General features: G+C 40.3%; 1 protein-coding gene across 3 annotated transcripts; it reads left to right on the plus strand.

Annotated features, from left to right (window-relative positions):
- POPDC3 (popeye domain containing 3) lies at positions 33065-53949 on the plus strand. Of its 3 annotated transcripts, XM_018053120.1 has the most exons (5): positions 33065-33274; positions 34824-34885; positions 50729-51458; positions 52384-52492; positions 53481-53949. In XM_018053120.1, exons 3-5 carry the CDS (start codon positions 50974-50976, stop codon positions 53760-53762), a joined length of 876 nt encoding a protein of 291 aa, XP_017908609.1. In that variant the 5' UTR covers positions 33065-33274; positions 34824-34885; positions 50729-50973; the 3' UTR covers positions 53763-53949. The 3 variants fall into 3 exon arrangements, with proteins under 3 accessions (XP_017908609.1, XP_017908608.1, XP_005684671.1); XM_018053119.1 differs by lacking the exon at positions 34824-34885; XM_005684614.3 differs by lacking the exons at positions 33065-33274; positions 34824-34885 and adding an exon at positions 49807-49884.

Raw genomic sequence — 60948 nt, forward strand, 5'->3', positions numbered from 1 at the left:
GAAGTTTCCTCTTTTTCTAAAAAAAGTAAGAGCAGTTGACAGAAAGAGGGAAGTCTTATCATCATTTGATTCTTTGACAACTGGCAGCCATTTTTGATATCCTGTTTTAAGACATACACTTCCAAAACCAATACAAATAGGAGTGGCATCTCATATCTGTCTTTTTATTAGCCTTAGACAATGCTTGAGCCAGGAGTTACATTTTATATGGTTCTGACCCAATATCCTGGCAAATTTAAGATATTCTTCTAGAGAGGCACCTTGTGCTTTGGGAGGCTAAACCGCCTTTTTACCACTGTCATAAGCAAGAACTTGCTTCAGCAAATCTCTCAATCCAGGTTGTGCGACTGTTTTATTTAAATTTTGACATAACCTGGCAATAAAATCTACATAAGCATAGATTTGATTGTTTGGGTAAATGAAACCGGGGCTTGTCCAGGTGGATTTATTCTCTCCCAGGCTTTTAAACATATCATTCTCACTTGAGTAAGTAATTGATCATCAAATTGTAACTGAGCTTGAATGCCAAAATGTGTCCCGCTACCCATAAATTGATCAAGCGTTATATCAACTGGCGGGTTGATTGTAGCATTTCTGTGAGCTTGTTGATTTGCCTCATGTTGCTGCCAGGTCCTAAATTGTAAAAATTCTGAGGTGGATAGGCAAGTTCTGGCTATCATTTCCCAATCATAAGGTATTAACCGTTCAGCTTGTGACAGTCCCGGAATTAGTCCCATGGTATAAGGAGAATTAGTTCCTTATACTGGGTACATGCCTGTTTCATCTCCTTTATAGTTTTAAATGGTATGGCGTCATAATCATGATGCGTCCCTCCTTGTGGGACCTGAGGATCTGGTGGGAGTTGAGTCACAGCCACAGGAGAGCTACAGCATCTTCACCCCCTGCATTTGTGCCATACGAACCCCCTTGTGTAAAGGCGTCATTTTATTAGGCACAGCTATCTGTGATTTAAAAGCAAATCCATCATCCCTAGGGGTTTTAGGATTGAAAGGAGGGGGCTCAACCAGAGGTGGAGTTGGTCGAGCGAGAAAGATCTGTTCTTGACTTCTATCATCCTTTTTGCTCTAATTTTTTGTTTTTATTGTTTTTCTTCCTCATCACCTATGCTATCATATAAATTCATTTCTTCCATTTGTTTTTGTATTTGTTCTACAGAATCTCCTGAATCTGAGGTTTCTGATTGCAGCGGTCCTAAAGCAGTGCTAGTAAGATTCCCTACTGACCATACAGACAAAGGAATCTCTTCGCCGCCGCATTGGTAGGCACGGCCGCAGGCAACGCATAACTTCATGCCGTTCCTTTTGACTTAAAGTCCCTTTATCTGGATCTAGCCAGTAGCAATATTTTTTGATGGCAGAAAACAATTCTTTAAAAGGGGATTGAGATATCTCAACCCCCGAACTTTTCAACAAAGCTTTTAACACTTGCATATAGTCACTATGCTTAGAAGGATTTTGCCCCATTGTTACCCTGTTTGACAAATCCACGGAGCTGTACTTACCAAGTACTTCCCTCGTCTGCCGAGCTGGCCGGATTTCCCTGCGTTCTCCGCTGCTAGGAGCGTAGCCTCGAAGGCTGGATTCACTTTCAGGTCCCTACTCGGGAGCCACGTGTCGAGACCGGCTCGGCAAGCAGGGTTTCCGAAAGCGCGATACCGGGGAGATGAGAAACAAGACACAGAATTCAATGAAAAGCGAGGATCCGGAGACCAACACCACTCCAAGGTGAAGGTGCCGAAACTGAATCCAAGCCAGCTTTATTATACTCTCAGCCTTGAAGGAAAGAATGTGCAGGGAGTTAAGCCATAACACATGTGACCTTCAGGGCCAAAGAACAAAGTGATTATTAATCACTGAGTAACTAAGAAACAGTAATCAATAACAAATCAGTAGCTAAGACCAATATTCTTATCTATAGATTTTCCACCAGATATGTAAAACGTGTGACTTTGAGACACCAGTTGGGAAACAGTCTGGGGTCGGTTTTCCAACTCCAGGATCATATCTTGTTTTTAAGATTACGAACAGTTCCCTCTGGATTTGTTCCAAGAGTCTCACGCCTTATAGCATTCAGTTTATCAATAACTATAAATTTCTTTTGCGCCCTTTCCGAGGCCTGGTTTTCTTTTATTCTTCCTGTCTCCTACATCTGTGCTGAGTTTCTTTGTTTGTTTTTCCCCTGATGGGCAAGACTGAGTGAGGTGGTAACCCTGTCTGTTGATGACTGGGTTTGTATTTCTGTTTTGTTTGTTGTTTAGACGAGGCTTCCTGCACAGGGTGCTACTGGTGGCTGGGCGATGCTGGGTCTTGTGTTCAAGCGGTTCCGTTTGTGTGAGTTCTCACTATTTGATACTCCCTGGAGTTAGTTCTCTGGTGACCTAGGGTCTTGGAGTCAGTGCTCCCACCCCAAAGGCTCAGGGCTTGGCCTCTGGTCAGGAACAAAGATTCCACAAGTGTTTTGTTATGGCATTAAGTAAGATTAAAACAAATAACCAAAATGAGAAACCAAAGATGAACCCCAGACAAATGACAGTTACAAAATCAGGCAAATAATAATTAAAATAATGGAGTAGACACACATACACCCATAAGCAAAGTCAAAACAGTCTAACAAAAATAAAGTACAGTAGATTGACCCGGTGAACAAAGGAAACCAAGAATTATACCTACCAGTTAAGAATGAAACTAACTAAAGCCCACCTGGAAAACAAAACTAAAGCAAGGTGCCAATTGAGGAATAAAGCAATGAAAACAAAAGTAGCAAATATGTTGAGAAAAAAGGACAGAAAGAAAGAATAGATACGCACATTTAAACAGAGGTTCATGAAGAAGATTTATATACATTAAAGATTAACTGCATGGGGAAAAGTAGGAAAAGCAAACAAAGGAATAAATGTAGAAAAAATAATAACAGGTTTAAAAAAATTAAAAAATAAAGTTAAAATAAAGAGAAGAAAAAAAAAAAAAAAAGAAAGAAAATTCCACAGAACTGCAAAAGCCCAACGTAGAGGCAGAGGGTTATACCAACAATAAAAAATGTGACTGAAGAAAAAAACAAAAGTTCAAAAGCTTAATTAGATTTCATAGTGACAATAATGAACAACTACAACAGAGGGGGCGCTTCCCTGAGCTCAAACGGTGAAGAATCTGCCTGCAATGCAGGAGCTCAGGGTTCAATCCCTGGGTTGGGAAGATCCGATGGAGAAAGGAATGGCAATCCACTCCAGTATCTTTGCCTGGAGAATTCCATGGACAGAGAAGCCTGGCAGACTACAGTTTGTGGGGTCACAAAGAGTTGGACAAGATTGAGTGACTAATATTGCATAGGAACCTGGAATGTTAGGTCCGTGAATCAAGGCAAATTGGAAGTGGTAAAATAGGAGATGGCAAGAGTGAACATCGACATTTTAGGAATCAGTGAACTAAAAGGGATTGGAATGGGTGAATTTAATTCAGATGACCATTATATCTACTACTGTGGGCAGGAACTCCTTAGAAGAAATGGAGTAGTCATCACACTCAACAAAAGAGTCCAAAATGCAGTGGTACTTGGATGCAATCTCAAAAACGACTGAATGATCTTGTTTCCAAGGCAAACCATTCAATATCACAGTTATCCAAGTCTATGCCCTGACCAGTAATGCTGAAGAAGCTGTAGTTAAATGGTTCTATGAAGACCTACAAGACCTTCTAGAACTAACACCCAAAAAAGATGTCCTTTTCATCACAGGGGACTGGAATGCAAAAGTAGGAAGTCAAGAAACACCTGGAGTAACAGGCAAATTTGGCCTTGGAGTACAGAATGAAGCATGGCAAAGGCTAATCGAGTTCTGCCAAGAGAATGCACTGGTCATAGCAAACACCCTCTTCCAACAACACAAGAGAAGACTCTACACATGGACATCACCAGATGCCCAACACCAAAATCAGATTGATTATATTCTTTGCAGCCAAAGATGGAGAAGCTCTATACAGTCAGCAAAAAGAAGACCAGGAGCTGACTGTGGCTCAGATCATGAACTTCTTATTGCCAAATTCAGACTGAAATTGAAGACAGTTGGGGAAAACACTAGACCATTCAGGTATGACTTAAATTAAATCCCTTATGATTACACAGTGGAAGTGAGAAATAGATTCAAGGGATTAGATCTGATAGAGTGCCTGATGAACTATGGAAGTTTGTGAAATTGTACAGGAGACAGGAATCAAGACCATCCCCAAGAAAAAGAAATGCAAAAAAGAAAAATGGCTGTCAGAGGAGGCCTTACAAATAGCTGTGAAAAGAAGAGAAGCCAAAAGCAAAGGAGAAATGGAAACATATACTCATTTGAATGCAGAGTTCCAAAGAATACCAAGGAGAGATAAGAAAGCCTTCCTCAGTGATCAATGTAAAGAAATAGAGGAAAACAATAGAATGGGAAAGAGTAGAGATCTCTTCAAGAAAGTTAGAGATACCAAGGGAACATTTCATGCAAAGATAGATACAATAAAGGACAGAAATGGTATGGACCCAACAGAAGCAGAAGATATTAAGAAGAGGTGGCAACAATACACAAAACTGAACAAAAAAGATCTTCACGACCCAGATAATCATGATGGTGTGATCACTCACTGAGGGCCAGACATTCTGGAATGTGAAGTCAAGTAAGCCTTAGGAAGCATCAGTACGAACAAAGCTCCTGGAGGTGATGAATTCCAGTTGATCTATTTCAAATCCTAAAAGATGATGCTATGAAAGTGTTGCACTCAATATGCCAGGAAATCTGGAAAACTCAGCAGTGGCTACAGGACAGGAAAAGGTTAGTTTTCATTCCAATCCCAAAGAAATGCAATGCCAAAGAATGCTCAAACTACCACACAACTGAACTCATCTCACACGCTAGTAAAGTAATGCTCAAAATTCTCCAAACCAGGTTTCAACAGTACGTGAACCGTGAACTTAAACTGGGAAAGGAGTACATCAAGGCTGTACATTGTCATCCTGCTTATTTAACTTCTATGCAGAGTACATCATGAGAAACGCTGGGCTGAATGAAGCACAAGCTGGAATCAAGATTGCCGGGAGAAATATCAATAACTTCAGATATGCAGATGACACCACACTTATGGCAGAAAGTGAAGAAGAACTAAAGAGCCTCTTGACGAAAGTGAAAGAGGAGAGTGAAAAAGTTGGTTCAAAGCTCAACATTCAGAAAACGAAGAACATGGCATCTGGTCCCATCACTTCATGGCAAATAGATGGGGAAACAATGGGAACAGTGACAGACATTTTTTGAGGGCACCTCCAAAATCACTGCAGATGGTGACTGCAGCCATGAAATTAAAAGATGCTTGCTCCTTGGAAGAAAAGCTATGATAAACCTAGAGAGCGTATTAAAAAACAGAGACATTACTTTTTCAACAAAGTCCATCTAGTGAAGGCTATGGTTTTCCCAGTAGTCATGTATGAATGTGAGAGTTGGACTATAAAGAAAGCTGAGCACTGAAGAATCGATGCTTTTGAATTGTAGTGTTGGAGAAGACTCTGGAGAGTCCCTTGGACTGCAAGGAGATCCAACTAGTCCATCCTAAAGGAAATCAGTCCTGAATATTCATTGGGAGGACTGATGCTGAAACTCTAATATTCTGGCCAGCTGATGCAAAGAACTGACTCACTGGAAAAGACCCTGATGATGGGAGAGATTGGGGGCAAGAGGAGAAGGGGACGACAGAAGATGAGATGGTTGATGGACATAAGTTTGAGTGAACTCTGGGAGTTGGTGATGGACAGGGAGGCCTGGTGTGCTGCAGTCCATGGGGTCGCAGAGTCAGACATGACTGAGTGACTGAACTGAACTGACAACAGATGGGATGGGAGGAGGGAAAAAAATTTCAAAGGAATCTACAGAACAAGTCAAAACATAAGAATAATAAATGTCTTTCTTGAGTCACTGCTGTCAGAGTCCTTTCCCTTGCTGGGAGTCACAGTCCACCTCACCTCCCTAGGATGCCCTCCAACACTGTGCTGATCTCTGGACGTGCTGTGGGGGCAGCTCAGACTCTAATCTGATCCTACTCTGTGTTCTTGCCTCCATTGTCCACAGCTATCAAACTAGTGTGTTTTCTTTTGTGGGAGCTCTCAATGAACTTTTACATTTCCATAGACACAGAGTCTGCCTAGCTGATTGTGTGGATTTAATCTGCAGCTTGTACAGCTGGTGGGAATGTTTTGGGTCTTCTTCCTTAGCCACACTGCCCCTGGATTTCAACTGTGGTTCTATTTCCACCTCTGCATGTGGGTTGTCTACTGGGGTGTACCGTTGAGGCTTTCCTCTGGAGGACTTGGGTTTCCTGTGAGGGCCAGGTGTGGCGGTGGTGCAGCTGCTTGGGTTGCAAGGGTTCTGGAAGCACCAGGTACTCACGGGAGTTGGTGGCTAGGGCAGCAGGAAATACAGTGCTCTAGAAGGGTATGGTAACCTGTACTGGCCAATATCCTCCAGTATTCTTGCCTGGAGAAATCCCCTGACAGAGAAGCCTGGCAGACCAGTCTACAGGGTCGCAAAAAGTGGGACATGACAGAAGCAACCCTGCGTGGACAAGACTTTTTGTTGCCTGTGGCAGCTCTGCCCCAGTGAGAGTTGATTGTGAAGGTGGCGCAGCTGCTTGGCTTGTGGGGATCCTGGTGGTGCCAAGTGTGGAGGGACACGGACTGCCTCTGCTGCAGGAGTTATGGCTCTATCGGAGTCTTTTTTTGAGCCTCTTCTAGCTGGCAATCAGAAGGCCTCTTTGACCAGTCTTTCTCCGTAGCTCTGCCCATTCAGGCACTTAGAGGGCTCCCTTGCCTGGGGTCCTTCTCTGTTATTCGGTGCGTCAGGCACATGGAGGGTCCCCCCTAGCTGAGGTCCTACTCTGTAGAGCGGCGCACCAGGCACTTAAAGGGGCACCTTTGGTGGGGTCCTACTTTGTAGGTCAGTCCATCAGGCCTTTGATGGGCCAGCCTCTCTATTGTTCAGCTGCCAATGCTGGCATGCGGGGAGAGAGACTATGGTGATGGCTCCACCCCCTACGCATGACTCAGTAATATCACCTTGCTTCCATGGTTGTCGAGCTTTCCTCCACAGGCATTTCCCATCAGTCTCCTCCCTCACATCCCCTAGATCCATCTATCTGCTGCAGTCAACAGCAGACCTCCCCTTGGGCTTGCTCCACAATCCCTGAACTTCAGCTCCCAGCCTCTGCACCTTCCAGGGGATGTGCGTCCCTGCCTGGGGTGTGTATAGCTGTGACAAGGACTGTCTGATTCTCATTCCATTTAGGCTGCCACAGATCAGCTGTTTCACTCTTAGCCTTAAATGTTTCTCCTCTGACTCACACAACTGCCCTGATGTGGGGATCAGACCCTTGCTTCAGTTCCCCCACCTGCCAAGGGCAGGTCCAATGCTACTAACACTCCTGTTTTTCCCCCTAGTTCCTTCATCCTACCAAGTTTTTCGTGGTTCTGTATGTTTCTTTCCGCTGGTCAGGTACTCCTGTCCACTCTCAGCTGGTGTTCTGCATGCACTTCTGTGTCTGAAGGTGTATCCCTGATGTATCCATGGAGACAGATGTGCTCTACATCCACCTGCTCCTCTGCCATCTTGTTCTCTCAAGGGTCTGATTTTTTTTTAAGGGAGAGAATTATTATTAATTCTAGATATGACCTTGGTATTAAAACAAGTCCTTATCTCTTAGAGGTACATTTTTAAGTGTTTATGGATAAAATGATATGAAATCTATAAGTTTCTTTGAAATAATGGTGTACATAAAGGTTACATGAACCAGGACTGACCATGTGTTGATAATTGATGGAGTTCAGTGGTAGGTATATAGAGGTTCATCATATCATTCTCTTCGTTTTTGCATATGTTTGAAATGTTTCATAACAGAGTTTTTCTAAGCTCCCAGGGATGAGAATAACTAAGATCATGGCATCCGGTTCCATCTTTCATGGTAAATAGATGAGGAAACAATGGAAAAAGTGACAGACTTTATTTTGGGGGGCTCCAAAATCACTGCAGATGGTGACTGCAACCATGAAATTAAAAGACGCTTCCTCCTTGGAAGAAAAGCTATGACCAACCTGCTGCTGCTGCTCCTAAGTCGCTTCAGTCGTGTCCGACTCCGTGCGACCCCAGAGATGGCAGCCCATCGGGCTCCCCCGTCTCTGGGATTCTCCAGGCAAGAACACTGGAGCGGGTTGCCATTTCCTTCTCCAATGCATGAAAGTGAAAAGTGAAAGTGAAGTCGCTCAGTCAGCATATTAAAAAGCAGAGACATTATCAACTTGACTATATCAGTTTATCATTACCAACTTTGACTATATCAGTAAGAAAGAAAGCTGAGCGCTGAAAAATTGATGCCTTTGAACTGTAACTGTGGTGTTGGAGAAGACTCTTGAGAGTCCTTTGGACTACAAGGAGATCAAACCAGTCAATTCTAAAGGAAATCAGTACTGAATATTCATTGGGAGGACGGATGCTGAAGTTGAAACCCCAACACTTTGGCCACCTGATGTGAAGAACTGACTCACTGGCAAAGACCCTGATGCTGCGAAAGATTGAAGGCAGGAGGAGAAGGGAATGACAGGAGATGAGATGGATGGATGGCATCACTGACTGGATGGACATGAGTTTGAGCAAGCTACAGGAGTTGGTGACGGACAGGGAAGCCTGGCAAGCTGTAGTCCATGGGGTTGCAAAGAGTCAGACACGACTGAACAACTGAACTGAACTGAGGGATAAGAAACATGACAAATATTTTATAAATATTCTTTTGATATATTCTATAGTTCATTAAAAAATTGAAAAGTGAATTCATTATTGCCAACATAAATTCAATACAACTTCTTAAATAATTTGGATACTTCTTATATCTATCTTTTAGGGGAAACATGGTAGTGTTATCTTTGAAGACACTTCAAATACATTAAACAAAAAATTTTTAAATTCAAGTATAAATGACTTAAAATAGTCTGTTAGTTTCAGGTGAATTTCAGTATAGTATAGTGACGATATTTTTATACATTACAAAATGGTCACCATGATAAATCTAGTTACCATCTGTCACCATGCAAGGTTATTACAGTGTTACTGATTGTATTCCCTATACTGTACACTATATCCCCAGGTCTTCTTTTAGAGCTGGAAGTTTGTTCCTCTTAATCCTCTTCATCTCTTTTGCACCCCTTCACCTCTGCCTGCTTCCATCCAGAGACCACTGGTTTGTTATCTGTCTCCATGAGTCTATTTATGGTTTCTGTTTGCTTGCCAGATACTCTGCCTCAGGTAGAAAGCATGGAGTTCTCATCTTCTCAAAGTGGCTTCTTTGAGTGGAGGAGGAGGCTCTTTACCCCACTGCACTCCCACAAGCAAATGGAGTGTTACTTTGTTTCTTCACTCACATCCCCAACCTGGGAAGGAGATGCTAGAGCCGAAGAACAAAACCCTGGCTTGCTGCCAGTCACAGCACGACTCTCTTTGTGAGGCCCTTACCCAGAGCCTATCTTGAGAGGGTGCGGTGTGAGCTCCTGGGAGGGAGCTGCACGCATGATTAAAGGGCAGAAAATAATGGTGAGATTTTCCTGTGGCCTCACCTAATTTATCTTCTCAAGTAGCCCAAACACTAAATGGAAATACTCAGCCTCCCTCCTCCCTATGCTGTAGACAAGGCAAAAGGAGTTTAAGAGCTTTTAAAAAAAAAAAAAAAAAATTTCTGCTTCTTTTGCCATTCTGTAATCAAGGCAAAACTAAATAATGGGTTACTATGCTTCACAGGGCCATGAAATAATTTCAGTTAAATTTGAGATTGGTGTTTAACATGTCAGTTTGTCATTGCAAATTGATTTCTCTGTGCAGATCAAGAAACAAAAGGGGTTTTAGGAATGAATGCCAAACCAGCCATCATGGGTGAATTTTTAAAAAGCTGCAGTTGAGAGGTAGTCTACACATACTATTTTCGAGCTGTTTAGATGAATTTTCATGACTTTTCCTTTGTCTGGTATGTTTGTTTTTCTACATGGTTTAAGCAGGATTAATTCAAGCATTTCACACCTAGGACTTTCTGAAAGAAAATTTTACATTTGAATATATTTAAGCCCCTAGGTCTACTTCTTTCTATCCTGCAGCTTCAATAGCTCTACTTCTCATACCCTCCTGCTGTGACTCTGGCGAAGTTCTCTCATCTTTTCTAGGACACAAGTATACAACTGAGTAAATCCCAGTCCATAGGAACCAGTAATGTATCCTTATGGTTCAGAAATGTTATTATAGCTTCCAGAAAGGACTTCTCAACCCTATCGCCAAAGATCAAGTTACTGTTTACACCAGTAAGTCAAATTCATCAAAAGAATCATGCACCATACATATTTTATAAGTTTTACCTTCCTGTAGGAGGTATTTTATAGAGAATGTGTCCTAGGGCTATATACATGTTGACAGCGTCTGCTTTCTTTTACTCAATAGTCAATTGATGTTTCTTAAAAAACTGGAGGGAAGGACAACCACTCTTACTACTCCTCACCAGTCCTCTTTGCTCTCTGGGTCTCCCTTGTCTTCTCAGTTCCAGTAGAGAACTGTGTCTCCCCGTCTGCACACATGGCGGCAGCATATCTGACCCATATCTGTGTATGGCCTTGGAGATGGAGGAGAAGCAGGAGCCTGTTAAGTTCAGATCAGCTGCTTGGATTCCCATTCCCACCATGGATTGGCTCGTTTGTGTTTACGTTCTCTCAATCATACATTTTGATTAGTGAACAGGTCACACAATGAAGAAATTCATATGGCCTGAAATGGTGTGTAAACGTGTATGTGACTTAATTAGGTAATTTGAAAGTGAAAGTTGCTCAGTCATGTCTGACTCTTTGTGACCCCATGGACTATAGCCTGCCAGGCTCCTCTGTCCATGAAATTCTCCAGGCCAAAATACTGGAGTGGGAAGCCATTCCCTTCTCCAGAGATCTTCCCAACCCAAGAATCAAACCCAGGTCTCCTGCATTGCAGGCAGATTTTTTACCATCTGAACCACCAAGTAATCTAGAAAAAGCATTTTTGAAAAATAAACTAGGAAGAACCTGGAACTGATGTCCTATAACTAGGCTTCCTATTGCCTTAAACAGTTATTATGATTACATACTTGTTGGTGGCCAACTGAATGCAAAAGCAAAACATGTGTAACACAGACTAATACAAGCTTTTCCCAGATTCTGGAGGACAATGTATGGTGGCTCTGTTTCATCAAAGGAAGTCTTCTCTGCTGCAAGAAAGGCTTGTTCATTCTGCTCATGAATTAGCTGTACTAATGTGCCAGAAAGAAAGCAATGATGTGGGGATAATTTCTATAAAACCTGATGTCTCATCCAAATGTGATTAACACAGCCAAGAATTTTTGCCCTTGCTACTATGACATAACTCAGAGCCAGTGGTTGAGTTAATCAGAGCTAATCTTTTGTCACCAACTGAGGAAAGGTGTCACTTGATTTTTCTTCCTTTCTGCATAACATTGATAGTTTTTGAGAGAGCCCATAAATAAGCCTTTTGTTTTTTTTCAGTTTGAATATTTCTTTCGTGAGGATCAGACTATGGAATCTGCCAGATTAGAGATTAATCTTAGGGTCAGGTACTCAAGGGATCAACAACTATGCAAATTCTGTAACAAAATGGTTATTAGATACATATTCCATAGTATGGCCTTTAAAGCTGTGATGTAGCAAGTCTGAAGCTACAAACAGCTTTGCCTTTATCAATTCTGTGGGAAGGAATAAAGGATTGTGGTTAAATATGCACAGGAAAACATTAGAATGATTCAAAGCTTTCAGACTTCCTCTATCACTCTAGGTTATAACGAGAACTGAAGCTAATTACTGGAGACTGCTCTATAACTCAATTGCCATCAACAATGAGTAGGAAAGATACCTACCAACCTTACTGAAAAGTGTATGAAAAATCTTGAGTAAGCTCCTAGTGCAAAGTAAATACTCAATAAGCATTCGTACTAACTGCTTAAATATTAAATCAATACAATACTTAGGCTTCATCTGATAGTGAAGATTTTGTACCAAATCACAGAACAATAATAAAACTTTATCTTATTAGAATTAACTCAAAGTGTTAATACTACTTATTTTCTCCGTAATTCACAATGCCTTATCCATGTTAAATTATTAAAAAACAAAACAGAACAACAACAACAACGAAACACACCACCACTTAGTGTAGCTGACGTATAAGAAGCTTTCTGAAGGCATGATGATTTGAGTACAGCAAGCTGACTTAGAGGTGTTTGGGTACAGAATATGATCTCTATTTTAAATATCTAAATCCTGTAGACTTCAGTTTCTTAATCAGCTAGGATTTGAGATAGAGGGAGCAGGGAAGGTAATCAATTCCCTTCCTGTTCCTCCACTAAGTGGTGGAGCCAGGATTAAAAGAGGAAATTTTAGACACTAAAATATGTGAATTTAACTACTACTAGAATTGCTTTCCCGGTTAGGGATAAAGACTGGGCTGGGCCAAGAGTTCCCAACCAGAGACACTCAAGAGAAGCAGCCGGGTACAAGGTGGTCTCTTGGAACCCACTGCCTGGGTCTGAATCCAGCTCTACTGCACGTGCCATAAAACCCTAGGATTTGGCACATGTGGCAAAATTTTCTGTCTCTGTACCTAAGCTTCTTTACCTAGAAAGTCAGAACAGACACAATGCTTGCCCATAAATTCATAGGAAGATAAATAACAATACATACGATTTGCATAAAACAGTGCCCAGTCTACTATAAGCGGTTGTTACCTGTTATTTATCTTGATGGACGTATGGGAGACATGCTAAGGTTTTGGATTTTTTTCTTCATTTATTTGTTAGTGAATCTATAGGATGTTGCCCCATTTGCAACAGTTTTTACTCTGTCCTGCAAAGCTGGGGGTGTACTGTTTCTCTCTCATGCACTGATTAGTCCAAACACTGCTCATGTATGGTTGTTTTTTTCTTTCCCCCCTCCTATTTCATAGGGATTTTTGGGAAGGAGATATTTCCAAATCAAGCTATCCCTTTGTGAGGACTATAAGTGATAAATTATTTATCTTTGGGTCAATGGTTCCCAAAATCTTACTAAGCTTTCAAAAGTGCACTGGACTGTAAACTGCTGAGAATAAAATTGCAAGGCAAACTCTCCCTCAAGGAAGTTGAATCTTATCATAGAGCTCAGTTCTAAAATTAGCACTTAAGGCAAAAATTAAACATCTTTAAAATTACTCTTGAACATCTCTTAGAGAATAGGATAGTTCTGTTTGTCAGCAAATCCGCTTTTTTTTCCTCCAGCTTTGGAGCAGATCACATTTCTTCTGTTGAAAACCAGATGAAGAAACTGACTTGTAGTTAAGCCAGTTTTGTATGAAAAAAATACACAACATAAACCAAGCAGTTTATATACACTATCTCATTTACTCCTCACAGGGGCCTTCTGAAGAATTAGTAGATATTCTTTTCTACCTTCTAAGGACGGAGACAAAGTGACTGACTCACCTGTGGTCACTGGCGGGGGGGCTATGCAGCAGAATTTTGATCTCAGCTCACCAAAGCCCCTAATTTCTCTCTACGCATTCCCTCAGCCTAGAATCACATTTGTATAACACTGAAGGATATAAATTATTTTAGTCTGCTCAAGTAATACTGCTGCTGCTGCTAAGTAGCTTCAGTCGTGTCTGACTCTGCACGACCCCATAGACGGCAGCCCACCAGGCTCCTCCGTCCCTGGGATTCTCCAGGCAAGAACACTGGAGTGGGTTGCCATGTTCTTCTCCAATGCATGAAAGTGAAGAGTGAAAGTGAAGTCACTCAGTCGTGTCCAACTCTTAGCGACCCCATGGACTGCAGCCCATCAGGCTCCTCCACCCATGGGATTTTCCAGACAAGAATACTGGAGTGGGTCGCCATTGCCTTCTCCGCAAGCAAGACTACTTAGCGTCTATTACAGGAAAGCTTGTGTTTAGAGCTTCTTGAATTGAATGCAGAGAAGTTGGAGGAACTCCAAAAAAGACTAAGGAACTCCTTTGAATGAAGTCCCAGGAGGGATGCAGTTTAAGAGTGGAAAGATATAAAGAGGCATAGAAGGACATTATTGACTCTGCTGGATTTTAGAACCATAAATAAGTTATACAGGGAAGCCGAGAAGAATGAGCCCAGAGGTCTGGGTGGCTTGGTTGCAGCTCTCCTTGCAGACGGGACTGGATGGGGGCCTCTCAAGCAAGAGTCCTTTCCATCCACAGTTCTAGGAATCCACCCTGGATATTACTAATAAATGGAGCAAAGCTAGAGAGATTTTGCCCACAGCTAGTTACAGACACTATTCTGTTGATTCCTGGAATGCCTCTCTGAAGGAGGACCAGACATTACTGTCTTCTCATTTAATGAGCGGAAATGAGGCCCTTCACAGAATAGTGACTGCTCCACAACATGCTTGTTGGACAGGCAGCCCCAAGGGCACTGGCTTCATATTATCAGTTTCCCATGCGGACTCCACAGCCATCAGCAAGTGTCCATGCCCACCCTTAACCAAGAGAAAGTGCACAGGGCCTGAGGGGGTAGGGGGGAATAGGGTGTAATCAGAGGAATGTTCCTAAAGGCTGATGCCATATATATACCTGTGGCCACCAGACCAGCTCATCCCTCTGCGTAAATAGGCCTTTGAAACACATCAATTACTCAAATCATTGATCCACAGTAAAGTCAGATCCTTTCTTGTGGCCTTCCTTCTAAAGGGCTCTTTTTCTTTTAGTTGCTTCTTTCTGTGATCGTAAGACAATATCAGTTCAGTTTAGTCACTCAGTCGTGTCCAACACTTTGCAACCTCATGGACTGCAGCACTCCAGGCCTCCCTGTCCATCACCAACTCCCAGAATTTACTCATGTCCATAGAGTCAGTGATGCTATACAACAATCTCATCCGCTGTCGTCCCCTTCTCCTGCCACCTTCAATCTTTCCCAGCATCAGGGTCTTTTCAAATGAGTCAGTTCTTCGCATCAGGTGGCCAAAGTATTGGAGTTTCAGCTTCAGCATCAGTCTTTCCAATGAATATTCAGGACTGATTTCATTTAGGATGGACTGGTTGGATTTCTTTGCTGTCCAAGAGACTCTCTACAGTCTTCTCCAACCCACAGTTTAAAAGCATCAATTCTTTGGTGCTCAGCTTTCTTTATAGTCCAACTCTCACATCCATACATGACTACTGGGAAAACCATAGCTTTGAGTAGATGGACCTTTGTTGGCAAAGTAATGTCTCTGCTTTTTAATATGCTGTCTAGGTTGGTCATAACTTTTCTTCCAAGGAGCAAGGGTCTTTTGATTCCATGGCTGCAGTTACCATTTCAGTGATTTTGGAGCCCCCCAAAATAAAGTCTGTCACTATTTCCACTGTTTTCCCATCTGTTTGCCATGAGGTGCTGGGACCAGATGCCATGATCTTAGTTTCCTGAATGTTGAGCTCTAAGCCAATTCACTCTCCTCTTTCACTTTCATCAAGAGGCTTTTTAGTTCTTCTTCACCTTCTGCCATAATGGTGGTGTCATCTGCATATTTGAGGTTATTGATATTTCTCCCGGCAATCTTATTCCAGCTTGTGCTTCATCCAGTCCATCATTTCTGATGATGTACTCTGCATACAAATTAAATAAGCAGTTAAATATACAGCCTTGACTTACTCCTTTCCTGATTTAGAACCAGTCTGTTGTTCCATGTCCAGTTCTAACCGTTGCTTCTTGACCTGCATACAGATTTCTCAGGAGGTTGGTCAGGTGGTCTGATATTCCCATCTTTTGAATAATTTTCCACAGTTTGTTTTGATCCACACAGTCAAAGGCTTTGGCGTAGTCAATAAAGCAGATGTTTTTCTGCAACTTTTGTGCTTTTTCTATGATCCAAAAGGAAAAAACAAAAAAAAAATGTATAAAATAAGATAAACAATATAAAGACGGTCAAATAAACAACAGGTCCTAATGTGTAGCACAGGGAACTATATTCAATATCCTGTAATAAACCAAAATGGGAAAGGAATCTGAAAAGGAATGCTACTGCTACTGCTAAGTCACTTCATACATATATATAAAAACAGAACTACCATATGATACAACAATTCCATTCCTAGGCCTATACTCAGAGAAAACCACAATTCAGAAAGATACATGCACCCCAATATTCATTGCAGCACTATTTACAGTTGCCAGAACATGGAAGCAACTGAAACAGAGGAATGGATAAAGTGTGGTATATGTATGTATATTAGTCAGCCATCCCTCATAGCTCAGTTGGTAAACCTGCCTGCAGTGCGGGAGACCTGGGTTTGATTCCTGGTTTGGGAAGATCCCCTGGAGAAGGAAATGGCAACCCACTCCAGTATTTTTGCCTGGAGAGTTCCATGGACAGAGAAGCCTGGCAGGTTACAGTCCACGGGGTCGCAAGAACCAGACATGAGTTAGTGACAAAACCACCATACTCAGTCATGAAAATGAAAAAAAATGCCGTTTGCAGCAACATGGATGGATTGAGAGATGGTCACACTGAGTGAACTAAGACACAGAAAAACAAATATCATATGACACTGCTTATATGCAGAATCTAAGAAAAAAGGTATAAATGAACTTAGTCTCAAAACAGAAGGAGAGTCACAGATGTAGGCAACAAACTTATGGTCACCAGGGGATAAGAGGAAGAGGGATAAATTGGGAGATTGGGATTGACACATACACACTAATATATATCAGATAGATAACTAATGAGAACCGATTGTTAGCACATGGAACTCTACTCAATACTCTGTAATGACCTGTATGGGGAAGAAAACCTAAAAAACCAACTGGATATATGTATATGTATAACTGATTCACTTTACGGTACACTTAAAACTAACTAGCACATTGTAAGTCAAATATATTTCAATTTTCAAAAAAAGATCCTATATTTCTATATGCTATATTTTTTCCTTATAAAACTCAGCTATAAAAGACATAGACTGGTGGGGTGGATGAAAACATGTGCATGTATGCATTTGCACTTACGGCATCACTCTACTTACCCCCTAAATTGTATGTAGATTTTTTATAGTTAGGATCATGTTTCCATTATGGCTTGTAATTATAATTATCTTTTATTTTTTGTCTGGCTATTGATTGTGAAAACTGATGAACATCTTTTACTATTGTGATTATGTAACTATTATTCATTTAATACTATTGTATCATGATTGGTCAACAGAAAATAATGTAATTCTATATCAGTAAAACTATTTAATAGAAAAACCTGTAACCACCTTTTAATTCAGATGCACATTAGAATTATCTTGGAATTTTTGAAAAATTCAAATATCCAGGTATTTCTTTTTTCTCCAAAGCTCCAGATGTGATTCTAATAAGCAGTTATGTTTAAAAACAATTGGATTAGATGATGATATTTTACTTTCATCTAGATCATTTCACTTTTTCTATTCATATTCAAGTGTTCCCATTTAGTTTCTGTTTTCCAACTTTTCCATCTCCTTTTTTTGGTTTGTTTTTCTTTCTCAGGTCTTTATCAAGTACGGGAAAAAAGTTTTGGTATAAATATGTACAAATAGTATGTGTAATAAATATATATTTTAGAAAATCCATGAAGTTTTGCCCAGCTAAAAAATTTTGACATTTTGATTATACTTGTTTGACTAAGAATAGAATGCTAGATTTCTAATTTATATTCACTCAAAACTGACATAGTCCCATTTATTCTGGCATCTATTAGGCTGGTGCAAAAGTAATTTTGGTTTTGCATTGCTGAACTTTGCCATATGATACTGGAATACATTCTTAAATAAATGTGGTTATGTTATACATCATTTTAATGAGCATTTATTGCTTTATGTTTTTTGTTAATGAATTATTGTTTATTTTATATGTATTTTAGACTACGGAAATGATGCTAGACAAAAAACAAATTCAAGCAATTTTCTTATTCAAGTTCAAAATGGGTCATAAAGCATCAGGGACAAGTCACAACATCAACAATGCTTTTGGCCCAAGAACTGCTAATGAATGTACAGCGCAGCAGTGGTTCAAGAAGTTTTGCAAAGAAGATTACAAGCTTGAAGTTGAGCACAGAGACTAGCTATTGGAAGTTGACAACAACCATCTGTGAGGATCACTGAAGCTGATCTCTTAAAACCGCACAAGAAGTTGCCCAAGAACTCAACGTCAACTATTCTACAGTTGTTTGGCATTTGAAGCAAATTTTAAAGGTGAAAAAGCTCAATACATGGGTGCCTCATGAGCTGCCGCAAATTAAAAAAATCGTCGTTTTGAAGTGTTGCTTCTCTTTTTCTACGCAACAACGACAATTTCTCAATTGGATTGTGACGTACAATGAAGGGCGGATTTTATATGATAACCAGGGGTGACAAGCTCAGTGGCTGGACCAAGAAGACACTCCAAAGGACTTCCCAAAGCCAAACTTGCACCCTAAAAAAGGGCCGTGGTCACTGTTTGGTGGTTTGTTGCCGATCTGATCCACTACAGCTGTCTGAATCCCAGTGAAACCATTACATCTGACAAGTATGCTCAGCACGTTGATGAGACACACCGAAAACTGTAGCGTCTGCAGCCAGCACTGGTCAGTAGAACAGGCCCATGCTTCTCTGTGACAACACCTGACCGCATGTCACACAACCAACTTCAAACGTTGAACAAATTGGGCTACAAAGTTTTGCCTCATCTGATACACTCACCTGACCTTTCGCCAACTTTTTCAAGAATCTTGACAACTTTTTGTAGAAAAAAACCACCAGGATGCAGAAAATGCTTTCCAAGAGTTCATCAAAACCCGAAGCACAGATTTTTATGCTACAGGAATAAAGAAACTTATTTTTCATTGGCAAAAATGTATTGATTGTAATGACTCCTATTTTGATTAATAATGATGTGTTTAAGCCTGGTTATAATGAATTAAAATTCAGCGTCCAAAACTATAATTACTTTTGCACCAACCTAATAGTATTATTGCTAAAAGTCTGGAAAGTTTATTACCTGAGTGATTTTTTTTTTTAATTGAGTGAGGTTGAAACTGCTATTCCGATTCTGAGAATATAAGAAATACTATGCTGTTAAACAAAAAAAGAAAGCTAGTAGAGGTGATGGAATTCCAGCTGAGCTATTTCAAATCCTAAAAGATGATGCTGTTAAAGTACTGCACTTAATATGCCAACAAATTTGGAAAACTTAGCACTGTTCAGAGGACTGGAAAAGGTCAGTTTTCATTCCAATCCCAAAGAAAGGCAATGCCAAAGAATGTTCAAACTACCACAAAATTGCACTCATTTCACATGCTAGCAAGGTAATGCTCAAAATCCTTCAAGTTAGGCTTCAACAGTATGTGAACCAAGAACTTCCAGATGTACAAGCTGGATTTAGAAAAGGCAGAGGAAGCAGAAATCAAATTGCCAACACCTGTTGGATCATAGAAAAAGCAAGGGGATTCCAGAAAAACATCTACTACTGATGTAGTTCCATTTATTCTGGCATCTATGAGGTTCGTGCTAAAGTAACTTCTGCTTCATTGATAACACTAAAGTCTGTGACTGTGTGAATCACAACAAACTAGGGAAAATTCTTAAAGAGATGGGAATACCAGACCACCTTACCTGCCTCCTGAGAAATCTTTATGCAGGTCAAGAAGGAATAGTTAGAACTGGACAAGGAACAATGGTTCAAAATTGGGAAAGAAGTACATCAAGGCTTTATTGTCACCCTGCTTATTTAACTTATATGCAGAGTACATCATGGGAAGTGCCGGGATAGATGAAGCACTGGAATCAAGTGCTGGAATCAAGATCGCCGGGAAAAATACCAATAACCTCAGATATGCAGATGACACCACCTTAATGGCAGAAAATAAAGAGGAACTAAAGAGCCTCTTGATGAAGGTGAAAGATGAGAGTGAAAAAGCTGGCTTAAAACTCAACATTCAAAAAACTAAGATTATGGCATCTGGTCCCATCACTTCATGGCAAATAGATGGGTAAAAAAAATGGAAATAGTGAAAGACTTCATTTTCTTGGTCTCCAAAATCACTATGGACAATGACTGAAGCCATGAAATCAGTACTGTAAAGTAAAATAAAAAAAAATAAAAGAAATTAAAAATAAATAAATAAATAAAAGATGCTTGCTGCTTGGAAGAAAAGCTAGGACAAACCTAGACAGTGTATTAAAAAGAAGACACATCACTTTGTTGACAAACGTCCATATAGAAAAAGCTTTGGTTTTTCCAGTAGTCATGTATGGATTTGAGAGTTGGATCTTAGAGAAAGTGGAGAGGTGAAGAATTGATGCTTTCGAATTATGGTGCTGGAGAAGACTCTTGAGGGTCCCTTGGACAGGAAGGAGACCAAACCAGTCAATCCTAAAGGAAATCAACACTGAATATTCATTGGAAGGACTGATGCTGAAGTTGAAGCACCAATGCTTTGGCCACCTGATGCAAAGATCAGACTCATTGGAAAGGATTCTGATGCTGGAGGGCAGGAGGAGAAGGGGTGACAGAGGATGAGATGGTTGGTTGGCATCATTGACTCAATGGACATGAGTTTGAGCAAACTCTGGGAGACAGTGAAGGACAGAGAAGCCTGGCGTGCTGCAGTCCATAAAGTTGCAAAGATTCAGACACAACTAAGTAACAACAACAACAACAACAAAGAACCACAGGAAATTAACATATGATACAGTATCACTAACTAAAGTACAGATTTTGTTCAAATTTCACAAAATTTTATGTTAGTGTCCATTATTTATTTTCCTACCTTATTCAAGAATCCATATTGTATTTAGTATCACTGAGCCACTTCAGCTGCAGCAACAAATTCTGATAAATTCTCTTTTCATTTTTATTCTGTTATGAATATTTTCTCATTAAAATATTCATAACAGAATAAAAATGAAAAGATACATCCATTAATTTTAATTTTTAATTACATGGGGTTTATAAAGTATCTTTGATATTAATCTCTCAATTTGATATTAATTTCTCATTTAAATGCTTTCTTCTCTGCAATCACCCTCTGTGTTTTTTCAGTCTTTTAACTTTACTGAGGCTTTTAATGGCTAAGTCAAGGATCTCTCTTAGTAAATGTCACATTGCACTTGAAAATATGTGGATTATTTTCAAATATCTTTTGATTTTGATTTTTAATATAATTCCACAGTGGTAAGAGAACAGACTGTATGATTCCAATACCTTTAGATCATGAAATCTCTGCATCTTGTTTTATGTTCCTGGATATTTTTCAGTGTCTCCTGGCTTATAGTCTAGGAGAACTTAAGTAGAATTTGTAAGCTGCTGTTTTATGAAAATTGTATAAATTTTAATTATGTTGAATTCGTTCATAATGCTTTTCAGGCCTACTATATCCTTCTACTTTTCTATCTATTCATTTATTAATTTTAAAAATTTATTTACTTTAATTGAAGGATAATTTCATTCTATTAATTTTGAGAGCTTGCTATTGAAACTCCAACTAAGTATCTTAATTTATCTATTTAAAAAATAATTGTAATATAGAGTGGAACTCTATGTAACTTTGTTCTGTAGTTTCCAAGTTGCTTATAAATGTGTTATCATACTTTCATAATTAAAAAAATTAAAAAGTAATAAAAAACTCAGCTATATAATAATCTATGATATGGATAATAATAAAAATAATAATGATGAGATAGCTTATGCTATTCAATTGGATTTTACAGACTCTTTGAAATGATCCCCACAGTATGAGCAACAAAGGGAAAAATAAACATCAAAATTAAAAATTTGTGCATCAAATGACACTATCAAGAAAGTGAAAAACAAACAACCCATAGAATGGGAAAAAATACTTGAAAACCATATATCTGATAGGAGTCATCCAGTATCCAGAATATATAAAGAATCCTTACAATTCAACAACAAAAAGACAAACAACCCCATTTAAATATAAGCAAAGGACTAGTAGACCTTTCTCTAAAACAGATATACAAATGGCCAACACATACATGAAAAGATGTTCAATATCATTAGTCATTGGAAAATGCAAATCAAAACAACAAGATATACTTCATACCCAAGAGGATAGTTGTAATTTTTTAAAAAATGAAAAACAAGAAATAATTAGTGTTGTCAGGAATACAGAGAAATAGGAACCCTTGTACTTTGCCTGTAGAAATGTGAAATGGTACAGCTGCTATGGAAAGCAGGTTGGTAGTGTCTCAAAAAGTGAAACATAGAACTACCATATGACCCAGCAATTCTTCTCCTAAGTGTAGACCCAAAAGAACTGAAAACAGATATTCAAACAAAAACCTATGCACAAGTGTTCATTGTGGCACTATTCACATTATTCAAGGGGTAGAATTTATCTACATCTTCATCAACTGGGTAAATTGATAAACAAATTGTGGCATAACCATTCAACGAAGCATTATTCAGCCATAAAAATGAATGAAGTACTGACATATGCTATACCATGGATTAACCTCAAGACATGCAAAATGAAAGAAAGCAGATATACCAGGTCACACACTGTATGAATCCATTTACATGCAATATCCATCACAGGTAAATCCACACTGAAGAAATCAGATTGGTGGTTACTGGGAGCTAAGAGATGGGAGAATTGGGGAGTGGCTGCTTTATGAGTATGGGGTACCCATACCCATATCTTTAGGGGTTATGGAAATATCTTAGAATTTGATAGAGATGGTGGCTGTATAATACTGTCAATGTATTAAATGCCACTAAACTGTACACTTGACAATAGTTAACTTTTATGTTATGGGTATTTTATCTTGGTTTTTAAAAGTATGATGTAGAAAACACAGTAGCCTTTGACAATGACTTTATAAATGTCAATTTGCTGACAGATATTTTCCTGATCTTCATTAAGTAATAAAACATTAATTTATTTTATTAAAAATAAATTAAGTTAAATTTTCAAAATTATGAATAAAAAAAGCAAAAGAGGATGAGGAAACAAAGAGAAAAAGAGACAGGGAGAGAGAGAATGAGAGCCAGGGAAAATGAGAAAGGGAGGAAAGAGAAAAGAGGAGGAAGAACAAGATGAGAAAAAGGAGAAAAGAAACAGAGGTAGAGCTCTGTTAAAGTCGGTGACATTAAGTGTCAGTGGGACCTGTATAGAAAACCCTAAAACAGCTGGTAAGAATGTGAGCTGCATAGACACAATGGAGAACAACTAGTCAACAGTTAACAAAATTAAAATGGACATACACAGTAATGTTCAGCATGTCAACTACGGTTAATAATCAGTTCAGTTCAGTTCAGTTCAGTTCAGTCGCTCAGTCATGTCCGACTCTTTACGACCCCATTATCCGCAGCACTCTAGGCCTCCCTGTCCATCACCAACTTCCACGGTTCAACCAAACTCATGTCCATTGAGTACATGATGCCATCCAACCATCTCATCCTCTGTCGTCCCCTACTCCTCGTACCCTCAATCTTTCCCAGCATCAGGGTCTTTTGAAGTGAGTCAGCTCTTTGCATCAGGTGGCCAAAATATTGGAGTTTCAGTTTCAACATCAGTCTTTCCAATGAACACCCAGGACTGATCTCCTTTAGGATGGACATGTTGGATCTCTTTGCAGTCCAAGGGATTCTCAAGAGTCTTCTCCAACACCACAGTTCAAAAGCATCAATTCTTCGGCGCTCAGCCTTCTTTATAGTCCAACTCTCACATCCGTACATGACCACTGGAAAAACCATAGCCTTGACTAGACAGACCTTTGTCGACAAAGTAATGTCTCTGCTTTTTAATATGCTGTCTAGGTTGGTCATAATTTTCCTTCCAAGGAGTAAGCGTCTTTTAATTTCATGGCTGCAGTCACCATCTGCAGTGATTTTGGAGCCCAGAAAAATAAAGTCTGACACTGTTTCCCCATCTATTTCCCATGAAGTGATGGGACCAGATGCCATGATCTTCATTTTCTGAATGTTGAACTTTAAGCCAACTTTTTCACTCTCTTCTTTCACTTTCATCAAGAGGCTCTTAAGTTCTTTTTCACTTTCTGCCATAAAGGTGGTGTCATCTGTATACCTGAGGTGATTGATAGTTCTCCCGGCAATCTTGATTCCAGCTTGTGCTTCCTCCAGCCCAGCGTTTCTCATGATGTACTCTGCATGTAAGTTAAATAAGCAGGATGACAATATACAGCCTTGATGTACTCCTCTTCCTGTTTGGAATCAGTCTATTGTTCCATGTCCAGTTCTAACTGTTGCTTCCTGGCCTGCATATAGGTTTCTCAAAAGGCAGGTCAGGTGGTCTGGTATTCTCATCTCTTTCAGAATTTTCCATAGCCTATTGTGATCCACACAGTCAAAGGCTTTGGCATAGTCAATAAAGCAGAAGTAGATGTTTTTCTGGAACTCTCTTACTTTTTCGATGACCCAGCAGATGTTGGCAATTTGATCTCTGGTTCCTCTGCCTTTTCTAAAACCAACTTGAACATCTGGAAGTTCACAGTTCACGTATTGCTGAAGCCTGGCTTGGAGAATTTTAAGCATCACTTTGCTAGCATGTGAGATGAGTGCAATTTTGTGGTAGTTTGAGCATTCTTAGGCATTGCCTTTCTTTGGGATTGGAATGAAAACTGATCTTTTCCAGTCCCGTGGCCACTGATGAGTTTTCCAAGTTTGCTGGCATATTGAGTGCAACACTTTCACAGCATCATCTTCCAGGATTTGAAATAGCTCAACTGGAATTCCACCACTTCCACTAGATTTGTTTGTAGTGATGCTTTCTAAGGCTCACTTGACTTCACATTCCAGGATGTCTGGCTCTAGGTGAGTGATCACACCATCGTGATTATCTAGGTTTTGAAGCTCTTTTTTGTACAGTTCTTCTGTGTATTCTTGCCACCTCTTCTTAGTATCTTCTCCTTCTGTTAGGTCTATACCATTTCTGTCCTTTATCGAGCCCTTCTTTGCATGAAATGTTCCCTTGGTATCTCTAATTTTCTTGATGAGATCTCTAGTCTTTCCCATTCTGTTGTTTTCCTCTATTTCTTTCCATTGATCACTGAGGAAGGCTTTCTTATCTCTCCTTGCTATTCTTTGGAACTCTGCATTCAAATGGGTATATCTTTCCTTTTCTCCTTTGCTTTTCGCTTCCCTTCCTTTCACAAATATTTGTAAGGCCTCGTCAGACAGCCATTTTGCTTTTTGCATTTCTTTTTCTTGTGGATGTTCTTGATTCTTGTCTCCTGTACAATGTCATGAACCTCCGTCCATAGTTCATCAGGCAATCTGTCTATCTGATCTAGTCCCTTAATTTACTTCTCACTTCCACTGTTTAGTCATAAGGGATTTGATTCAGGTCATAGCTGAATGGTCTAGTGGTGTTCTCCACTTTCTTCAATTTAAGTCTGAATTTGGCAATAAGGAGTTCATGATCTGAGCCACAGTCAGCTCCTCGTCTTGTTCCTGCTGACTGTATAGAGCTTCTCCGTCTTTGGCTGAAAAGAATATAATCAATCTGATTTCGGTGTTGACCATCTGGTGACGTCCATGTGTAGAGTCTTCTCTTGTGTTGTTGGAAGAGGATGTTTGCTATGACCAGTGCATTTTCTTGGCAGAACTCTATTAGCCTTTGCCCTGCTTCATTCTGTACTCCAAGGCCAAATTTGCCTGTTAGTCCAGGTGTTTCTTGACTTCCTACTTTTGCATTCCAGTCCCCTTTGATGAAAAGGACATCTTTTTTGGGTGTAAGTTCTAGAAGGTCTTGTAGATCTTCATAGAACCATTAAACTTCAGCTTCTTCAGCATTATTGGTCAGGGCATAGACTTGGATTACCATGATATTGAATGGTTTGCCTTTGAAACGAATAGAGATCATTTTGTCATTTTTGAGACTGCATCCAGGTACTGCATTTCGGACTCTTTTGTTGACCATGATGGCTACTCCATTTCTTCTAAGGGATCCTGCCCGCAGTAGTAGATATAATGGTCATCTGAGTTAAATTCACCCATTCCAGTCCATTTTAGTTCGCTGATTCCTAGAATGTTGATGTTCACTCTTGCCATCTCCTGTTTGACCACTTCCAATTTGCCTTGATTCACGGAGCTGACATTCCAGGTTCCTATGCAATACTGCTCTTTACAGCATCGGACCTTGCTTCTATCACCAGTCACATCCACAACTGGATAGGCTTCCCTGTCCATCACCAACTCCCGGAATTTACTCAAACTCATGTCCATAGAATCAGTGATGCCATCCAACCATCTCATCCTCTGTTGTTCACTTCTCCTCCTGCCTTCAATCTTTCGCAGCATCAGGGTCTTTTCAAATGAGTCAGTTCTTTGCATCAGGTGGCCAAAGTGTTGGAGTTTCAGCTTCAACATCAGCCCTTCCAATGAAGATTTAGGACTAATTTCCTTTATGATGGACTGGTTAGATCTCCTTGCAGTCCAAGGGACTCTCAAGAGTCTTCTCCAACATCACAGTTCAAAAGCATCAAATCTTCAGTGCTCAGCCTTCTTTATAGTTCAACTCTCACATCCATACATGACTACTGGAAAAACCATAGCTTTGAAGATGGACCTTTGTTGGCAAAATAATATCTCTGCTTTTTAGTATGCTGTCTAGGTTGGTCATAACTTTTCTTCCGAGGAGCAAGCATCTTTTATTTAATGGATGTGGTCACCATTTCAGTGATTTTGGAGCCCCCCAAAATAAAGTCACTCACTGTTTCCATTATTTCCCCATCTATTTGCCATGAAGTAATGGGACCAGATGCCATGATCTTAGTTTTCTGAATGTTGAATTTTAAGTCAACTTTTTCACTCCCCTCTTTTACTTTCATCAAGGGGCTCTTTAGTTCTTTTTCACTTTCTGCCATAAGGGTGGTGTCATCTGCATATCTGAGGTTACTTATATTTCCCCTGGCAATCTTGACATAGCTTGTGCTTCACCCAGCCTGGTATTTCACATATAAGTTAAATAAGCAGGGTGACAATGTATAGCGATTCCCTATTTGGAACCAGTCTGTTGTCCCATGTCTGGTTCTAACTATTGCTTCTTGACCTGCATACAGATTTCTCAGGAGGCAGGTCAGATGGTCAGGTCCCATCTCTAAGAATTTACCACAGTTTGTTGTGATCCACACAGTCAAAGGCTTTGGTATAGTCAATAAAGCAGATGTTTTTCTGAAGCTCTCTGGCTTTTTCGATGATCCAGCGAATGTTGGCAATTTGATTTCTGGTTTCTGTGCTTTTTCTAAATCCAGCTTGAATGTCTAGAAGTTCCCTTTTTACCTACTGTTAAAGCCTGGCTTGCAGAATTTTGAGCATTACTTTGATAGCATGTGAGATGAGTGCAATTGTGTGGTGGTTTGAGCATTCTTTGGCATTGCCTTTCTTTGGGATTGGAATGAAAACTGACCTTTTCCTTGGCCAGTGCTGAGTTTTCCAGATTTCCTGGCATATTGATCTTTCAGGATTTGAAATAGCTCAACCGGAATTCCATCACCTCCACTAGCTTTGTTCATAGTGATGCTTCTTAAGACCCACTTGACTTCACATTCCAGGATGTCTGGCTCTAGGTGAGTGATCACACCATCATGGTCATCTGGGTCATAAAGACCTTTTTGTATAATTCTTCTGTGTATTCTTGCCACCTCTTTTTAATATCTTCTGCTTCTGTTAGGTCCATACCATTTCTGTCCTTTATTGTGCCCATCTTTGCATGAAATGCTCCCTTGGTATCTCTAATTTTCTTGAAGAAATCTCTAGTCTTCCCCATTCTGTTGTTTTCCTCTATTTCTTTGCAGTGATCACTGAGGAAGGCTTTCTTATTTCTCCTTGCTATTCTTAGAAATTCTGCATCCAGATGGGTATATCTTTCCTTTTCTGCTTTTCCTTTTGCATCCTTTCTTTTCTAAAATGTTATTTGTAAGGCCTTGTCAGACAACCATTTTGCCTTTTTGCATTTCTTTTTCTTGGGGATGGTCTTGATCACTGCCTCCTGTACAATGTCATGAACCTCCATTCATAGTTCTTCAGCACTCTATCAGATCTAATCCCTTGAATCTATTCATCATTCCCACTGTATAATCGTTAAGGGGTTTGATTTAGGACATACCTGAATGGCCCAGTGGTTTTCCCTACTTTCTTATATTTAAGTCTGAATTTGGCAATAAGGAGTTCATGATCTGAGCCACAGTCAGCTCCTGGTCTTCTTTTTGCTGACTGTATAGAGCTTCTCCATTTTTGGCTGCAAAGAATATAATCAATCTGATTTTGGTGTTGACCATCTGGTGATGTCCATGTGTACAGTCTTGTGTTGTTGGAAGAGGGTGTTTGCTATGACCAGTGCGTTCTCTTGGCAAAATTCTGTTAGCCTTTGACCTGCTTCATTTTGTACTCCAAGGCCAAATTTGCCTGTTACTCTAGGTATCTCTTGACTTTCTATTTTTGCTTTCCAGTCCCCTATGGAAAGGACATCTTTTTTTGCATGTTAGTTCTAGAAGGTCTTATAGGTCTTCATAGAACTGTTCAGCTTTTTCAGCATTACTGGTCCGGGCATAGATTTGAATTACTGTGATATTGAATGGTTTGTCTTGGAATCAACAGAGATCATTCAGTTGTTTTTGAGATTGCATCCAAGTACTACTGCATTTTGGACTCTTTTGTTGACCATGATGGCTACTCCATTTCTTCTAAGGAGTTTTTGCCCACAGTAGTAGACATAATGGTCATGTAAGTTAAATTCACCCGTTCCAGTCCATTTTACTTCGATGATTCCTAAAATGTTGATGTTCACTCTTGCCATCTCCTGTTTGACCCCTTCCAATTTGCCTTGATTCATGGACCTAACATTCCATGAATAATACTGGTTAATAACACATGGTTGAGGCTCAGAGGTTAAAGCGTCTGCCTCCAATGTAGGAGACCTGGGTTGGATCCCTGGGTTGGGAAGATCCCCTGGAGAAGGAAATGGCAACTCACTCCCGTATTCTTGCCTGGAGAATCCCATGGACAGAGAAGCCTGGTAGGCCACAGTCCATGGGGTCGCAAAGAGTCAGACACGACTGAGCGACTTCACTTCACTTTAACAAGACTGTGGACCTTAGACACACAATCTTTGAAGCAGAAATGCAGGTGGAAGTTCCAGAGAGCCCTAGACCTAGGGCTGATGCATGGGGCACCACTTCTTTTCTTTTCCCTTGAATTGTTTTTTTTAAATTGGGGGATAATTTCTTTACAATATTGTGTTGGCTTCTGCTGTACAACAACACGAGCCAGTCATAGCTCTCTCTCTCTCTATGTGTGTATATATATATCTCCTCCCTCTTGAGCCTCCCTTCCACCCCCTCATCCCACCTCTCTAGGTCATCACAGAGTGCCTGGCTAGGCTCCCTGTGTTATATCAGCTTCCCACCAGCTATCTATTTTATACATGATAGTGTATATATGTCAATGCTGCTTTCTCAATTCATCTCATCCTCTCCTTTCCCTGCTGTGTCCACAAGTCTGTTCTCAATGTCTGCATCTCCATTCCTTCCCTGCAGACAGGTTCATCAGTACCATTTTTCTAAATTCCATGTAGTTGCATTAATATATGATATTTGTTTCTCTCTGACTTACTTCACTCTGTGTAATAGGCTGTAGGTTAAATCACCTTAATACAACTGACATAAGTCCATTCCTTTTTATGGCTGAGCAATATTCCATTGTATCTATGTATACATACACGTGTACATTTCCCAGGTGGCACTAACGGTAAAGAACCTGCCTCCCAACACAGGAGATGCAAGAGATGAAGGTTCAGTCTCTGAGTGGGGAAGATCTCCTGGAGTAGGAAATGGCTACCCACTCCAGTATTCTTGCTGGGAAAATCCCATGGACAGAAGAGCCTGGTGGGCTACAGTCCACAGGGTTGCCAAGAGTTGGACACGCCTGAGCACCTGCACCCCGCAACTTCTTTATCCATTCATCTGTTGATGGACATCTACGTTGCGTCCATGTCCTGGCTATTGTAAACAGTGCTGCAGTGAAGATGCGTCGTTTTGAATTGTGCTTTTCTCAAGTATATGCTGAGTAGTGGGATTGCTGGGTCATATGGTAGTTTATATTCCTAGTATTTTAAGGAATCTCCACAGTGGCTGTATCAGTTTACATTCCCACCACAGTGCAAGACGGTTCCCTTTTCTCCACATCCTCCCCAGCAATAAAAAAGCATCTTTATTGTTTGTAGATTTTTTGATAATTAGCCATTCTGACTGGTGTGATATGATACCTCATTGAAGTTCATTAGAGTTTTTGTCTCATGACTTTGCAATGAAAATCAAGGTAGAGACATATGTGAAGGAGTAAGAAAGAAAAAAATTAGCATGCAACAGGACAGCAATATTTAACACAAAGTTTATCAAAGAAGAAACTATATTCTATTGCTAATATGTCAAATAACTGAACCACACAAACAAGCTATATTAGTTACTAAAAACTTAATGACTTGAAATAACTCACAATTATTATCTCACATTTTTGGTGGGTCAGGAGTCCAGCCAAGGCTTAACTGGGTCCTCTGCTTAGGGTTTTGGGTTTTACAAACTCAAAATTAAGGTGTGCTCTGGTCTGCATTCTCATCAGGAGGATTGAGTGGGGAAGAACATTTCCCCTTAGATGTCTGACAGAATTCATTTCCCTGTGCTTGTAGTACCCCAGGGCACTGGCTTCTTTCTGGCTGGAGGCTGCTCCTAGAGATCACCTACAATTCCTTGACTAGAGGACTTTCCCAGCATGGCTATTTACTTCATCAAGCCGGATCAGATGGTCTCTAGAGAGAGCTGGCTAGCAAGACCAAGTCTTGTGTAATGTAATGTAGTCACAAGAGTGACATCCACCACCTGTGCTATATTTATTGTTTTACAAGCAAGTCACAGGTCCCAGATGGGGGGGTGGGGGGGGCGGGTCCCAAAAGGTGTGAACGCCAGGAGTCAGCCACCTTACAATCTTTTGAACAATCATAGGTTTTGCTGCTTTGGAATTTTTAAGTTAAAAATGACCATGAATATAATCCTTAAAGAATATAACATATAATACTAAATAAGAAGTAAAATCTAAATCCAGAATATGATAGGGACAGAGTAAATAGACAAAGTAGGTGATTAAATAGTTAACCACACCAGAGTAAGTAGAAATAAATATGGGCGCCCCCTGTAGTAATGATTACTCAGGGAAGCAGGATGACTTAACCACAAAACCAAGCAGGCTTGCTTAGCAACAAAACCATGGAAAAGAAGCATGAGACACAGCAAAAAAACAGTGGTGGCATGAGGCCCACATCCTGCCCAGTGAGCTCAGCAAGTAGATGATCCATAGAACATGTTTCTGCACATATAAGAACAACAATTTATGGAAAGGTGACATTTCAAAGTGAAAGACGCCCATTGTACTGAGACTTGAAATAATTTTTCCATTACTGCCATGACAGTCCTAGCTTGACCATATAGGGACAAAAAGACTTCCTTGCCTAACCTGGGGGAGGAGCTAATGATGAAAGCATGATGCCTACTTAAGAACAAGGGAGAAGGTTGTCTTTCCCCCTTACCTATTTTTCCTGTTTTATAAAACTGTAGCCCACTAAGCTCTCAGTGTGGCACCCTCTCACCTGCCCACTGATAAGCTTCACAAGCATCCTATCACTTCTTATCTATCACTTTGCCTATTGATGAATTCTTTTTGTGCTGAGACATAAAGGACTGCACCTCTTTGGAATCTCCTGAAATGCCACTTAGCAGTTTCAAATACATCTGATGTCAAACCTCATGACCTTCTTACTTCCCCAGCCATATCCAATTTAAACTGGATTTCCAACATTTCTGAGTAACTCCCTAGAATGAAGCATAACAGCAAAGGCCTGGAACACATGTGGTTTCTAGCCCCATGTAGGGTATAGGAATATGGGTACTTTTTGCCCCCTAGTCCTAGTATCCATTAAAAGAGGTTAATTTTTACCATTTATATTACTTTAATGGCTATTCTAGGGACCAACGGAGAAGGCAATGGCACCCTACTCCAGTACTCTTGCCTGGAAAATCCCATGGATGGAGGAGCCTGGTGGGCTGCAGTCCATGGGGTGGTTGAGGGTCGGCCACGACTGAGCGACTTCACTTTCACTTTTCACTTTCATGCATTGGAGAAGGAAATGGCAACCCACTCCAGTGTTCTTGCCTGGAGAATCCCAGGGACGGGGGAGCCTGGTGGGCTGCCGTCTACCCGGTCGCACGGAGTCGGACACGACTGAGGTGACTTAGCAGCAGCAGCAGCTAGGGACCAAAAGAGCCTTTGATTACTCAGTAAATGTTCCTGGAATCACTGTAACCAGAACACTTACAGAACATGAGTGAGGGTGCTGAGAAGGGAGGAGATGCAAATCCTCAAGTAGGTTGTGTTTCCCTGTTCCCTCACCAACCACCAGAGTTTGATCACCAAAACCAAAGAAAGCTTCACTAACTTCATGGGAGGGGAAAAATGCATTTGATCTCTGCCTTAAGTTGTACGCATTAGGGCTCATTACTAACTTGAACTTTTTTGGTGGGATCATCTGTATTTAATTTTTTTTTCCTTCTATGATTGTCCATGCTTTTCATCCATTTGCCTTGGAGACACTCATTGATTTGAAACAAGATATTAACTGTTCTCTGTCCTCTCTACCCAAATATTCCCATCCCCATTCCAGTCACTGATCTCATTTTGTTTACAGTGGGGCTGGGGTAGAGAGAGGGCAGAAGTACACTTGCTTCCCATCCAAGGAGTGAACCCCATGGTCCTCTGCCTGGCATATAGCGAACACGAGGTTGGTTTTACAGCTGTAAGCTGCGTTCACTTGAGACCCATCTTTGCAAACTTTGTTCCGTCGCTCAGTCGCTAGGTTGATCAGCAGTCCGACGACTTCCTGGAGGCTGGGGCTACCGGGGCCCAGCGCCGTTCCTGCCGCCGCCACCCCGCCCTCCCCGCGGTCCCCGGGGCGCGCGCCCGTGCCCGGCCCCCGCCTGCGCCACCGCGCCGCTCCGGAACCGGGCTGCGGTCACTGAGCGCCTGGGCGCAGGGCGGACACCGGCGCGGGGTGGCCAGGAGCGCGTGAGCCGGGCACCAGAGACTTCGCGCCGGTCGGGGGGGCCCGATGCACTCGGCTGGGAAACTTCTGCGGGCGCGAGGCCGGAGCTCTGCGTGAGGCCGGCAAAGGCCAGGTAAGGAGGGAGCCGGGGCGCCTCGGCCGCCACCCTTCCGCCGCCGTCTGCACCCTCACACCTTGCGGCACTGGGGCCGCTTGCCGGGTGCGGTTCTCTGTCCTGGCCCCGCTCCTGGGAGGGGATCGCGACCTGCAGACCCCCTAGCAGCGCCCAAGCTTCGCTGCCTGTGCCCCTGCTTGCGCGGCGCTGCCACCTGCCTCCTGCTCTGGCCCCGCTCCGGCCAGCGGCGAGTCCGGGGGTCCGCGCGGGTGCCGCTGGAGGCTGACCCGCTGGGGTCGGCGCACTGGCCCTAGGCGCTCGGGTCCTCCGCCCACAGAGATGAATCTTCTTCCCACATCTGTTGTTGGACCCACTCTTGCCCCGGGCAGCACCTTGGAGACCCCCAAAAGGTCGGATTTTAGAGGGAGAAAAGCTGCTTCAGGGGGCCCTAACAGTCCTCGGTTGGCCTTGGGGAAGTCGGGCAGAGGCGAGAAGCTTCCCTGGGCAAAAGGTCTGAGTAGGGCAGGGTTTTCCCTTTGAGTTCGGGACCCAAAAAGCGGCCTCATCCAAGGTCATGCTGACCTGTTTACTCTATTTGGGGAATCCCCCTGGGCAAGCGGAGGGGAAGGAAAGAAAGAGAAAGACATTTGAAAATCACTAAACTACCTCCTCACCAAGGTCGGTTACAGAGAGATGTATTTTGAGGGTCTGTATTTTAAGAAAAGATTAAAGGCACTGAATCAAATACAGTAATATGGCTATGGCACACACACGAAAAAATTTTTAGTCAGGAGGCGTTTTGCAAAAAGTGAAAAAGTTCTATATGTAAATAAGTGGGAAAGCAGAATTAGAAACCCACTTTTGAACATAACCTAATTTGATTCACTGAACTTCTAGAATGTGACAACCTTCCTTCCTGACTTTTTACTCCAATTCTTGTGGTTAGGTATTTTCAGTTTGCAAGCTTGCACGTTGCAGTTGAGTTTTATGGCAGCCTTAAAAAATTTACTGCTGTCTCTGTTCATGCTAAAGTTTAGTGGCTATTTTCTTTTCCGTTATTTTTAATACCAGGGACTGTTGCACAAACAACTCCCTGGTGTGACAATACAGGAACTTGGCACTGTTCTTTGTGGCAACTGAAAATCAAACAAGAACTACCTGAAACAAAATATAAGCAAAATAAATATTGGATCTCTTTCCACATTTGCCAAATGAAGAGGTCTGTCTGATCCCACATGATCTGTAAGGTTCTTTCCTTCTCTGGGAGACTGGGTTTGCCTTTTGAAGAGTTTGGGATACAAATATTAAGAGAAATCTAGAATAAGATGTTATCTGTTCTACTAAAATTTTATACATATAAGCTGGGAGACATTTGATAATTGAGTTTCTTTAATCTCATCAGTTTCTCAAAATAGCTGAATCATTGTGCATCCTGGGCTTCTAAATGATGACAGTCTTTGCTATTAAACAAATATGTGTCAGGGGAAACCCAAATCCCATGCTTCTTATCACAAGACTGACTAATAGGGTTGATACACTGGAGCATTCATGTCTGCTTTCTGAACAGTCCCCAGGAAAGATCAAGAATGGTTATGAAGCATTTGCTGCAGCATATGAGCATAACAACACGTAAGTGACATGACAAGCAAGAAGTTTCAAAACTGCTTTGGAAAATGTGATATATTTGCAAGCTAGCAAACTGCAACTGAAATTGATTTCTGTAATTATGGGTGTTGGTCAGCTGGGATTATTAGCTATAGAGAACAAGTGAGAATTTATAAAAGTGTATTGAATCATTAATGAGATTTTTTTTTAAAGGAAAAGAGAAAACATTCCTGTCTTTTATCCAAGTAGTTAGAGGAAAATATCTTAAAGTGAAAGTTACAACAGATTATTTTATAAATTAAATAATAACAAAAAGTTGCTGACTTAAAACTCCCATAACAATGCTGGACCCTCCTCCAGCCCAGAGAATTGAGAGATCAATTCATACAGCTACAAAGTGAGACCTTCTCATTTTGTATTTTTCAACAGAATAACCTCTAGTGACTCTCTCACACATACTGAAATTGGTGGGGGAGGAGGGATTTACGGTCTAGAAAGAAGAGCAAGCAGCTGGGCCTGTGGAAGAATTTTCATCTTTCCAAGTCTCATTTTCCACTCTGAAGAATGCTAATGATACTATTTGGGTGGCAGAGTTGTTGTGACTCCTCAGTGGGTCAGTGTAGACAAGACCCAATGCGCGGCACATAGTGAGACCATAGCTAATCTCAGTTCTCCCTGTCTTCCTTAGTAGGTGGTTGTTTATTGACTGAACAAATTGTAGGATGAACAGTAGGTTACAGTTTTCTGCTTTTGATTTCAAAAATTCCATGTGGCAAAACCTTGATGAGTGCTGAATCTAGGTAATGGGTATATAGGGAGGTTATCATACATTATCTTCTCTATTTTGGAATATGTTTAAAATTATTCATCAGAAAAAGATTAAGCATAAAGCTGAAAAACTCATAAGACACATTTCTAGTCTAGCCTAACATTTTTAATTTGAATTTTAAAAATTATTTTATATGGACAGGAAAGAAATACAACTTTACAGAGGGAGTTGATGGGTGAGGAATGGCACTAGAGGGTAGTCCATGGTGATCTTTAATTTTTTGTGGAATCTTTTTTATTTTAAAAAGATCCAAAAATATGACAGTGTTGATATTTGATAATTTTGGTTATTGGGTTCATGGATATTTCTTCTCTGATATCTTTGTATTTAAAATTTTTCAAATAAACATAAAATCACCTTTTAGTTTGATAAGATTATTATAAAGGAAGCAAACAATATAGGTATATGCAAAGAAAAAAGTAGTGTCCTGCCATCCAGGAATAACCTTTCTTAGCATTAAGTGAAAAATCACTCCATATGCCCTTGCATTTATACAAATAGAGGAATATAGGCATATTAATATGTAATATGCTACTCCTGTGACACATACAACATTTTAGGGTTTGTTTGTTGCTTTTGGTCTTGAATTTCTAAGAAACAACTTGCTTGCATTTTGATTTTTAAGACTTTAGTTTGTCTTTTAAAATATAGCATTTATTTAAAAATTCAGTATGCAACAACGGACTTTAAATGAGTTTTAAGTAGCTTATTTGCATATAAAATGTATTTTTAGATTATTTTAGAACTCATAATTTGAAACTGGGCTTAAATGGTGTCAATATTTGAATTTCACTAAAATGCAAGCTCCATGAGGGCAGGGATTTGTTGAATTCTTACATATGTTAATTATTAATGTGTTCTTGGCTATTTGAAAGTTGATGATACAGTCAATTATGCTATAATGCTTATTTTGAAAACCAGCATCATTCCAATGCAACTGAAATGTAAGTAACAATTCAAGCATGATGCAAACTTTGTACTAACTTATTCAATGATTTACTCAGTTAGAAACACCAGGTGAACACATTAAACTGCAACCAGCTAACCAAGCCCTATAGGAATATAACACAAAATATAACACACACAGACCTCAAACATTACCAGCTACGTTGGTTCACTGAGTGATATCCTGCAAGATTGTGTTTTGTTATTCTTTTGCAATTATGCATTTTTCTATAGAAAAACACTCATTTAATATCCCAAGAATATTTAAGCATCTTGATTCAAAAATGTCAAATAGTGCATGCAAAAGGACAGCTTAAACACTGAAGAGAAGCTTGAGATAATCAAATATTTTGAAAGAATCAAGAGAATATGCAGTATTTCCTGAGCAGCAGGAATGAGGGAATAATCCACACTGACGATCAAGACAGGAAGTATACAAAAATAAAAGCAACGTCTATGGCTGGAATAAGCTCAAGTACTTCAAAGTCAATAACAATGAGGCTGAAAGAAATAAAAAAAGTGGAAAGACTGTTGGCTGTCTGGATGGAGAACCAGTGAACAACTTTTCTCACAAAGAGAAAGCTCTTATCTCTATAAAACACTCAAAAGGAAATGGAATTCCTTGCAGAAATGCTCCTATTAGCGCCAGGAGTGGCTGGTTTGGTGGTTTCAAACATTGCTGACCCTGGTGTGTGATCCACCTGCTCATTAAGCTCAAAAAAATGACAAAGGAAAGATTACAGCCAATTAGCTAGCACACATGAACTTATTAGGTGTGTTTGCCAGGAAGGAACATGAAGTAAACATAGAAAAAGTGAGTTCATCTGCTGTATGCAGGACACCTGGAGGAGAACTAAGTGAAGGTGCCTTCCTTGGATTCATAGCAAGGAAAGACTGTTTCATGCATCTGTGATTCCAGCTTCTCTTGCATCTTTCATCAGGAATCGCTGGTGAACTCACTGCATGACAAGATTGCAGCTGACCGAAAGGGAATGGCATCCTGCTTGTGCCTTTAGCCATTTCCAGAACGTGGAGAAGTTAGAAGAACTTGAAGCAGAGTATGGGGATTGTTTGTTTAAAGCAGATAAATGATAAGCTTATGAAGGAGAGGTTTATAGCTGTTTCTTCACATTAAGAATCATAGGGCACTAAGTGACTCAACCTCCTGTCCTTCTGTTGCTCCAAAAATTGTTATTGCTTTTTTTTCTTCCAGTTTTACTGAAATATAGTTGACATACAGCACTGTATGGCTTTAAGATGTGCTGCATAATAGTCTAACTTCCATCATAAAATGATTATTACCACATTAAGTTTAGTAAAAGTCTATCATCCCATATGGATACAAAATTAGAGAAACAGCAAAAATACTTTTTCCTTGTGATAAGAGCACTTAGGATTTTTCTTAGAAACTTTCACATATATAACATACAGCAGTGTTAACTGTATTTATCATGTTGTACATTATATCCTTAGTACTTATTTACCTTATAACCGGGAGTTTCTGCCTTTTGACCACCTTCCCCCAACTCCTGCCTCTGATAACCACAAATCTGACTTTTTTTTCTGTGAGTGTTTTTATTTTTGAAATATAATTGACCTATGACACTATGTTAGTTCCTGGTACACAACATAGTGAGTTGATATTTCTATATATCTCAAAATGACCACCATGATAAGCCTGGTTACCATCTGTCAACATACAAAGATTAATATTATATAATTGTCTTTGTATGGAAACACAAAAGACCCCTGATAACTAAAGCAATCTTGAGAAAGAAAAACAAAGCTGGAGGAATCAACCTTCCTGATTTCAGTCTATACTTTAGAAGTATAGACTGAAATACAGTAAAACTTCTTTGGAAGGAATGATGCTAAAGCTGAAACTCCAATACTTTGGCCACCTCATGTGAAGAGCTGACTCATTGGAAAAGACTCTGATGCTGGGAGGGATTGGGGGCAGGAGGAGAAGGGGACGACAGAGGATGAGATGGCTGGATGGCATCACGGACTCGATGAACGTGAGTTTGAGTGAACTCCAGGAGTTGGTGATGGACAGGGAGGCCTGGCGTGCTGCGATTCATGGGGTCTCAAAGAATCGGACACGACTGAGCTACTGAATTGAACTGAACAGTAATCAAGACAATATGATACTGGCACAAAAACAAAAGTATATATCAATGGAACAAGATAGAAAGCACAGAAATAGCCTCATGCACCTATGGGCATCTTATCTTTGACAAAGGAGGCAAGAGTATACAATGAAGAAAAGACAGCCCCTTCAATAAGTGGTGCTTGGAAAACTGGGCAGCTGCATGTAAAAGAATAAAATTTCAACAGTTCCTAACACCATATACAAAAATAAATTCAAAATGGACTAAAGACCTAAATGTAAGGCCAGAAACTATAAAGCTCTTAGAGGGATACATAGGCAGAACACTCTTTGGCACAGATCTTCTTTGACCCACCTCCTAAAGTAATGAAAATAAAAACAAAGATAAACAAATGGGACCTACTTACAAGTTTTTGCACAGCAAAGGAAACTATAAACAACACGAAAAGACAACCCTCAGAATGGGAGAAAACAATAGCAAATGAAAAAACAGACAAAGGATTAATCTCCAAAATATACAACCAGCTCATGCAGCTCAATATCAGAAAAACAAATAACCCAATAAAAAATTGGCAGAAGACCTAAACAGATATTTCTCCAAAGAAGACATACAGATGGCCAACAAACACATGAAAAGACGCTCCACATCACTCATTATTAGACAAATGCAAATCAAAACTACAGTGAGGTATATCACCTCACACCAGTCAGAACTGCCATCATCAAAAATTTATAAGCAATAAATGTCTAGTCAAGGCTATGGTTTTTCCAGTGGTCATGTATGGATGTGAGAGTTGGACTGTGAAGAAGGCTGAGTGCCAAAGAATTGATGCGTTTGAACTGTGTGTTGGAGAAGACTCTTGAGAGTCCCTTGGACTGCAAGGAGATCTAACCAGTCCATTCTGAAGGAGATCAGCCCTGGGATTTCTTTGGAAGGAATGATGCTAAAGCTGAAACTCCAGTACTTTGGCCACCTCATGAGAAGAGTTGACTCATTGGAAAAACCTCTGATGCTGGGAGGGACTGGGGGCAGGAGGAGAAGGGGACGACCGAGGATGAGATGGCTGGATGGCATCACGGACTCCATGGACGTGAGTCTGAGTGAACTCCAGGAGATGGTGATGAACAGGGAGGCCTGGCATGCTGCGATTCATGGGGTCGCAGAGTCAGACACGACTGAGCGACTGAACTGAACTGAACTGAAATATTAGAGAGGGTGGGAAGGAAAGGGAACCCTCTTGCACTTTTGGTGGGAATGTATTAATAAGTTGTTAATACAGCCACTATGGAGATTCCTTAAAAGAAAACCAGGAATAAAACCACCATATGACTCAGCAATCCAACTACTGGGCATATACCCTGAGAAAACCATAATTTGAAAAGACACATGTATCCCAGTGTTCACTGCAGCACTATTTACAATAGCCAGGACATGGAAGCAACCTAGATGTCCATCAAGAGATGGATGGATAAAGAAGTTAGTGGTGCATATATACAATGGAATATTTCTTAGCCATAAAAAGAAATGCATTTGAGTCAGTTCTTGTGAGGTGGACAAACCTAGAGCCTAGAAGTAAGTCAGAAAGAGGAAGATCAATACCATATAGTAGCGCATATATATGGAATCTAGAAAAATGGTGCTGATGAACCTATTTGCAGGCCAGGAATAGAGACGCAACCATAGAGAACAGACTTGCTGGACATAGTGGGGGAAGGAGAAGGGGGGATGAATTTAGAGAGTAATACTGACATATATACACTACCATGTATAAAACAGATAGCTAGTGAGAAGCTGCTGTGTAGCACAGGTGTTCTGTGTAGCACAGCTCAGTGTTGTGTGATGACCTAGAGGGGTGGGATGGAGGAGTTAGGAGGGAGACTCAGGAGGGGGGTGATATATGTATACTTACGGCTAATTCACATTGTTGGACAGCAGAAACCAACACAACATTATAAAGCAATTATCCTCCAATTTTTAAAAAAATATATAATTGTCAACTATATTCCCCAGACTGTACATTTTAGACACGACTCATTTGTTTTGTAACTGGAAGTTTGTACCTCTCAACCTCACTCACCTATTTCATCCTTCCACCTGAAAATTTGTAATTTCTTAAGAAAACATTTAAATTCACTGAATCTAGGACTGAAGTGAGAAAACAAGAATGCTGTGATTTGCTCCAGTAAGTCCAGATATTTAGATTCAAACTGTACATGAAGCAGTTAAGTCACGAGGGTTAAGACAGCAGAGCCTTGGCGTCTGCCTGCCTGAGAGTGAGTCTGGGCTCTATCAGTACTGGATCCTTAAGCAACCTAGACTTTAGATATCTCATCTGTGAAATGGGGAGATAAATTTGCCTACTTCAAGAAGTGAGGATTAAGTGACATAGCATTTTAGGGCTCTTAGACATGTGCCTGGCACACAGTAAGTGTTCAGTAAATATTAGGTGCTGATGGTAACAGCGTTGGTAGTACCACTAGTAGCAATAGTGTATGAGGATTAAGAAGATGGCACATAGTTCATTAATTCCCATTGCTCAACTCATCCAAATTTGGTGGAGTCACAATTAATGAAAAGCCTCAGTTGAATATTCATAAGTGTGTATATTTATTTTCTATTGCTTTGTAACAAATTACCACAAACTTAGTGGCTTAAAACAATACAAATTTACTATCTCACAGTTTTTGTGAGTCAGAAGTGTAGGCACAGCGAGAATGGATCCTCAGCTCAGGGTTTCACAAGCTTGCAATTCAGATTATCAGCTAGACTGCACTCCTCATTTGAAGTCTAGGATCCTCTCCCAAAATTTCCAGGTAATTGGCAGAATTCAGCTGCTTGTGACTGAAGGACTGAGGTCCCCATTATTCTGGTAACTTTTGGTTGGGTACTTCTTTCAGCTCACAGAGACTGCTTGCAGTTCCTTGCCTAGTGGCCCCCACAGGCAGTTCACAGCACGGTTTTGCTTTTTTCTAGGCTAGTAAGAATATGTTTGTCTGATTTCCAGTCCTACAGTGGAGTCTTACATGGCTAATCACAGACATGACTATTCCAGCCCCATTGGCCAGAACATGTTACCTAATTAAGGTACCCTCTATGCCATACCATTCACATGGGAATGCCATTCAATGGGAAGACTCAAGGAAAGGGGGTTACAGGACCTGTGTACGAGCAGGGTAGGAATCTTAGAATTCTCCCTACCGCCATACGTGATACAGTGAGAAACCAAACATGGCTAGAGATAATCAAATGTGGCTTTAGCTGAGACAAGAGAATCAGAGAAGCCTGGCATAGCTTGTGGGCAGGTTCTCTAATTTCCTCGAGTCTGAAGTGAAGCCAAGCTTTCACTGGTATAAAAAGTCAAAGGCATATTCCAGCCTGGGAGCCTACTGGTGCATGAAGAGACTTAGGTATTATGTGAACCGCCCCCGCAAGGCTGGTGTGGATCTTCTGGAATCTTGAAGACCACAATCCAATCTCCAGCGTAAAATTTATGAGACTGTCTACCTGAGATTTCCAATGTATTACATGGGGTAACATCAGAAGATGAAACGAGAAAATGAGACCATGTAATATAATTGCTTAAGAAAGTAGGATTCTCCTAAGGCAAAAGAAAAAAGTGCCACCTTCCTTGGCAGAATAAAGGAGCCAAGAGCTTAGTGGGTTGGCCATCTCTATAGGCAGAAGCCAGATGGTGACACATCGATGCCTTGGATAACATCTGACTGACTATAGCATGTGAACACTGTAGCCAAAATCATTTACATTTACATCAACTCTCTGCTCTTAATCTTAGATAATCCTTCCATATTTATACAGTTATACACTATACATATGCGCTGTTTGCACAGCATCATGCCAAGTCTTGGCATGATGAAGAAATTAATTTCTTCTTTCCTGTTGCTTGAGAGGCTCTAGACTAGCACTGTCCAAGAGAAATATAATGCAACCATATACATAATTTAAAATTCTCTAGTAGCAATGAAATGGGTGAAATTAACTTTAAGAATATGTTTAATTTAACCCAGTATTTCCAAAACATTATCATTTCAACATGCAACCAATAAAGACATTATTAATGACATACTCCTTATCTTTGTCCTGTCTCTGAAACCCATTGAGGCCAACACCTCTTACTTCAGGCCAGTCACATGTCAGGGGCTCATGGTCACGGGTGGCTGATGGCTCCTGCAGTGGCCAGCATAACCCTAGAATTCTAAGGCTTCTGGTCATGCGCATTTAACTTCAGCTCTCATTTCTCTTTGCACTCACTTTCTAGATAATCTCATCAGCTCCAATCCTTATTCAGTGTTGTCCTGTGTCATTTAGGACAACTGTTAAATATGCCTCCATCCTGCACCTTCTGCTGTGAACTCTGTTGCTAGACCAGGTGCATCAGGTTAAACATGACTCAAAGCAAGTCCCCTGCCCCGCAACTTCCTCTGATTTCTTTCCCAGCTTCAGGATCTCTTATAACGCCAAAGCGTCTTTATCCCTTCTCTGTTCTTCTGTCTCAGCAGAGACACGTCTTCCTTTCATTTTCTTCTTCATGGTTAATATAATATATGCTTTTCTTTCTTTCTTTGTCTAACACCTAACCCATTGATTCAGGTATCGGTCATATCTCACTTGGGCTTCCTGGCTATTAACCTGCTTGTTCCAAAACTATATTCTAAACATTGTTTTTCTACCTGAACACTATTTATATTATATATATATATATATATATATATAACTAATTAATAAAGCCAATATTTAAAATATACACACTATCTACATTAGATTCTTTAAAATATTACTTAAATATGTACCCCAACTGAAAGAATAAACAAATTATGATGCTTTTAAAAAGGAAAAGAGAAGCTTCCCTACTGGTCTAGTGGTTAAGACTCTGAGCTCCTGATGCAGGGGACCTGGGTTTAATCCCTGGTCAGGGACTTAGAATCCACATGCTGCAACTAAAGATTTCACATGCCTCAACTAAAAAAGATCCCGCATGCCACAACTAAGACCTGGTACCCGGTACAGCCAAATAAATACATACTTAAAAAAATTATACAGAAAATATATATTATGTTCAATATAATATACAGTGGAAGCCACGTAGACAGATAGTAAAGGCCACAAAAATTCAGAGCCTAGAAAGTGCACTTCAGCCACCATGGTAAGGAAAGGCTGATGCAGAACATGCACAAACCTTGAGCCCCTCAGAGGTGAGTGGGAGGAAGAAAATGCCTCCTGACCTGAGCAAGCATGGGAGTGAGCAACACAAGAGAAGATGTGCCTTTCCAGCCCCTGAAAAATAAGGATTAAAATCCAGATCCTTTACTCTATAGATTGTTCTAGTGTCTCTTACCCCATCCCCCTAAAAGTTTTTAACCCTGGTTGCACAACAAAATCAATGGGAAGTCTGTGAAAAAAATGGTCCCCCTACAGTCCATAAATAATTAAACAATTTCCAGAGCAGGGCCCCAGTTACAAACCTGGTGTGAAGGTGCGCAGTCATAATTCAGTTCTGCCCCTCTGCTCTATATTTTGACCTGGGCTAGGAATAACTTTGGAGAAGGCAATGGCACCCCACTCCAGTACTCTTGCCTGGAAAATCCCATGGACAGAGGAGCCTGGTAGGCTGCAGTCCATGGGGTCGCCAAGAGTCGGGCATGACTGAGTGACTTCACTTTCACTTTTCTCTTTCATACATTGGAGAAGGAAATGGCAGCCCACTCCAGTGTTCTTGCCTGGAGAATCCTAGGGACGGAGGAGCCTGGTGGGCTGCCGTCTATGGGGTTGCACAGAGTCGGACACAACTGAAGCGACTTAGCAGCAGCAGGAATAACTTTGAATTCCATATCATAGAGAGTGGTGTTATTTTAGAGCTGAAAGGAGCTGCACATTATTTGTCCAAATCTTTCATTTTATCAATGAGGAAACAGGTCCGAGAAGATTAAAATCTCACGCTGTGGGACTTCCTTGATGCATTACGGTGGTTAAGAATCCGCCTGCCAGTGCCGGGGACACGTGTTCAATCCCTGGTCTGGGAGGATCCCACATGCCGCAGGACAACTAAGTTTGTACGCCACAACTACTAAGACCGCACATTCAGAGCCTGTGCTCCACAGCAAGAGAAGCCACCACAACAAGAAGCCCGCAGGCCACAACTAGAGAAAGCTCAGCACAGCCAATTAATAAACTAATCGCATGCTGTTTAGGGACATAGCTAAGACTGGCACCCTTCTCTTAAGCAGTAATACCAACTGGACAGACCAGACAGAAGGACGGTAGACCCAACACTGGCACTACAGCTGTGGACAGACAGTTAAGGATCAGAGGGTATCACATGGGGTAACCAGCCTAGAAGGACACCCAGCTGGCAGCCAAATGGACAAAGCCGGGGCTCTTTAAGCAAGGATAATCCAGGAATCCTTCAGGAACAAGAGGAAATGATGGCTCTCAAACTGAATGGATCCACGTATATGTATGGCTGAGTTCCCTTTGCTGTTCATCTGAAACTATCAAAACATTGTTAATCAGCTATACCCCAATACAAAATAAAAAGTTAAAAAAAAAATCAACGGAGAGCCTATTAGAAATGCATCTGTCTGGGTCCCTCCCTGGCTCAGTTATTCTGGGGTGGAGCCAGGGAAGGGGCATTTTTACAGGTCCCTGGGTGATTCCGATTGTTATTGGCTTCCAGAGACTGGTTGCTTTACTCAAGGATAGGTTAGTTCTGGGTCGATACCTACCAGGCGTAAGTGGTCAGGACACAACATAGGGAAGAATTAGAGAAATCACTCCTACAGAAATGAGTAAGTTTAGAATTTACAACATAAGGATGGTTTGTCTTCTATTGAAATCCTCTGAAGAAAGCTTTTAAAATCTATATCTTCAAATGACTCAGCTCTGTAGCAACAAGTACAGCAATGCCATTTCTCTTTTGTTTAAAAATCTGCTCAATATATTAAAAAAAAAACCTGAATCAAAAAATGGGCAGAAGACCTAGAGACATTTCTTCAAAGATGAGCTGGCCATAGAGATGGCCAACAAGCACATAAAAAGATGCTCAGTATCATTAATTATTAGAGAAAAGCAAATCAAAACTACAATGAAATATCAATTCACACCTGTCCAAATGGCCAGCATCACAAAATCTACAAACAATAAATGCTGGAGAGGGTATAGAGAAAAGGGAATGTTCTTGTACTGTTGATAAAAATGTATTAATCAACTGGTAGAATCACTATGGAGAACAGTATGGAGATTACTTAAAAACTAAAAAGAGAACTTCCATGTGATCCAACAATTCCATTACTGGGAATATACCCAGAGAAAACTGTAATTCAAAGAAACATGCACCCCAGTGTTCATTGCAGCACTATTTACAATAGCCAGGATATGGAAACAACCTAAATGTCCATCAATAGAGGAATGGATAAAGATGTGGTACGTATATACAATGGAATACTATTCAGCCATAAAAAGGAAGGAAACTGGGTCATTTGCAGATACATGGACGGGCCTAGAGACTGTCCTACAGAGTGAAGTCAGTCAGAATGAGAAAAACTATTAACACATATATGTGGAATCTGTAGTTACAAAGCAGAAATAGAGATACAGATGCAGATAACAAATGTATAGCCACCAAGGGAGGGAGGGGGTGCAATGAACTGGGAGATTGGGATTGACATATATACCCTGCTGTGTATAAAATAAATTACTCATGAGAACCTACTGTATAGCACAAGGAACTCTACCCAGTGCTCTATGATGATCTAAATGGGAAGGAAATCCAGAAAAAGAGGGGTGGTATGTATACAGATAGCTGATTCCTCTTCCTGATACTGGGAAAAACTGAGGGCAGAAGGAGAAGAGGGCGTCAGAGGATGAGATGATTGGATGGCACCACCAATGCAATGAACATGAACTTGGGCAAGCTTCAGGAGATGGTGAGGGACAGGAAGGCCTGGTGTGCTGCAGTCCATGGGGTCGCAAAGAGTTGGACATGACTGGGCAACTGAACAACAACATAGCTGATTCACTTTGCTGTACAGAAGACACTAACACAACATTGTAAAACAACTATACTCCAATAAAAATTAAAAAATAACAAGATAAGTGCTCCCAAAAGACTAAAAAATTAAAAGAAATATGCTAAGAATTTTTAAGATAGATTTTCTCATTTGAATGTTCTAGTACCCTTTAAAGTAGACGCAATAGGTGACATTACCTCTGCTTTACTGATGAATAAATACGTCTAAGTTCATCTAAGTAGCAAGGAGGAAACTAAAGTCTACATTTTCTAAATCCTGGTACTGTGGAAGCAGAATGATATGGTTTAGACAGTGAGTTTCAGAGTCAGACAGACCTGGATGGAATCTTAGTTCCAATACTGAACAGTGTGGTGACCTTGTACAATTTATTTACTTGTCTTCTCTGAGTTTCAATTTTCTTATCTGTAGGATGGAGATAATAGTACCTTCCTCGTGGGGTTGTGCAGATTAAATAATTTTTTAAATGTCTGGTACATAGTTGCTGAGTAAGTATACATACTTAAAGGTTTAAGTAGAGAAAACAATCTTCTCCATATGTAACACATACAAAAGTTGGGATATGATTCCAATTGATAAGGATAATATTGACAGAATTTTGATCTTCTAGGTTGCCTAGCAACCACAACTAACATAATACCACAAGCTACCAGAGTTGTTTTAATGAAATCAGGAATTCAGCTGCTCTTAAGGAACTGAACATTGTAAGAAGACACAAGGATTCTCCTATGAATTTGGAGTTGTGCCGGACATCTTAAATAATCCCTCAGTCAAGAAATCCTCCATTTCTGTTCCCCTAGGCGACAGAAGATGTTAGAACATCTGTTAACCTAGATAGAGCGAGGATGGAAAAGGCAGAGAGGACTAGTTCCTCTGTATCAGTGTGTTCAGTCCACATTCCCTGAGTGCCAAGGGTCTGAAATACAAAAACATTTGTCTTTACCCCTTAATAATTTTGGAATCAAGAAGAGGAAATGAGTCAGTTTTGAACAGTAATACAGCAGATTATTTCATGAGTGGCTTTCTATGTCTATGTCCCCAGTAGTAGTCTAAGCATTATGGACTGAACTGGGCAAGCAGATATAGCCTGTCTCAAATATCCACTGTTAGGATTATTATTTTCCTGGCAAACCATCCTGGCAGAATATTCAGCTGGTCTCCCAACATGTTAAATCAGATCTGCAGCCTTGAAAGACACACTGCCTGCTGGGGAGAGCGTGAAGCTGAGCAGACTTGAACTTAAGTGTGACTTTTACCTGAAGCAAGTTACTTAACCTGCCTTGGGCTCCACCTTTCTCATTTGTAAGCTAAGCATGATGGTTTAGATACTGCCTCGCTCATAGCAGTAAGTGTGATGCTGTGAAATAATAAATGTACGCGTTCTGAACCCGTAACTGCCATTTCAGGTTAATCTTCATCACTGTGCCACCCAATTTATATCACATTTAGTTGAGCATCCTTGTGTCTGCCTTTACATTTCTTTATTCCTTTGAACTCAGGCTCTGACAATGTAAAGAGTAAAAAAGGGAAAAGCTTGGAAATATTTTGTTTATTTGTACTTTGTCTCCATCATTTGTATCCCCATGTGTTAACTTCTTTTGCAGGGAAGATCAACTACGTAAGAAATCCATTGTGCTCCTTTGACATTCCAGCATTTATTTACCCCAAAACATGACTTGAGGCCTACAGGCCTTTGACATAGGCAGCTGGTTGATGAGTCGTGTTCAGCATTCATACAGGGCTGCTGGCACATGGCAGAGGAACACTCAGGCTCGTCACCTGCCCCTGTCAGTTCTTCTAATAAAGTACATCTGTTTTGGTGACTGAATAAAAACATACCAAGTGGAGAAAGCCTGGGTGTGGAGTAATCTAATCAGGGCAAGTCAGCACTCTTTGTTGAGTGATACAGGATCAAGGGTAGGAAGGTGGTTTGGTAGCAGCTTATTGAAACAGAAGTTGACTGGAAAGGGCCAGAAACACAGTTCCTCATATAATTATAATGGGTCACACACCAGGAATGCAGGGGGCCCAGTATATTATTCCCCAAGTCAGGAGTTTAAGGGGTAAGTTTCCAATAAACTCCCTTCTGAATTACCACAAACGTTTCACATTAGCATCATTTTAGCAATTTGTTGAGGATTTTAAATTTCCAGGAAGTTCAAATCCAAGTTCAGAGCTCCACTGGTAGTGCTTTTTAATATTGCTTTTGTGGCTATTTGCTTGGCATCTTGAGGAATTAACTTAAAATACTTGAGTTTTTAAAGTAAAACAGCAGGGAGACTGACACTTGCGGTCTGCATGTCACACTTCTGAACTACTCACTGTATTTTTAAAAAATGTTTCTTTGTTGTGAATATGCAGTGATATGTAACTTTGGGTTTTGTTTAAAGAAGAGAAAGGAAACATGTTCAGAGTGTCAGTCGGCCTTGAGTCTCATCCCTCACAGAGGGATGGGTGGAGTGATAATTAGAGGGATGCAGAATGTTTGTATTTGAAAGCAGCATAAGTAGAAATAATACAGTTGTAAGTTATAGGTCTGTGTTATTTTTTCTTGTTTTAATGATTCTTAAAGTCAAATGATTCTTTAATGTTCTTAAAGTCATTCCTTGCTGAGAAGAGAATCACTATCCAGGATGAAAAACCAGGAACTTGAGCAGTAGCAGCTTCTTTATTTTCATCTCTAGTTCTGTTGGTAGTGAAATGCTGTTCCTTTTTTTTATTTCAGCTAAGTCTTTTTCACCTCTGTAGGTACTTTTTTTCTATGAGACTAGATCTATGTTATTTGATATTTTATTACCAGGTGTTCTGGAAAAAAAATCTATCTCAAAATAAAAACAATATAGCACACAAGTTCAAGGTTCTTGAATGTTATCTTGGTTTCAAAAACATCAATCCAATGAATGCTTCATATTGAAACCATTTATTGTTAAGAAACTTGGTGATAAATGATATCTATCCTAAAGCTCTGTCATCATGGTTAAATTTCTCCTGAATGAGATCACATATTAGCATTTTTACCATATGGCTGAAAGGGTAGAGAATATATGTGCAGAGGAACTAGTCGCTAACGTTTTTGACCATCTGGCAAATAAATGTGTAAGTAGCAGGAACTTTAATATTACTTATTTAGTTATATAGATGCAACCTTTAGCCTGAAAGAGCCTCTAATACAGTAAAAGAGAACTAAATTTATATTTCTCAAGTAATTTTGATCTAATTAAACATTTTCACAGTCTACCATGTGCTCTTAAAGCCTGACTCCTAATGGTGTGTTTCTTACATTGATTGATTAGGGCTCCTTACAGTGACCATTTTAAAATCTCTCTCGTGAGAGACCACACGATTGGATCTGGCATGCAGGCTTAAGTGCTGAAGTTCTGCTCTGCCATCAACCACCGTGTGGCCTAGGATAAATTAGTCTCTCTGAGCCTCAAATTCTTCATGTGTAAAGGGTGAATAACATATTGTCAAACAACATCTCTAAAAGGGCGGGCCCTGGAAGACGTGAACTGATGCATCAGAATCATGTGGGGAGCTTGTTCAAAATACCAACACTGAGGCCCCACCCATAGAGATTTCTGACTCAGTATATCCAGAGACAGTCTATAAATCTGCATTTTTAGTCACTATTATGAAAGATTCTGAGGTACACTGAATTACTGTTATAGAAACCAGCTTATTATAGCACTTAGCTTTCTCGAAAAATACATAATTAGCTAATTGTAACAAATACTAAAATTTCTGTAAATTATTTATAATTAAGCCTGACTTGAAAATATGCATTTTTTTTCTATCCTAGAAATGTGAATGTATTTGTGCTGAATATATTTTAACTTCATAGAAAGTAGGATGTCAACTTGAATAAGTAAAATGCTGGTGATTCATTAAATACATTTCTCAATTCTGTTTAATTAGAATCCTGTTTTTATTTCTTACATAGGCAACAACAACATATTTGTCAGCTAGAACTAAATCAGAAGCCCAGATGAATTTTAAGGATGCTAGCATGGGATTCTTAGTTTTTCAAGATCCACATACACCAAGCCCATAATCACCCCAGCTCCAGTGTCCGGGCTTTCTCTGGTTTTGTGAAGACTCAACTCTGATGATGGAAAAGCAAAGGACTTAATTATTTGCTTTGATATTATTTAATATCGACTGAAAAGTGGATACAGTACACCAGCCATGGAAGGAAATTCAAGTCTGTGGAAGAACCTAATTGATGAACACCCTGTCTGCACCATCTGGAAGCAGGAGGCTGAAGGAGCCATCTATCATCTAGCCAGTATTTTATTTGTAGTAGGTTTCATGGGTGGCAGCGGGTTCTTCGGGCTCCTTTACGTCTTCAGTTTGCTGGGATTGGGTTTTCTCTGTTCTGCTATCTGGGCCTGGGTAGATGTCTGTGCAGCTGACATATTTTCCTGGAATTTTATATTGTTTGTCATCTGCTTCATACGGTTTGTTCACATTGCCTATCAAGTTCACAGCATAACTTTTGCCCGAGAATTTCAGCTGTTGTACAGCTCCCTCTTCCAGCCTCTGGGGACTTCTTTGCCTGACTTCAGAACTATTGCTATGAGCTCAGAAGTGGTGACTCTGGAAAAGGAGCACTGTTATGCCATGCAGGGAAAAACCTCCATTGACAAACTCTCCCTGCTTGTCTCAGGAAGGTTTGTACTCTTGGCACTTGTGTGTCTTTCCACTTTATTACTTACTAGCTTTTGTTCCTTTTCGCTGCATTTTCCTACCTCAATGTAGCATAGTCCTCAGCAGCATTTAGTACTCTGAGGCATGAGAAAACCCTTGACACATGAGTCATTTACATAGGCATTTAGAATACATGGTACCATTTACTTGAAGCAGGATATAATTTAGTCTTAATATTTCTTTGTAGAAATCAAAGGTATGAATTGGTTTGTCTGGATATGCTATTTGTTTCCAAACTAATCACTTAGAGTCAAGAAAAAGATGATGCCAGTTTGAATGAATAGAATACTTATAGTTATTTAGCATACAGAGTATTTGAAACATTCTATTAGGGCATTCTTTTAAGTAACAGAGACCATTTAAATTTTATAATGATCATTTTTTTCAGTAATTTCTAGCAAATGCCCACTTGCTCAAAGGGGAAGTGTACTATATATAAAGTTTGAAAAAAAGTTTGAGGGAGAAATAGGAATGTGATTATTTATGTTTTTTAAAAGGTTAAATATTTAGTTTACAGAGATATTTCCATTGGTACGTCTTTATGTTCTTCAGAGTTCTACTTAATTTAAAATCTGACTGAGTGCATTGAAACTTATAATTATAATATATTATACACACCTAAATGGGCACATATCAATGTACAGTTTGATGAATTTTCTGATGAATTTCACCCACTGTTCCAGAATCCTAACTATGGGAGGAACAGCAGTACATAAATTTTACAGGAGATTTTTGTCACTTATTATAATGTATGAATTTAATATTTTGCCCTTCAAGATTTTAAAAGCCAAAAGAATCATCAGAGATCAGAAATACTGTTCCCTGCCCTTGTCACCAATTTAGTTCTTTCTCCTTCCCTCCTGACTGATGTCCTTTGTGTCTGGGTAGGATCAGAGTGACAGTTGATGGCGAATTTCTGCATTACATTTTCCCCTTCCAGTTCCTGGATTCTCCTGAATGGGACTCACTGAAACCCACAGAGGAAGGCACTTTTCAGGTAAGGGATAACTAGACCACACCGTGAAAACTGCCTCTTTCAACCAGATATACGCTGCTTGTTTAAAAACAGGCAGACAGAGCAGCAGATGACATAGGAGGAGCTTATACTTTGGAATGGACTTGGTAGCATGCATGTCTTCCCCATTCTGCTTGAGTCTTACTGATTAATGTCACTGTGTAGGTCCAGCAACAAGGAGAAGATTGGGTATCCCAAAGGACAGAAAGAAGTCTGTGATAAATACTCTTAAATTTTCCTTTGCTTAGCTGAGTACATGGGAATTAAAATATAATTAATTGATATTTGACTCTAAACTAAACACTGCCACCTGTCACAGTTTAGAAAAACATCAAGAATGAAAATCTGTCCTTATGACAAAATAAGTGACTTTTAAAATTCAAAATGTGATGAATTTCAGTTGTTTTCTAGCAACAAAATGCTAAACAAAATGTCATTACTATGCTGCCATATCTGGTAGTATTGAAAGATAATCCTTGCGGTAGGTTCTATTATGGCATTTGTTTTCCTCTGGTTAATACATATAAATACATGTGTGTATACATGTGTGTTTTATATATATAGAGAATCATACACATATGTAGATTAGGTTAATTATATTCAGTACTACAGAAAATGAATTAAGGTTAAATGTCCACAGTCTTCAGGATAGACATGGAAATATTTCCCCAACATTAGCCAACTTTATTATTTTTCAATGTCAAATAGCTCTCACTTCAATAAAATGCAAAATATAGATATCTAAATTTAGAAACATATGAACTGGAGATGGGCACAACACTATGATTATTCATGTTATAAATAACATACGTAGTAATAAATTTTGTACTTTCTCTATGTTTTACGATATATTGTGGGTTTTAACATTAAAATCAGCATGAGAAATTCATTTAAAATTTGGGGCCAAAAAAAAGAGCAGGACATTTCTTGCTTCCTAATCTCTGTTTATGTGTGGTCTTATTTTTTTTAGGTAACCCTCACAGCAGAAACTGATTGTCGATATGTGTCTTGGAGGAGAAAGAAATTATACTTGCTCTTGGCTCAGCATCGTTATATCTCCCGCCTGTTTTCAGTTTTAATTGGCAGTGACATTGCAGATAAGCTCTATGCCTTGAATGACAGGGTATACATAGGAAAAAGATACCATTATGATATTCGGTTACCCAACTTCCTTCAAATGTCAAGTCCTGAAATGTCCAAGTCATCCCTAACAGAACATTTTCAGAATTCCAGACGATATTGTGATAAGTGACATCAAAGTCTCAAGTTTTATAATTATAAAAGACTCTTCATCATTCCCCAAATGAAATAGCAAAACACAGCAAATTGAGCTCACTAATATTTTTATAAATCCAACTCAGAGGCAAGATGCCTTTGCCAGCTGTTTTATTCATCTTAACTTGTACATTGTGAATAAATTTTACAATTTTTTTTCTGTATTTCTCATTGGAATATATAGAGGGGGGTGAATAAACTGTGGGCAATTTTGTCCTCTTCTGTACCAGAACTGGGAGAGTGAAATTTTGCATTCTCAAGTATGTCCTCAGATTTAGGGAAATCTGCTGCTGTGCCCTACTGAGTTAGGTGCTACTTCTCAAGAAGCAGCCAGTAACTACTCTCAGCAGGAGAGTGGGTAGCTACTTCCACATCAGTGCTGCCAGAATTTTGCTACAACCTCTGATGAAGCAACATGTGTTACTGTGGGGTAGGCAGCAATTATTTAAGTGTGAAGTTATTTAACATGAGTAGAAAGTGGAAGAAATGTTTGCATCTCTTGAGATGATAGTATGCCAATCTTAAAGACTATGTTATTACTACAAATAATTTATCAGCTTAATCATGACTAACATATTTTAAACAGCATTTCATGAAAAGCTACATACTAATTACTGAGTAAAAAGAATACTTGTGAATCAATAGTAAAAATGTAGCACAGGATCTCAGCTTTACATGTTCAGTTCTAAGGGCAAGAGGTGTGGTCTGACTGGATGGTGAGGGACTCCTACTGAAAGCTTTACCCACCACCAGGGCAGGCAGGTGGTCAACCTTCTAGCCATTCCTTCAGCTCTGTAAAGAGACGGATCTGATCCCTATCTGGAAAATTGGTTTTCTGGAGCTCACATGCAAGCTGTGTTCTTTGGTAGAGAGATCATCCTACAGCTAGCAAGTGTATACTGAGTACCTACTGTGGACTTCCCGTAGCTCAGATGGTAAAGAATCTGCCTTCAGTGCAGCAGACCCAGGTTTGATCCCTGGATTGGGAAGATCCCTAGAGAAGGGAATGGCAGCCCACTCCAGTATTCTTGCCTGGAAAATGGACAGGAGAGCCTGGTGGGCTACAATCCGTGGTATCGCAAAGAGACAGGACACGACTGAGCAACTGACACACTGTTGCTCCAGGTGCTGACCTGGACACTAGGAATATTTCAGGTAACAGAGATCCTATCACTCACAGAGCTCACATTCTGGAGGTGATGGAGACAGAAAATAAATCAGAAACACCTAGAGACAGAAAGAAATAGTACTGTAGAGAAAGATAAACCAGAGAAGGTGGCTGGGACAGGGCACTGCAATTTTAACAGGAGTCAAGGAAGGCCTGAGAGAGAAAGGTGATGTTTGAGCAAAGACCTGAAGGAGGCAAACAAATGATGCATGCGGCTATTTGGGGAAACAGCAGTCTGGGCCGAAGGAGAGCACGTGAGGTCTTTAGGCAAGAGCAGGAGGAGCTAGGAGGCTAGCGTGGCTAGAGCCTAAGGACTGCAAGGGAGAGGGCACAGAGGCCAATCGTGGGGCCTAATTAACTCATGGTAAGAACTTTGACTTGTATTCTGAGAATGACCAGAAGCCACCGGAGAGCTTTAAATAGAAGAGTGATGTGATCTGCCCTACATTTTAATAGAATCACCTTGGTCAGTCTGCTGAGAATAGGCTGGAGGAGACAGGACTGGTCTTGGAAGGGGAGATCAGGGTTCAGTGGGAGATGCTTATTAGACTGAAGTAGAAGAGATAGCTGGAGAAGTCTAGAGTTCCAGAGAAAGGTCTGGGCTGGAGATAAAGATCTGGGAGTATTTCACATGTGTGTGTTAATCAGTCAGTCGTGTCTGACTCTTTGTGACCTTATGGTCTGTCGATGGAATTCTCTAGGCAAGAATACGGGGGTGGGTTGCCATTTCCTTCTCCAGGGGATCTTCCAGACCCAGGGATTGAACCAGAGTCTCTTGCACTGCAGGCAGATTTTTACCATCTGAGCTACCAGGGATTAGTTGTTTGTTTGTTTTTTTCACATGTAGATGATATTTAAAACCATGGGACTAGATGAGATGGTCAAGGGAGTGAACATAGGTTCAGAAGAAGAAAAGGTCTGGGGACTTTTTCTTGGGACTCTCCACTGTTAAGAGGTTGGGGTGGCAGGGAAAGAGTTGGCAAAGGATTCAAGAAGCAGCAGCTGGTGACGAAGGCAGAAAACCATGAGCGTGCAGTCCTCGATGTCAAGAGAAGAAGAGTGTTTCAAGGAGAAGGGAGTGGTGAACTGCCTCAGAGGTGGCGACAGTCAGGTAACAGGAAGTCTGAGAATAAACACCTGGGTTGAGCAGCATGGAGGCCCCTGGTGAAGCTGACAGGAGCAATTTCAGCGGAGTAAACCGGGGACAAAAGCTTGACTGACGTAGGCTGAGAGAAAATGAGAGGCACGAAATTGGAAGAGCAAGTATAATAATGTTTACCAAGTTTTGATGTAAAGGGAAATAGAAATGGATGGTAGCCTGAGCTGGAAGTGGGGTCAAGAAAAGAGGATGTTTTTAGTGTATATATTTTTAACTGAGAAAAACAACGGGACTTTCCTGATGGTACAGTCGATAGGAACGCACCTGCCAATGCAGGGGACACGGGTTCAATTCCGGGTCCAGGAAGATTCCATACACCTTGCAGTGACTAAGCCTGTGTGCCACAAGTACTGAGCCCAAGCACCCTAGAGCCTGTGCTCCACAACAAGAGAAGACACTGTAATGAGAAGTCCGTGCTGCGTAACTCAAGAGTAGCCTGTGCTCCCAGCAACCACACAAAGCCCACACAGCAACCAAGACGGAGCACGACCGAAATAAATACACAAATTTAAAAGAAGAAAGAAAAATAAGGGCATATTGGTATGAGGATGGGAATGATCCAGAAGAGAAGGGTGAACTGCTGGAGTGACGACCTTGAGCAGATGAGTCAAAGTCAATTAAGCACAACCATGAGTTAAGGTGAGAAGGCAGAGTATACAGGAGTGTTGTTGCTCACAAATGAGAGATGTGATGGGAGCATATGAACGTTCTCTCACAATTACTTCTGTGTTCTCAGTGAGCAAGGAAGCAAAGTCATGAGGAGGAGGGGGAAGAAGCAGTGGGGTTGTGTAAAGTACATTACCTCCTCTGTATGTGCATCTGTAAATGGGACAATATGATACTGTCTGAACGAGTCTGGATGAGCTACTGAGCTGGGCGTGAAGTAAACGGATAGTCGGGCAGTTCCTCTGTCTCCCAGCTACACACAGGCAGTGCTTCCGAGCAGACACAACGGCACCTGTCTGCCTGGTGCCACTGAAGGCCTTCGGGAAGCACCCACTGGCTTGTCAGCGGGCTTCACAATGGCCCTGGGAGAAATTCATTTCTTTGTGCCTATAAGACTGTGTGGTATTAAATATTAACATACAGAGTACCCCAAGGAGCAGTCACACCTTAAGTTACTACCAGCTAATGGTACAACAGGGGTTAATTATCAGATAGCTTTCTAACCATGAATGTCAACTGAGAACAAAGCCAGGCAGAGATGGGATATAGACTTCTGGCTCAAATCATGTGGCAGAGGGAGGAAAAGAATTTCTAGTCAAGTTTTCCAGAAATGAAATCAATTTTAGATGAGGAAGAAGGAGTACAAACATAACAGGATGAACCTAAGAGACGCTGTCAAACCGCTCCATGTTCACATTTGCGTAAGCCTGGCACCATCCCTTGGTATTAACAGATCGGCTATTATTCAATACTTTGGTTGCACCCAGCTTTTCTCACTTAAAAAAATAAAAAACCCTATAGTGACCTCCATGGATCCACTCTGTATGTTTGCTTTGAAGTGTCTAGCAAACAGCACTTTACCATCTCTAAATATTCAGCCCAGATGGAAAGAAGAAAGCAGTGATATACTGGAAGTGTACCCTGGAAGTGCAATATCACAGTGCATTTAAATTTAATCTCTATTAAAAACTAGGCTCAATTTAATCTCAGCCTAATTGTTTCCAGCCCTAAATTCCTTGGATTCATTTATTGTTGGTAACAGAGCAGTAAGATAAGGAAACAGCTGCTTTCTTGTGTGAAAAATGCTTTGTGCAAGGTACTCAGAGTCGGTGCTCTGGGACAACCCAGAGGGATAGGGTGAGGAGGGAGGTAGGGGGCGGTTCAGGATGGGGGGGAACACATGTATCTCTTTGGTCGATTCATGTTGATGTATGGCAGAAACCATCACAATATTGTAAAGTAATTATCCTCCAATTAAATAAATTAATTTTAAAAATTCACAATTTAAAAAACTCCAAAAAACAAAAATGCTTTGTGGCTTTGTATACAAAATATGTATATGCAAAAATAAAGGGAGCACCTTGTTCACAAAGAATAAAGAATTTCAAGATTAAGACAGTAGAGCATTTATACCAAGTGTGGTACTTCCATAGCCTGGGGCTGTCTGTGACTGTATAGGACGCAGGCCCATGAAGCTGGCACAGGCCAAGAATGGTCCCTCTGACTTGAAGGAAATGGGGTGATCATTTTGTGATTTTTCTGTGCTAAATTTCGTGGTCAGGAAGAACTGAGAAGCAGCCTGAAGGGGAAAAGGTGGGTCTCTGGCTTAAAATGCACCCATAAACACTCTCACCCCAGTCACCAAGGCCAGTTCCTAGAGGCTGCAGGCCCCAGTTACACAGCTTATGTCACTTCAGTGTTTGGAAGCTTCCCACCCTCTTGGGGCAGGATGTGGGGCAGAGCTAGACTTTCTAACCTGATCTGACCTTTGTGCAAATATGAAAAGGGGCCAGTGGGATTTTCCCTGGCTCTGTACCCTCAGGAACTCACAGTGCTGACATGTATCTACCATAAAGAATAGTACGATGCTCTCAGCATTCAGAGGTGGAAGAATTTTCTCTTTCCTTCAACAGAGGAACAGAAGGAAATTCGTTTGCTCTCTGCTCATCTGAGTACGCTTCAGATGTCGTACTGTTACACTGCATAGAACCAGAAGGACAGAATTGATTTGACAAAGTAGTTACAAAGTGAAATCCCTCAACTAAGCTGGCAAGAGCCATAAAAAAACAGACTGCTTGGACACTGTATTAAATATAAGAGCCATATACATACAACACTATGTACTGGAGTCCCCTGGTTTGACCAGAGGCTAAATACGTGTGCCATTGGCTCGCACTTTCAAACTAGGTTCCACGTTCCATTATGTTGCCTATGGTAATTGAAGAAATAAATCTTCAGAAATGGTGTTCCCAAATTAATATTATTCTTAGTGAAAGACATTGTTTTTGTGAAATTTTACACAAATTTGAGAAGTTAATGGACCTAATTCCATGATTTTTCTTCAATCTATCACAAGATGCAAATATCAACATCATATGGACCTATTATAGTAAAATACACGTTTAATTTGATCTAACTATGTTTCAAGTTCAAAAGTCTTACAGGAATGAAAAGATGTAGCAAGAATGAAATAGTAGTTACTTCAGCACTTGGTCACCGCACTATGAGTATTTCCATCATTTTAATGCTGGATTGTACATTTGCATATGATATCAGCATGGTTTCAACATAATGAAGTTTTATTATTATGCTAAATTTGACTAGCTTTAAAACCTGCTAGCTATTAAAGATTGACAGGGAACTTTTTTTGCCCCTCAGAACAGATAATTTGTGTTCTGAACTATAATTTTTCCCTGTACTCCCTTTCAATTCAAGCCTTGGTGATCTTAATAAACATAATTTTATTTCTAGGATTCCAAAAATATTTATTTCTACATAATTTTATAGTAGAACTTTTACCTTCACTTGACTTAACACCAGGTATTTTAGGTCATTGAACTTGAGATTACCTCTCTTATAAATTTATCTCCCAAGTTATTTAATTACAAAATAATATCTTACCTCTATTTAATGCTTTATAGTTAACAACACATGCATGTACACAAGGTCTCATTTGCTTGTTCCTTTGAAGAATTCCACTTTATGATAAAGATTAGAGAGGTTGCAATCAAACTCATAAGTTATTGCACAGCAAAGGAAACCAGAAACAAAATGAAGAGAGAACTTAGAGAATATTTTCAAATGATGTGACGAGCAAGGATTTAATTTCCAAAATATACAAACAGCTCACACAACTCAGTAACAAAAAAAACCAAACAACTCAATCCAGAAAGATGGGCAGAAATAGACATTTTTCCAAAGAAGACATACAGATGGCCAATAACCACATACAAAGATACTCAGCATTCTTAATTGTTAGAGAAATGCAAATCAAAATTACAATGAGGTGTGACCTCACACTCATCAGAATCACCATCATCAAAAAATCTACAAATAATAAATGCTAGAGAGAATGTGAAGAAAAGGGAGCCCTTCTCCACTGTTGGTGGGTATGTAAATTGGTATAGCCACTATGGAGAACAGTATGGAGGTTCCTTAAAAAACTGGAAACAGCGCTACCATATGACCCTGCAATGCCACTCCTGGGCACACATCTGGAGAAAACTCCAATTTGAAAAAATACATGCAACCCGTTGCTCACAGCAGCACTATTCATGATAGCCAATTCATGGAAGCTACCTAAATGTCCATCAACAGGTGGATAAAGAAAATGTGGAATATACATATATACAATGGAATATTACTCATAAAGAATGATTAATGCAATCTGTAGCAACATGATGGATTTAGAGATTATCATACTAAGTGGAGTAAGTTAGAAAGACAGACAGTTACTATCTGATATTTCTTATATGTAGAATCTAAAATATGATACCAATGAACTTATCTTTTGAAACAGAAACAGATTCACAAACATAGGAAACAACCTTATAGTTACCAAAGGGGAAGGGGGGTGGGGGAGGGATAAACTGGGAGCCTAAGATTAGCAGATACAAATTATTATATATTAAGTAAATGAACAACAAGGTCCTACTGTACAGCACAGGGAACTATATTCAATATCCTATAATAAACCATAATGGAGAAGAGTTTTAAAAGCAGGCTAAAAAAAGATTAGAGAGGCTGAATCACAGTGAATGGTGACACTCAACTCAAGCCAGTTCCTCCAAATCAGTGTCCTTGTGTTTTCCATGCTACACTGGCCACAGTGCTACTAAGTGACCTGAGAGAAGTAAAATGCCCCCAATTGGAACTGAAAGAAAACTCAAA

The sequence above is a fragment of the Capra hircus genome, chromosome 9 (genome assembly GCF_001704415.2).
Source record: "Capra hircus breed San Clemente chromosome 9, ASM170441v1, whole genome shotgun sequence".
Taxonomy (NCBI): domain Eukaryota; kingdom Metazoa; phylum Chordata; class Mammalia; order Artiodactyla; family Bovidae; genus Capra; species Capra hircus.

Bases quoted from the DNA above. Each gene is read 5' to 3' on its own strand.
- POPDC3 (XM_018053120.1), top strand. From the start codon at position 50,974: ATGGAAGGAAATTCAAGTCTGTGGAAGAACCTAATTGATGAACACCCT. The intron at 51,459-52,383 runs GTTTGTACTCTT...GTGTCTGGGTAG, and splicing joins TCCCTGCTTGTCTCAGGAAG to GATCAGAGTGACAGTTGATG. The intron at 52,493-53,480 runs GTAAGGGATAAC...TATTTTTTTTAG, and splicing joins CAGAGGAAGGCACTTTTCAG to GTAACCCTCACAGCAGAAAC.